Genomic DNA, 72,089 nt, shown 5'->3' with positions numbered 1-72,089 from the left:
ATGCTTGCCTTGTCATATTTGTTGTCAATATTATTTTAGGGTGGACCACCCTATTTCAAAATACTGGAACCATAGACATGAGTGAATAGTATTTCTCTGTGTGATCTCTTCCATCATGTGTGGGCAACAGACACTGCATTGTATAGAAAGAAAGTGTCATTTCCAGCTTTTCTCAATATTCTTTTAGGGTGGACCACCCTGTTTCAAAATACTGGAACCGTAGACATGAGTGAATAGTATTTCTCTGTGTGATCTCTTCCATCATGTGTGGGCAACGAACACTGCATTGTATAGAAAGAAAGTGCCATTTCCAGCTTTTACATAGACTACAATCCTTTACATGGAATACAATCTGCCTACTTGCTATGTGTCGCACTACCAGCACTCCACCCTTGAAGCTAAACATTATGCCACTCATAATTCCTTAGTTTATTTGTTCAAATATGAATTTGATATGATTCTAATGTTCCTACTTCAGTTTTGAAATGTGTGTCTACCTGTCATAGAGACATAAGAGGTTTGTATTTCTGTGTGGTCTGGTCAGCACGGTTGGGGGTGAACTTTGCATATGCAGGGGTTTATAGGGAGACACTCTTAGAGTTGAATCCGCAATGAATTCCATAGATAATCTGACTACCTTTTATGGTTTCATGAATCTCAGATTCTGAACAGCATCATAATGATTATGAGCTTGCGCGCATGAAAAGAATAAAGCAGAACAATGCCATGGCTGTCAAACTTGGCATTAAGGGACTGAAATCAAGTCTGGATGCAATGCAATGCAAACGCTCTCCACCTACAGATTCATGCTCAGAATATGATCCTAACAGTGATTCTAAGCTAGAGGGCGACCTAAGTCAATGTAGCTCCCTAATGGAGGAGTCAGAGGCAGATGCCCTATCTTATTCACCCATCAAGGTGCTTGCTCTAACTTTCCAAGGTTATATTGGTCGCACATATCTTGCAACTGATGCTTTGCATTGCTTCTACTTTGTTGCACTGCCATTAGCTTAGTTTACAGTGTATGTGAATACGCTCTGCCTATCCATTTTCAGTACATATTCCATCTGTCACCATACCATATTTATCCATTGAAATGTTGTTCTTGTGTATCACACGTTCAAAAGGAAGAGGGCGATTGCTGATCACGGAGGAGCACGAGCAAAGTATTTGGAAAAGGTAGTGACACCTGATAAATCAAATAGCCCATTAGGTGTAGTTGCAATATCACCTGACCCACAAAACACCCCAACTCTAGCAGACTCTAGCCCTACTACACTGGTCATTTCTGATGCCCCAACTCAGCAGACCCCAACTACAGCAAACAGTATGATCATGCGAGTTGACATAGCACTAGCTCTACGACGCAAAACCCCCATTCCAGCAAAGAGTACACCAAATCCAGTTGCCAAATCTCTTTTTGAACCAGAGAGAGCCCCAATTGCAGCAAATAGGACCCCTATTCCATTTCTTCCCAGTTTAGAAGACGAAGCTTATATTGTTGTCAGGAACTTTGTGCGCATCTTTCCTTCATAGAAAGATTATACCGCACACACAGAACAATTTCCAGTCTTCCTCCGCAACTTACGCGTAGGTAATGTACTAATGTTATTCATGGTAATTACTGCATATGTTTCTGCTGACAGAAGACACAAGATTTCATTCTTTTAAGTAGGCGAGGACCAAACTGGATTGTCAAGACGAGCAAGGGTTGGTTGCACTTTTCAAGCACTCGTTGATGAAGTATCGTTCCTACCTGAGGCAAGCGCACTTCGATGGCAAGCCTCTAAACGAAATTTATTTAAAGTCTCTAGTGCTACATTTATCAGACAATGACTGGAATAATCTTGTTACACATTGGTCTCGTCTGCAGCGTAAGGTACTGTCTATGATATCACATCACAATTTGAACTACATTTCTGCATTTTCCTTAACGTCTCACTTGTACGAAAACTGTTAGCAAAAGAACACTCATTCTCAAGGGACCACAGAATCTCGCAACTATACTGCACACTGCATTGCTCTTGTGAGTACCTCTTGCCCTGTATGACCATACTTACTATCATAGCTGTTTGGTTATGTAGGATCACTGCACATGTTAGCCTCGTTATCATCCATTTGGTGGACATTATAAGATCTGTATGGACCCTTACATAAATTTAGAATCAACCCAATGCTTTTGAAGAGGTTTAGCTCTGCAGTCCTCTTGTAAGGACTGAACGTCGTCTATCACTGTACTTACATTAACAACTACTCCCTCCGTCCCATAATATAAAAATGTTTTGTACAGTACAACAGTGTTCAAAACACTCTTGTATTATGGGAAGAGGGATCGGTTCATTGTGTAGCATTCTGCATCTTATCTCCTCGCCCACCATTTACTAAAAAATATCACATCTATATTTAATCTTACCAAAAAGTTGAATACACAGACAATGCCAGTGTAGAAGTGTAGCCCATTCCTCTTGTCAGTACATTTTGTCATGTAACGCTTGTACTTCCAGGGATTGGTAGTTGACTATGTAGCATCAATCTGCATCTTATGTTCATTATCCTCTATCCCTTCCAGTATTATCATATCTATAATTACTCTCTACAAAATGTAGAGTACAGGCAATGCTTATGAAGAAGATTTTGTGCTAAAATTCTTGAGTTATCCTTCCCTTGACATGGAGAAGGGCATTATAAAGCTGGTGTTAACTGTTAATGTATGTCAGCCCTTCTAAAGCCTTTATCCTCAACTGTTGTTTAATTTGCTCATACTCCCTATCTTTACTGCTGTTTAGTTTGCTGTTTCTATCAAAATGCATGTTCGCAAGTACCATAAGTTCCAAGTTTTCCTTGTAAAACCAAATTCCTTATTCATACCATGCACATTACTCAATACTCCCTATATGTATACTTGTTTTTGTGGATCTATAATCTAGTGTATGGTGAAGCAGCCCACATTTGTGTTGGGGAACATAGTAATTTCAAAAAAAAATCCTACGCACACGCAAGATCATGGTGATGCATAGCAACGAGAGGGGAGAGTGTTGTCTATGTACCCTCATAGACCGTAAGCGGAAGCGTTATGACAACGCGGTTGATGTAGTCGTACGTCTTCACGATCGACCGATCCTAGTACCGAAAGTACGGCACCTCCACGATCTGCACACGTTCGGCTCGGTGACGTCCCATGAACTCACGATCCAGCAGAGTGTCGAGGGAGGGCTTCGTCAGCACGACGGCGTGATGACGGTGTTGATGAAGCTACCGGCGCAGGGCTTCGCCTAAGCACTGCAACGATATGACCGAGGTGGATTATGCTGGAGGGGGGCACCGCACACGGCTAAGAGATCAATGATCAACTTGTGTGTCTATGGGGTGCCCCCCTCCCCCGTATATAAAGGAGTGGAGGAGGGGGAGAGGGCCGGCCTCCTAGGCGCGCCCAAGGGGGGAGTCCTACTCCCGGTGGGAGTAGGATTCCCCCTTCCCAAGTTGGAGTAGGAGAGCGAAGGAAGGGGGAGAAGGAGAGAAGGAAAGGGGGGTCGGCCCCCTTCCCAATTCGGATTGGGCTTGGGGGGCACCCCCACCTTGGCCGCCTCCTCCTCCTTTCCACTATGGCCCATTAAGGCCCATTGAGTCCCCGGGGGGTTCCGGTAACCCCCCGGTACTCCGGTATATGCCCGAACTCTCCTGAAACCTTTCCGATGTCCAAACATAGTCATCCAATATATCGATCTTTAAGTCTCGACCATTTCGAGACTCCTCGTCATGTCCGTGATCATATCCGGGACTCCGAACTACCTTCGGTGCATCAAAACACATAAACTCATAATACCAATCGTCACCGAACGTTAAGCGTGCGGACCCTACGGGTTCGAGAACTATGTAGACATGACCGAGATACGTCTCCGGTCAATAACCAATAGCGGAACCTGGATGTTCATAATGGCTCCCACATATTCTATGAAGATCTTTATCGGTCAAACCGCATAACAACATACGTTGTTCCCTTTGTCATCGGTATGTTACTTGCCCGAGATTAGATCATCGGTATCTCAATACCTAGTTCAATCTCATTACCGGCAAGTCTCTTTACTCGTTCCGTAATGCATCATCCCGCAACTAACTCATTAGTCACATTGCTTGCAAGGCTTAGAGTGATGTGCATTACCGAGAGGGACCAGAGATACCTCTCCGACAATCGGAGTGAGAAATCCTAATCTCGATCTATGCCAACTCAACAAACACCATCGGAGACACCTGTAGAGCATCTTTATAATCACCCAGTTACGTTGTTATGTTTGATAGCACACAAAGTGTTCCTCCGGTATTCGGGAGTTGCATAATCTCATAGTCATAGGAACATGAATAAGTCATGAAGAAAGCAATAGAAACATACTAAATGATCAAGTGCTAAGCTAACGGAATGGGTCAAGTCAATCACATCATTCTCTAATGATGTTATCCCGTTAATCAAATGACAACTCATGTCTATGGCTAGTAAACTTAACCATCTTTGATTCAACGAGCTAGTCAAGTAGAGGCATACTAGCGACACTATGTTTGTCTATGTATTCACACATGTACTAAGTTTCCGGTTAATACAATTCTAGCATGAATAATAAACATTTATCATGATATAAGGAAATATAAATAACAACTTTATTATTGCCTCTAGGTCATATTTCCTTCAGTCTCCCACTTGCACTAAAGTCAATAATCTAGATTACACAGTAATAATTCTAACACCCCTGGAGTCTTGGTGCTGATCATGTTTTGCTCATGAAAGAGGCTTAGTCAACAGGTCTGCAACATTCAGATCCGTATGTATCTTGCAAATCTCTATGTCTCCCTCCTTGACTTGATCGCGGATGGAATTGAAGCATCTCTTGATGTGCTTGGTTCTCTTGTGAAATCTGGATTCCTTTGCCAAGGCAATTGCACTAGTATTGTCACAAAAGATTTTCATTGGACCCGATGCACTAGGTATGACACCTAGATCGGATATGAACTCCTTCATCCAGACTCCTTCATTTGCTGCTTCCGAAGCAGCTATGTACTCCGCTTCACACGTAGATCCCGCCATGATGCTTTGCTTAGAACTGCACCAACTGACAGCTCCACCGTTCAATATAAATACGTATCCGGTTTGTGACTTAGAGTCATCCGGATCAGTGTCAAAGCTTGCATCGACGTAACCATTTATGATGAGCTCTTTGTCACCTCCATAAATGAGAAACATATCCTTAGTCCTTTTCAGGTATTTCAGGATGTTCTTGACTGCTGTCCAGTGATCCACTCTTGGATTACTTTGGTACCTCCCTGCTAAACTAATAGCAAGTCACACATCAGGTCTGGTACACAGCATTGCATACATGATAGAGCCTATGGCTGAAGCATAGTGAACACCTTTCATTTTCTCTCTATCTTCTGCAGTGGTCGGGCATTGAGTCCTACTCAATTTCACACCTTGTAACACAGGCAAGAACCCTTTCTTTGCTTGATCCATTTTGAACTTCTTCAAAACTTTATCAAGGTATGTGCTTTGTGAAAGTCCAATTAAGCGTCTCGATCTATCTCTATAGATCTTGATGCCCAATATATAAGCAGCTTCACCAAGGTCTTTCATTGAAAAACTCTTGTTCAAGTATCCTTATATGCTATCCAGAAATTCTATATCATTTCCAATCAACAATATGGCATCCACATATAATATTAGAAATGCTACAGAGCTCCCACTCATTTTTTGGTAAATACAGGCTTCTCCAAAAGTCTGTATAAAACCATATGCTTTGATCACACCATCAAAACGTTTATTCCAACTCCGAGATGCTTTCACCAGTCCATAAATGGATCGCTGGAGCTTGCACACTTTGTTAGCATCCTTTGGATCGATAAAAACCTTCACGTTGCATCATATACAACTCTTCTTCCAGAAATCCATTCAGGAATGCAGTCTTTACATCCATTTGCCAAATTTCATAATCATAAAATGCAGCAATTGCTAACATGATTCGGACGGACTTAAGCATCGCTACGGGTGAGAATGTCTCATCATAGTCAACTCCTTGAACTTGTCGAAAACCTTTCGCAACAAGTCGAGCTTTGTAGACAATAACATTACCGTCAGCGTCAGTCTTCTTCTTGAAGATCCATTTATTCTCGAAGGCTTGCCGATCATCGGGCAAGTCAACCAAAGTCCACACTTTGTTCTCATACATGGATCCCATCTCATATTTCATGGCCTCAAGCCATTTCGCGGAACCTGGGCTCATCATCGCTTCCTCATAGTTCATAGGTTCGTCATGGTCAAGTAACATGACCTCCAGAACAGGATTACCGTACCACTCTGGTGCAGATCTTACTCTGGTTGACCTACGAGGTCCAGTAGTAACTTGATCTGAAGTTACATGATCATCATCATTAGCTTCCTCACTAATTGGTGTAGAAGTCACACGAACTGATTTCTGTGATGGACTACTTTCCAATAAGGGAGCAGGTACAGTTACCTCATCAAGTTCTACTTTCCTCCCACTCACTTCTTTCGAGAGAAACTCCTTCTCTAGAAAGGATCCATTCTTAGCAACGAATGTCTTGCCTTCGGATCTGTGATAGAAGGTGTACCCAACAGTCTCTTTTGGGTATCCTATGAAGACACATTTCTCCGATTTGGGATTGAGCTTATCAGGTTGAAGCTTTTTCACATAAGCATCACAGCCACAAACTTTAAGAAACGACAACTTTGGTTTCTTGCCAAACCGCAGTTCATAAGGTGTCGTCTCAACGGATTTAGATGGTGCCCTATTTAACGTGAATGCAGCCGTCTCTAAAGCATAACCCCAAAACGATAGCGGTAAATCAGTAAGAGACATCATAGATCGCACCATATCTAGTAAAGTACAATTACGCCGTTCAGACACACCATTACGCTGTGGTGTTCCGGGTGGCGTGAGTTGCGAAAATATTCTGCATTGTTTCAAATGAAGACCAAACTCGTAACTCAAATATTCTCCTCCACGATCAGATCGTAGAAACTTTATTTTCTTGTTACGATGATTTTCCACTTCACTCTGAAATTCTTTAAACTTTTCAAATGTTTCAGACTTATGTTTCATCAAGTAGATATACCCATATCTGCTCAAATCATCTGTGAAGGTGTAACACCCCCAGTGTCATGCTACAGTAACCCTCTATGATTAAGCTAATCATTTTTCCAAACAGTGCTTAATCACCTTTGTTCAATATCCCATTTGAAATTCCAGCCAATTCAAATTCAAGTGAAGTTTGAAGTTGCTCAAAAGTTGCTGCAAAAATGTTCATCATTTGTCAAAAATTCCATAACAATTATTTGTTAAGGAACACAACATCACTTTTGTGCAAAGAAGCATTACCAATTATAACAGCACCAATTCAACATTTTTAAATGCTATCCTATTTATGAAAAATACCAAATGAATTCTTCTGGTCTCCAAAATATTTGTGGCACTGTCTAAGATCACTAGGGAATAAAAGGGTCACTTCCCATATTTTTCCTAAGTAAATAGCATGCCCAATATTTTCTTACCCATCTCTGTTTTTTTTTAAAGAGGAAAAGGGCCAGAGCCCCTGGCCTCCCCTTGGGCCTCGGCCCACCTCGGCCAGCCGGCCCAGTGCCTCCTCCCCGCACTCAATCCCCTCCTCCCCTTCTGTTCGACCGACCGAGACACTCCCGCTCGTTCCCGCCGGACCCGGCACGGTGCCCCGCGCTGCTACGTCACCGGCGAGGGGATAAGGGTAGCCCCGACGCCTCGGGCTCCCTCCCCACTCGCCCACTTCCCCCTGTCCTCCTCTCTCTCACTCCCCACCAGATCCCCCCTCCACCGAGCGCCCCTGTCTCCGCCCACCGGCGCCCACCACGGCGACCGCTGCTCCCAACCCTCTTCAGCGCGTCCCGGAGCTTCACGGCCGTCAGGATCGTCGTCCACGACCACGGGCAGGAGCCAGAAGCCCCTCCATCGCCGAGCCGGCCTTCTTCTTCCTCCTCGGGCGCTGTCGACCTCGCTAACGAATCTGACTCCGGCAAGCCTTCCTCGAGCCCACTTGTGCACACCTGCAGGGCCCGGTGAGCAGCCACTTCGACCCCCCCCCTCTCCCTTCTCCTCCCCGTGCACCGTAGTTAGCTTCCACGCGTGCTCGAGCTCCGGCCACCGTCGTTAGACTTCGCAGCCGACGCAGCGGGCCGTTTCAACGGCCACCTTTGCCGCCGTTCGACACGGTGCGATGCCCGCGTTCGAATGCACCAGATTCCGCGTCGAAAGAGCCCCCACAACCCACTTCTCCTTGAGCCACCGAACACCGCCGCCGCCTTGCTCGTCGCCGCCGATGCTCCGGCCGCCCCCGAGCCCTCCCATCAGCACCGTTGGATGCGCGGCTTGACGCTCGCTCAAACGAGCCTACTCGCGGGCCGAGCTACCCCTTGTGGCCGATTTCCGGCCGTTCCCGAGCGCGCCGCCGTTGAATATGGTCGCCGGAGACAACTCCGGCGCCGCTTCCGGCGTTGCTGACGTGGTTGACCACGTGGACTCCGCCCCACAGCCACTGCCATTGGGCCCATGGGTCCCGTTGACCCAGTCAGATGCTGACTGGGCAGCGCCCAGTCACTGCCTGTGGGCCCCGCGTGGGCCCTATTGACCAGTCAACTGGTCTGTTAACCGCTGATGCAGGGCTGACGCCAAGATGACGTCACAATTCATTTTCTGACGAATTTAGTAATTAAAACAAATTTCAGAATATTGCTGAACCTTTGAAAAATCATAGAAAATAAATCGTAGCTCGGATCGAAAAACTTTATATATGAAAGTTGCTCAGAATGACGAGACAAATCCGAATATGTGGTCCGTTCATCTGTCACATGCCCCTAGCATGCTGAACATGGAACATTCCTCCTCCGGTCATCTGTCTGACACAGGTCCGAAACCGGGAAAACATTCCCGGTTGAATTCCCCCTTCACCTATATCGTGTAGCCATACGTTAGGTCACGCCCGGCACATCATATTGCCATGTTATGCTTTGTGATGCTTTGTTTGCTTTATATTTATTGTTTCTTCCCCCTCTTCTCTCTGGTAGACCCCGAGGCCGATGTTGCCCTTGTGATCGACTACGTCGACGATGACCCCTCCTTGCCAGAGCAACTAGGCAAGCCCCCCCTTGATCACCAGATATCGCCTATTCTTCTCTATACTGCTTGCATTAGAGTAGTGTAGCATGTTACTGATTTCGGTTAATCCTATTCTGTTGCATAGCCTGTCATTGTTGCTACAGTTGTTACCCTTACCTGCTATCCTACTGCTTAGTATAGGATGCTAGTGTTCCATCAGTGGCCCTACACTCTTGTCCGTCTGCCATGCTATACTATTGGGCCGTGATCACTTCGGGAGGTGATCACGGGTATATACTATATACTTTATATACATGACACATGTGGTGACTAAAGTAGGGTCAGCTCGTTGAGTACCCGCAAGTGATTCTGATGAGGGGGCTGAAAGGACAGGTGGATCCATCCCGGTAGAGGTGGGCCTGGGTTCCTGATGGCCCCCGACTGTTACTTTGTGGCGGAGCGACAGGGCAGGTTGAGACCACCTAGGAGAGAGGTGGGCCAGGCCCTGGTCGGCGTCCGCGGATACTTAAAAATAACACGCTTAACGAGTTCTTGGTATTTGATCTGAGGCTGGCCATTTGGTCTATACGCACTAACCAACTACGCGGGAACAGTTATGGGCACTCGGCGTCGTGGTATCAGCCGAAGCCTTCGTGACATCAGCGACGGAGCGGCGCGCGCCGGATTGGACTGGAACGCCTGCTAGACTAGGTCTGTTTCTGGCCGCCCTCGCAACATGCAGGTGTGCAATGGGCGATGGGCCCAGACCCCTGCGCTATAGGATTTAGACCGGCGTGCTGACCTCTCTGTTGTGCCTAGGTAGGGCTGCGATGTGTTGATCTTCCGAGGCCGGGCATGACCCAGGAAAGTGTGTCCGGCCAAATGGGATCAAGCGTGTTGGGTTATGTGGTCCACCCTGCAGGGAAGTTTATCTATTCGAATAGTCGTGTCCCTCGGTAAAAGGACGACCCGGAGTTGTACCTTGACCTTATGACAACTAGAACTGGATACTTAATAAAACACACCCTTCCAAGTGTCAAATATAACCCGGTGATCGCTCTCTAATAGGGCGACGAGGAGGGGATCGCCGGGTAGGATTATGCTATGCGATGCTACTTGGTGAACTTACCATCTACTCTCTTCTGCATGCTGCAAGATGGAGGTGGCCAGAAGCGTAGTCTTCAACAGGATTAGCTATCCCCCCCTTATTCTGGCATTCTGCAGTTCAGTCCACCGATATGGCCCTTTACACATATACCCATGCATATGTAGTGTAGATCCTTGCTTGCGAGTACTTTGGATGAGTACTCACGGTTGCTTTTCTCCCTCTTTTCCCCCTTTCCCTTCTACCTGGTTGTCGCAACCAGATGCTGGAGCCCAGGAGCCAGAATCCACCGTCGACGACGACTCTTACTACACCGGAGGTGCCTACTACTACGTGCAGGCCGCTGACGACGACCAGGAGTAGTTTAGGAGGATCCCAGGCAGGAGGCCTGCGCCTCTTTCGATCTGTATCCCAGTTTGTGCTAGCCTTCTTAAGGCAAACTTGTTTAAATTATGTCTGTACTCAGATATTGTTGCTTCCGCTGACTCGTCTATGATCGAGCACTTGTATTCGAGCCCTCGAGGCCCCTGGCTTGTATTATGATGCTTGTATGACTTATTTATGTTTTAGAGTTGTGTTGTGATATCTTCCCGTGAGTCCCTGATCTTGATCGTACACGTTTGCGTGCATGATTAGTGTACGATTGAATCGGGGGCGTCACAAGTTGGTATCAGAGCCAACTGCCTGTAGGAATCCCCCTTTCCAACTCCTTGGCCGAAGTCGAGTCTAGTCTTTGAAAAAGTTTTTACTAACATGGCTGTGCGGCTTACGGGCCCACGTGGCCATTGGGTGGTACTAGGATCTTTTGCTCCTCGACCTTTACTCTGGGACTCTGATCTCTCTCCTATTCGGGTTAAATGAATTTTGCTAAATCTAACATTAGGATCTCGTTATCACTTTCACCCGGAGAGCCCCTTATTACTGATGATCGTCTGTTGCACGTGAAGACCCTGAAGACACTCTCCGTTGTTAACCCGAGAACTTGTGTTCATCGCTTTTGCAATTCCCTTCCATCGATAAACTCCTATGGATAACCACGTATACTCGCCATTCATACAATGTTTCCCAGTTGATCTTGTTATTACAAGATACCCCGAAATTCTCTCTGTTGTTCCGAGAATCCTTTGAGCTTACTGCCTTGCTGTTCTTTGTCACCTGAATACCCCTACAGATAATTCTCGCACTTACCGAGTATCCGCTCATCCCCAGTTGATTCAAGTATTTCACAAAAGTGTTCAAAATACCATTCGATCTTCCGAAAATCCTCAGGAGCCTTTTTGCTCTTGAAATTCTTGCTTACTTGCATTATGATTAATCTTAAGTCTAGTAATCTTGTTGACATCCATTGTCATTATCATTTTGAGTCCGCTAATTCAATTTGTTGCGAATGCTCGCAATCCTCAAACAGATCCTAGAATTCATCCTTCCGACTCAGACGTCATTTTAAACATGAGCTGGTTATCGCCAATCAAATTGTCATTGATTGTGCCCCTAAGTCTATTGAACTTATCCATCCTTGATCAGAGCGTCTGCTTCTGATCCTTCGCTTTGTAAATCATAATTCCTTTACAATTGAGCTCTAAGTTATTCAGTTGTTTCTATAATCCAATGTCTTTGCATTGATTCTTCCTCTGGTTGTGTGCCGATACTCACATCAGATCCTTTTGTGGACCACCAGATCCTTTGTTGGATTTTATCCGACAATGTCCTTCATATTCAATAACCTTGTGAGCCTTTCCTAGGATACATAATGTCTTTGCAAAATGGTATCCTCTACTTTCTCAACCATGCTCTGCTTTCGAGCTAGTGATAATTACTCTCGAAGTTTGTGGTATATGTTCCTAAGAGGCCCCGATGGGTTGGACATATGCCTTCTCTAATCTGTGTGAACCCGGAAACTACTACGGGTCATACTCTACTGGTGTTATGTTAGATAAAATTTCAACACACAACTTCGTTGAAGGCGAGAAGTGAATGAAAGGTTATGCATTAAAGAAGTGGGAGTCGACCTTGAACTTTGTGTTCATGCCCATGGACACGATGTAAATCTTATCATGGAAGCTTCTCGTAAAATAGTTACCCCCTTGTTATAAGTTCTTGTATCCGTGGTTTGATCATTTACAAATGTGGTTCTGACCATACTGTTCCCCTTGATTCAATTTCTCAGACAAGTTAAACCACTTGTCCTCTGCAGATCATTGCACCTGTCCAACCTTTACTTTAATCTATCGTCGAGTATTACCCCCTGGTATCTCGAGATAAACACAAAACATCATAACTTCTTATGAGTTCTTCATCAAGTACTACATTCTCACTGATTCCAATTTTTCACGGGCTCTCAGTTATTAAACACTCAAAGACACCGATAACTGAACCGAGTCCGCACTACGGTTCAACAACTTTAGTAATCTTCTTTACTTACGAGTTTGTACCCAAACACATCACTCCTAGCCTGATTGGCTATATCATTATCGTGCTAAATTTTAAACTGTGCCACCCGGTCCTTCTTCCCAGAGCACAACTTTCGACGGTGAGCAAAGCTTACATCGATCTTCCCCATAATACCATTTCACCTTGAGCAGCAAGCTTGATTTCGAATTTGTGTCATACCCGTGGTTCCAATATCCTTTCGCTTCATCATTCCTTTGACTTGATGTCATCGCCAATCGATTACATCTTCATGAAATCTCTCGACAAATGTGTCGTGATCATCATCGGCATTCTGAGCTCTTCCAGGATAGCACTTGAATTCATGATGAGAAATACCATCCTTGCCCCCGATGATTTGTGTTATCATTGACCACTTTATTGCCTTCCGTTCAACACAAACTTGTTCGTGTTTTGTGTTGTACCTTGAGATCCTTGCTATCCAGCCTTAGTTCTTCTTTACCTTGGAGTATTACCATCTTTTATGTCAGGAATGTCTTGAGATTGCTCCACCTCTTAAGAATTCTTGGTATAGTGATGCTTCTCCCCATCATCATTCTTTCTTGGTCCCCGTGTTGGTTCTAACCGGGGTACCAACAAGTGCACGGTGATGTTTGGATTCTGCTCTTCTAGCAACCCTATTGCTTTGAAATTAATGATCGATAGTTCATTCTTAGCCTATCGGTTATTGAATCACCAGTCGAAACATTGATCGTGCAACCCAGCCCATATTTCGGGCGCACATTTCAACCAATGTTGGATTGTGTATGTTTTCCTCGAGCATACATCCTTATATCATTTGATCTGACGAATGTTCTCTCCTTGTTCACATAATTGTGGAAATCCATCTTTTGGGAATCTCGATGAATTGTCATTAGCCCATCAGCCACCTCATCATCCTCTCCTTGGTTTAATGATGAACCCTTGTTTCAGAGCCTTGCTTCTGGACGCCATTTCCCGAGAATCTTGCAACGTCAATTCGTCAATTGGTGTTGCACCTTTTCTTTTCAAGCATCCTGAGTCTGAGGTATCCTGACACCAATTAGATCTGAATCTTGGTCAGATATGATGGTTGGATCATATTCCCAAGAGTTACAACATTTTGTCGTTATATGGCCCATTAAGGTGATGTCATGCCTAGCACACCTGGCCGGAGGACCTATTATTATAGTTTCCTCTTTAGCAAGGTTAACCATTCTTCCATGAGGAAATTGTAAGACTTATTCTATAAGTTGTTCCTAATAAGTCCTTTGTGTATCTAGAGTCTGACCTTTGCCTGAAGATCATGTCAATGCTATCTCGAAGCATGTATGTGGTACTCCGATTTTCAATAAGAACATCTGAAGCACCATGCTGAATTTTCTTTATCAAATTATCCAAACACCGTTGTATGGGTAATGTCATGAAATTTCTCCCCCCTTTCCTAAATGGTTTTCCACATTATATCATGTCGTGGATATCATGCTCTGTTTGTCCTTGGGAAGGATATACCCCTGAATAATGTGTTTAAACGCATTTTCCTTTCCATTGTTCTATTTAATCTGATGATCACATTTTCCTTTGCATTGTTTTGTTTAACCTTTCTGGTGATTTATATGATCTAAGTAGTAATAAGTCACTGCTTTTGTAAGCACCTCGGTGTACAACTCTGTCAGTAAGAACCTGTTACTATTGTTGATGACATTTCCGTATCACCGATGGACGAGAACCTTGCCTATTGGTCCGGCTCGAATTAACGAGCAGGAAAATGGTTCTCTTCGTCCCTCGCCCTTGGTACCAACGTTGTTGCCAACATAACTGATAGACTATCCTCTGACATGCCTTACTACCATGACCGTGCAGTATGTCGGCGTCCTTCCTACTTTTGAACCACATGGTGGGCCCATAACCCACAGTTCCACAGGATCGAAACCTGACTCCGGTACATCCTTGATTCCGAAGTATCTTTTTCACTTGCCTTCGTATGTAATTCATGAGCCACCTTCCTAGTGATCTATTCTAGTATCAGACGCTATAACTTTTGTTGTTGTTGCTCTGAACCCCTTTCACCTTTTGATTAGGCATCGAATGATTGCCTGCCCGTTAAAACTTCTCATGGTACCTTCATACTTTGCTCTCGATGTTTTATTAAGTTTCAACTCGAGAGATACTTCCGCCTCATTCCCTGAATTGTTCACCACATAATTAAACCTATAAGGGCCAGTTCTCCCGAAGTTACTCTTTACTTCCCCACTTAAATCTCGGGACGAGATTTCTTGTAGTGGAGGAGATTTGTAACACCCCCAGTGTCATGCTACAGTAACCCTCTGTGATTAAGCTAATCATTTTTCCAAACAGTGCTTAATCACCTTTGTTCAATATCCCATTTGAAATTCCAGCCAATTCAAATCCAAGTGAAGTTTGAAGTTGCTCAAAAGTTGCTGGAAAAATATTCATCGTTTGTCAAAAATTCCATAACAATTATTTGTTAAGGAACACAACATCACTTTTGTGCAAAGATGAGCATTACCAATTATAACAGCACCAATTCAACATTTTTAAATGCTATCCTATTTATGAAAAATACCAAATGAATTCTTCTGGTCTCCAAAATATTTGTGGCACTGTCTAAGATCACTAGGGAATAAAAGGGTCACTTCCCATATTTTTCCTAAGTAAATAGCATGCCCAATATTTTCTTACCCATCTCTGTTTTTTTTAAAGAGGAAAAGGGCCACAGCCCCTGGCCTCCCCTTGGGCCTCGGCCCACCTCGGCCAACCGGCCCAGTGCCTCCTCCCCGCACTCAATCCCCTCCTCCCCTTCTGTTCGACCGGCCAAGACACTCCCGCTCGTTCCCGCCGGACCCGGCGCGGCGCCCCGCGCTGCCACGTCGCCGGCGAGGGGATAAGGGTAGCCCCGACGCCTCGGGCTCCCTCCCCATTCGCCCACTTCCCCCTGTCCTCCTCTCTCTCACTCCCCACCAGATCCCCTCTCCATCGAGCGCCCCTGTCTCCGCCCACCGGCGCCCACCACGGCGACCGCTGCTCCCAACCCTCTTCAGCGCGTCCCGGAGCTTCACGGCCGTCAGGATCGTCGTCGACGACCACGGGCAGGAGCCGGAAGCCCCTCCATCGCCGAGCCGGCCTTCTTCTTCCTCCTTGGGCGCTGTCGACCTCGCTGGCGAATCTGACTCCGGCAAGCCTTCCCCGAGCCCACTTGTGCACACCTGCAGGGCCCGGTGAGCAGCCGCTTCAACCCCCCCCCCCCCTCTCCCTTCTCCTCCCCGTGCACCGTAGTTAGCTTCCACGCATGCTCGAGCTCCGGCCACCGTCGTTAGACTTCACAGCCGACGCTGCGGGCCGTTTCAACGGCCACAGTTGCCGCCGTTCGACACGGTGCGATGCCCGCGTTCGAATGCACCAGATTCCGCGCCGAAAGAGCCCCCACAACCCACTTCTCCTTGCGCCACCGAACGCCACCACCGCCTTGCTCGTCGCCAGCGATGCTCCGGCCGCCCCCGGGCCCTCCCATCAGCACCGTTGGATGCGCGGCTCGACGCTCGCTCAAACGAGCCTACGCGCGGGCCGAGCGACCCCTTGTGGCCGATTTCCGGCCGTTCCCGAGCGCGCCGCCGTTGAATATGGTCGCCAGAGACAACTCCGGCGCCGTTTCTGGCATTGTTGACATGGCTGGCCACGTGGACTCCCCCCACAGCCACTGCCATTGGGCCCATGGGTCCCGTTGACCCAGTCAGATGCTGACTGGGCAGCGCCCAGTCACTGCCTGTGGGCCCCGCGTGGGCCCTGTTGACCAGTCAACTGGTCTGTTGACCGCTGATGCAGGGCTGACGCCAGGATGACGTCACAATTCATTTTCTGACGAATTTAGTAATTAAAACAAATTTCAGAATATTGTTGAACCTTTGAAAAATCATAGAAAATAAATCGTAGCTCGGATCAAAAAACTTTATATATGAAAGTTGCTCAGAACAACAAGACGAATTCGAATATGCGGTCCATTCATCTGTCACATGCCCCTAGCATGCTGAACATGGAACATTCCTCCTCCGGTCATCTGTCTGACACAGGTCCGGAACCGGGAAAACATTCCCGGTTGAATTCCCCCTTCACCTATATCGTGTAGCCATACGTTAGGTCACACCCGGCACATCATATTGCCATATTATGCTTTGTTTGCTTTATATTTATTATTTCTTCCCCCTCTTCTCTCTGGTAGACCCCGAGGCCGATGCTGCCCTTGTGATCGACTACATCGACGATGACCCCCCCTTGCTAGAGCAACCAGGCAAGCCCCCCCCCCCTTGATCACCAGATATCGCATATTCTTCTCTATACTGCTTGCATTAGAGTAGTGTAGCATGTTATTGCTTTCGGTTAATCCTATTCTGTTGCATAGCCTGTCATTGTTGCTACAGTTGTTACCCTTACCTGCTATCCTACTGCTTAGTATAGGATGCTAGTGTTCCATCAGTGGCCCTACACTCTTGTCTGTCTGCCATGCTATACTACTGGGCCGTGATCACTTCGGGAGGTGATCACGGGTATATACTATATACTTTATATACATGACACATGTGGTGACTAAAGTCGGGTCAGCTCGTTGAGTACCCGCAAGTGATTCTGATGAGGGGGCTGAAAGGACAGGTGGCTCCATCCCGGTAGAGGTGGGCCTAGGTTCCTGACGGCCCCCGACTGTTACTTTGTGGTGGAGCGACAGGGCAGGTTGAGACCACCTAGGAGAGAGGTGGGCCTGGCCCTGGTCGGCGTCCGCGGATACTTAAAAATAACACGCTTAACGAGTTCTTGGTATTTGATCTGAGTCTGGCCATTTGGTCTATACGCACTAACCAACTACGCGGGAACAGTTATGGGCACTCGGCGTCGTGGTATCAGCCGAAGCCTTCATGACGTCAGCGACGGAGCGGCGCGCGCCGGATTGGACTGGAACGCCTGCTAGGCTAGGTCTGCTTCCGGCCGCCCTCGCAACGTGCAGGTGTGCAATGGGCGATGGGCCCAGACCCCTGCGCTATAGGATTTAGACCGGCGTGCTGACCTCTCTGTTGTGCCTAGGTAGGGCTGCGACGTGTTATCTTCCGAGGCCGGCATGACCCAGGAAAGTGTGTCCGGCCAAATGGGATCAAGCGTGTTGGGTTATGTGGTGCACCCCTGCAGGGAAGTTTATCTATTCGAATAGCTGTGTCCCTCGGTAAAAGGACGACCCGGAGTTGTACCTTGACCTTATGACAACTAGAACTGGATACTTAATAAAACACACCCTTCCAAGTGCTAGATATAACCCAGTGATTGCTCTCTAACAGGGCGACGAGGAGGGGATCGCCGGGTAGGATTATGCTATGCGATGCTACTTGGTGAACTTACCATCTACTCTCTTCTACATGCTGCAAGATGGAGGTGGCCAGAAGCGTAGTCTTCGACAGGATTAGCTATCCCCCCCTTATTCTGGCATTCTGTAGTTCGGTCCACTGATATGGCCCTTTACACATATACCCATGCATATGTAGTGTAGATCCTTGCTTGCGAGTACTTTGGATGAGTACTCACGGTTGCTTTTCTCCCTCTTTCCCCCCTTTCCCTTCTACCTGGTTGTCGCAACCAGATGCTGGAGCCCAGGAGCTAGAAGCCACCGTCGACGACGACTCTTACTACACCGGAGGTGCCTACTACTACGTGCAGGCCGCTGACGACGACCAGGAGTAGTTTAGGAGGATCCGAGGCAGGAGGCCTCGCCTCTTTCGATCTGTATCCCAGTTTGTGCTAGCCTTCTTAAGGCAAACTTGTTTAACTTATGTCTGTACTCAGATATTGTTGCTTCTGCTGACTCGTCTATGATCGAGCACTTGTATTCGAGCCCTCGAGGCCCCTGGCTTGTATTATGATGCTTGTATGACTTATTTATGTTTTAGAGTTGTGTTGTGATATCTTCCCGTGAGTCCCTGATCTTGATCGTACACGTTTGCGTGCATGATTAGTGTACGATTGAATCGGGGGCGTCACAGAAGGTGAGAAAATAACAATACCCGCCGCGAGCCTCAACATTCATCGGACCACATACATCAATATGTATGATTTCCAACAAATCTGTTGCTTGCTCCATTGTTCCAGAGAACGGAGTTTTAGTCATCTTGCCCATGAGTCATGGTTCGCAAGTACCAAGTGATTCATAATCAAGTGATTCCAAAGTCCATCAGAATGGACTTTCTTTATGCGCTTTACATCAATATGACCTAAACGGCAGTGCCACAAATATGTAGCACTATCATTATCAACTCTGCATCTTTTGGCTTCAATATTATGAATATGTGTGTCACTACTATCGAGATTCAACAAGAATAGACCACTCTTCAAGGGTGCATGACCATAAAAGATATTACTCATATAAATAGAACAACCATTATTCTCTGATTTAAATGAATAACCATATCGCATCAAACAAGATCCAGATATAATGTTCATGCTTAGCACAGGCACCAAATAACAATTATTCAGGTCTAAAACTAATCCCGAAGGTAGATGTAGAGGTAGCGTGCCGACCGCGATCACATCGACTTTGGAACCATTTCCCACGCGCATCGTCACCTCGTCCTTAGCCAATCTTCGCTTAATCCGTAGTCCATGTTTCGAGTTGCAAATATTAGCAACAGAACCAGTATCAAATACCCAGGTGCTACAGCGAGCATTAGTAAGGTACACATCAATAACATGTATATCACATATACCTTTGTTCATCTTGCCATCCTTCTTATCCGCCAAATACTTGGGGCAGTTTCGCTTCCAGTGACCAGTCCCTTTGCAGTAGAAGCACTCAGTCTCAGGCTTAGGTCCAGATTTGGGCTTCTTCACTTGAGCAGCAACTTGCTTGCCGTTCTTCTTGAAGTTCCCCTTCTTTCCTTTACCCTTTTTCTTGAAACTGGTGGTCTTGTTGAACATCAACACTTGATGCTCCTTCTTGATATCTACCTCCGCGGCCTTTAGCATTGCGAAGAGCTCGGGAATTGTCTTATCCATCCCTTGCATGTTATAGTTCATCACGAAGCTCTTCTAGCTTGGTGGCAGTGATTGAAGAATTCTATCGATGACACTATCATCAGGAAGATTAACTCCCAGTTGAATCAAGTGATTGTTATACCCAGACATTTTGAGTATATGCTCACTGACAGAACTATTCTCCTCCATCTTGCAGCTGTAGAACTTATTGGAGACTTCATATCTCTCAATCTGGGCATTCGCTTGAAATATTAACTTCAACTCTTGGAACATCTCATATGCTCCATGACGTTCAAAACGTCCTTGAAGTCCCGGTTCTAAGCCGTAAAGCATGGCACACTGAACTATCGAGTAGTCATCATATTTGCTCTGCCAGATGTTCATAACATCTGGTGTTGCTCCTGCAGCGGGTTTGGCACCTAGCGGTGCTTCCAGGAAGTAATTCTTCTATGCAGCAGTGAGGATAATCCTCAAGTTACGGACCCAGTCCGTGTAGTTGCTACCATCATCTTCCAACTTAGCTTTCTCTAGGAACGCATTAAAATTCAGCGGAACAACAGCACGGGCCATCTATCTACAACAACATAGACATGCAAAATACTATCAGGTAGTAAGTTCATGATAAATTAAATTTCAATTAATCAAATTACTTAAGAACTCCCACTTAGATAGACATCCCTCTAATCATCTAAGTGATCACGTGATCCAAATCAACCAAACCATGTCCGATCATCACGTGAGATGGAGTAGTTTTCAATGGTGAACATCACTATGTTGATCATATCTACTATATGATGCACGCTCGACCTTTCGATCTCAGTGTTCCGAGGCCATATCTGCATATGCTAGGCTCGTCAAGTTTAACCCGAGTATTCTGCGTGTGCAAAACTGGCTTGCACCCATTGTATGTGAACGTAGAGCTTATCACACCCGATCATCACGTGGTGTCTCGGCACGACGAACTTTCGCAACGGTGCATACTCAGGGAGAACACTTGTACCTTGAAATTTAGTGAGAGATCATCTTATAATGCTACCGCCGAACTAAGAAAAATAAGATGCATAAAGGATAAACATCACATGCAATCAAAATAAGTGATATGATATGGCCATCATCATCTTGTGCCTTTGATCTCCATCTCCAAAGCACCGTCATGATCACCATCATCACCGGCTTGATACCTTGATCTCCATCGTAGCATCGTTGTCGTCTCGCCAACTATTGCTTCTACGACTATCGCTACCGCTTAGTGATAAAGTAAAGCAATTACATGGCGATTGCATTTCATACAATAAAGCGACAACCCTATGCCTCCTGCCAGTTGCCGATAACTCTGTTACAAAACATGATCATCTCATACAATAAAATTTAGCATCATGTCTTGACCATATCACATCACAACATGCCCTGCAAAAACAAGTTAGACGTCCTCTACTTTGTTGTTGCAAGTTTTACGTGGCTGCTACGGGCTGAGCAAGAACCGTTCTTACCTACGCATCAAAACCACAACGATTTTTCGTCAAGTATGTGTTGTTTTAACCTTCAACAAGGACCGGGCGTAGCCATACTCAATTCAACTAAAGATGGAGAAACTGACACCCGGCAGCCACCTGTGTGTGAAGCACGTCGGTAGAACCATTCGCGTGTAAGCGTACGCGTAATGTAGGTCCGGGCCGCTTCATCCAACAATACCGCCGAATCAAAGTATGACATGCTGGTAAGCAGTATGACTATTATCGCCCACAACATACATGTGTTCTACTCGTGCATATAACATCTACGCATAAACCTGGCTCGGATGCCACTGTTGGGGAACATAGTAATTTCAAAAAAAATCCTACGCACATGCAAGATCATGGTGATGCATAGCAACGAGAGGGGAGAGTGTTGTCTACGTACCCTCGTAGACCGTAAGCGGAAGCGTTATGACAACGCGGTTGATGTAGTCGTACGTCTTCACGATCGACCGATCCTAGTACTGAAAGTACGGCACCTCCGCGATCTGCATACGTTCGGCTCGGTGACGTCCCACGAACTCACAATCCAGTAGTGTCGAGGGAGAGCATCGTCAGCAGGACGGCATGATGACGGTGTTGATGAAGCTACCGGCGCAGGGCTTCGCCTAAGCACTGCAACGATATGACCGAGGTGGATTATGGTGGAGGGGGGCACCGCACACGGCTAAGGGATCAATGATCAACTTGTGTGTCTATGGGGTGCCCCCCTCCCCCGTATATAAAGGAGTGGAGGAGGGGGAGAGGGCCGGCCTCCTAGGCGCGCCCAAGGGGGGAGTCCTACTCCCGGTGGGAGTAGGATTCCCCCTTCCCAAGTTGGAGTAGGAGAGGGAAGGAAGGGGGAGAAGGAGAGAAGGAAAGGGGGTCGGCCCCCTTCCCAATTCAGATTGGGCTTCGGGGGCGCCCCCACCTTGGCCGCCTCCTCCTCCTTTCCACTATGGCCCATTAAGGCCCACTCCCCGGGGGGTTCCGGTAACCCCCCGGTACTCCGATATATGCCCGAACTCTCTCGAAACCTTTCCGATGTCCAAACATAGTCATCCAATATATTGATCTTTATGTCTCGACCATTTCGAGACTCCTCGTCATGTCCATGATCATATTCGGGACTCCGAACTACCTTCAGTACATCAAAACACGTAAACTCATAATACTGATCGTCACCGAACGTTAAGCGTGCGAACCCTACGGGTTCGAGAACTATGTAGACATGACCGAGACACGTCTCCGGTCAATAACCAATAGCGGAACCTGGATGTTCATATTGGCTCCCACATATTCTACGAAGATCTTTATCGGTCAAACCGCATAACAACAAACGTTGTTCCCTTTTTCATCGGTATGTTACTTGCCCGAGATTCGATCGTCGGTACCTCGATACCTAGTTCAATCTCGTTACCGGCAAGTCTCTTTACTCGTTCCGTAATGCATCATCCCGCAACTAACTCATTAGTCACATTGCTTGCAAGGCTTATAGTGATGTGCATTACCGAGAGGGCCCAGAGATACCTCTCCGACAATCGGAGTGACAAATCCTAATCTCGATCTATGCCAACTCAACAAACACCATCGGAGACACCTGTAGAGCATCTTTATAGTCACCCAGTTACGTTGTGACGTTTGATAGCGCACAAAGTGTTCCTCCGGTATTCGGGAGTTGCATAATCTCATAGTCATAGGAACATGTATAAGTCATGAAGAAAGCAATAGCAACATACTAAACGATCAAGTGCTAAGCTAACGGAATGGGTCAAGTCAATCACATCATTCTCTAATGATGTGATCCCGTTAATCAAATGACAACTCATGTCTATGGCTAGGAATCTTAACCATGTTTGATTCAACGAGCTAGTCAAGTAGAGGCATACTAGTGACACTTTGTTTATCTATGTATTCACACATGTACTAAGTTTCCGGTTAATACAATTCTAGCATGAATAATAAACATTTATCATGATATGAGGAAATATAAATAACAACTTTATTATTGCCTCTAGGGCATATTTCCTTCAATTTGCACCTTGTCATCTCCTATTTTATCTTACTGATGTGGCTGATGATATGAACAACATGCCATGCACATTAACCAAAATAGATACAGTGATTGTCTTTGCCCTTCATCTATGCTTGTTATGTTGACATGGTAATCCAGTAGTGTGGTGAAGCTCCCCACATTATGAACAATGCCAAATTATGCTATTGATATTTTCAACTTACTCTTTATTTTCTAATTTGAAATTGGATGGAATTGACAACACGGTTATCATCTTTGTTTATACACGTGCAAAACCTGCCATTGGGGCCTTCACACTTTGCGCCAGGCCCACAACTTACTCCGGCCTATATTCGGCCCAAATTTTAGTTGGGCCTTTTGTGGACCCAGCGGTTAGTTTGGCCCATGTAGCGTTGGGCCATTAACAGGCTGAATATTCTACTAGCCTGTTACGGCCCAGAAGAAACCATGGGCCATTAGCAGGCCAAAATGCATGTTGGGCCTCAATTTTCACTAGTCGTCGATGGGCCTTCAGCAGGCTGAAATGTAGACCGGGCCTTTTTTTGGCCCAGTTATATGACGGGCCGTTACCGGGCCAAAACATATCTCGGGCCTTAGTTGGCCCACTGGTATCATGGGCCTTTAACAGGCCGAAAGCTTAGTACAGGCATCAACGGGCCGAATTATACGACAGGCCTTTAACAGACCCAAAGTCACGTTGGGCTAAACTGTTGCCACCTTTATCACGGGCCATTAGTGGGCCGGATGTTGCATCGGACCATATATGGCCCATGGGCAGCACGGGCCATTCCCAGGCCGAAAGACACACCGGGCTGAAATGGGCCCATGTCTACATCGGGCCTCTAACAGACCGAAAGTCACTGGGCCATAATTGAGCCCAAATATTCGGCGAACAATTAACGGGCCAGATCTGGCTTCAGGCCGTAAATAGGACTTTATTAAACAGGCCGTTATTGGGCTGGCCCACTAGTACCTGATTAAGTACTACGGGCCTTTGACTGGCCCGGCCTTTTTAACCTATATGGGCCTCTGTTAGGCCCTGTCACGTGTCGACGTATCATAGGCGCGTCCTGTCCAATGAATGGATGACATCTGTCCCAACGGTGAGCCAACACGTGTTTCCTCCGGCCAATGAGAATTTTACACATGGAAAATCCTCATTAGTCCGTGCTGTTAGCGGGTTATCGGATCCAAAACCGGACCCGATAGCTTAACAGTGACCCGTTACGGTGGATGCCACGTGTCGGTCACCCTTGACGAAAGCACTTACATGACGCGACATTTATCATCATGGAATTGGACACTTTCATGATGATAATTTTGGTAATGTCATGGAACACTTCTACGACAGCACAGGTATGACTATCTTGATTCTGTCATAAAATCGTCATGGATGTACATGCATGACAGAAAACGTGACCTACTGTGACAAACACGTATCATCACGGAAGTGTATTTTTTTGTAGTGTGACGAGGAGTCTCGAAATGGTCGAGAGGTAAAGATTCATATATAGGACGATAGTATTGGAACATTGGAAGTGTTCTGGGGGTACCGGGTACGTATCGGGTCACCGGAAGGGGTTCCGGGCAACCCCCGGCAAGCTATATGGGCCTGATGGGCCAAGAGGGGAAACACACCAGCCACCCCCCCCCCATATGGGCTGGCCAAATTGGAGAAGAAAAGGGGAAGAAGGAAAGGGAAAAGGGAATAGGATTCCCCCTCTTCCCTTCCTACTCCGAATAGGAATAGGAAAGGGGGAGGCCAAATTGGGAGGACCCCAAGTAGGATTCCTCCTACTTGGGGCGCCCCCTTGGCTGCCTCTCCTCCCCTCCAACCTATATATAAATATGAGGGGGGCACCGCTAGAACACACAACAAACATTGTTAGCCGTGTGCGGCGCCCCCCTCCACAGTTTATGCCTCTGGTCATATTCACGTAGTGCTTAGGCAAAGCCCTGCGCGGATCACTTCACCATCACCGTCACCATGCCATCGTGCTGACAGAACTCTCCTCGTCACTTTGCTGGATCAAGAGTTCGAGGGACGTCATCGAGCTAAACGTGCGCAGAACTCGGAGGTGTCGTACGTTCGATGCTTGATCGGTCGGAACGAGAAGAAGTTCAACTACATCAACCGCGTTGTCAAACGCTTCTGCTTTCGGTCTTCGAGGGTACCTGGACACACTCTCCCCCTCTCCTTGCTATGCATCTCCTAGATAGATCTTGCGTGAGCGTAGGAAATTTTTGAATTTGCATGCTTCGTTCCCCAACACGACTTTCTTCGTAAATATCAAACTCCTCATAGACTTATAGAACCTGTGTATACTCACAAACACGTTAGTCCCTTAACATATAAGTCTTCAATACACCAAAATCACTAAGGGGCACTAGATGCACTTACACTTATAAAGGAACTATTTTTCCCAAAAGATGTTTCTTACGTTAAAAAGTAATATAACATATCTCTTCGTGTACCTTCGTTTATAAAACCATATGGCCGGATTGACTTGTTTGCCATAAATCTTCGCCCTTATAAAGGCTTTATAAAGTAGGACAAACACTCCTCGGCTGCTGGCCGAGGAGGTTGAAGTCGATGGTCGGTCAACAAAGTTTTGTATAATGCGGATCCGGGCATTAATGATGTAAAGTACTTGGATACATAGAATCATTACACGTGAATTGTGGTTAAAGTCAATTTACTCTAGATATCATCGATCCTTAGTTCAGCCACCCTTGCCCAAATTAAGGCTCGAGGGCTACTGGGCTTCACACTTCTCACTTAAAAGCCATTAACGGGTTACATCGATCCCCTGATCTGGTGTTGCCACCCGACCAGTGGCTCGGGGGCTACTGTATTGCCTATTCAATGCAGAAGATTCAAAGTGCCAAACAGTTTTCGAGGAGCTTACGATCCTCGGGTTGGTCGGCCGCACCCAACCTGAGTCTCGAGGACTATGCACACCGTGTTTCCGTTCTTACGTATGCTGCCGAGCTAGGAGTTGATCCTCAGGCCAATTTCGCGAATCGACCTGAGTCTCAGGGGCTACTGGGATCAGCGGTTTCATGTTTTCCTTCAGGCGCATCTCGGATTTTAGGCCGACACACACCTTGAGGGCTACTGGCTACACATCTCGTCAGCAAATAAATTGCACCGATCGGAACTAAATTCCACAAAAATTAGCCCACACCTGAGGTGGTTTACCACCCTAGAAGCAGTCCGGCATAAAGCTCGGCTATGAGTGGTTGGCTCCATAGAGAACCCTTCCGGCATTAAGCTCGGCTGAGCCCCTTCAACTTTTTCAAGACCGAGGTAATCTATGACACCTCAGATGTCGACTAGCGTTGGAGCTCGGCTGCAAATAGACACCTCGGATGCAGTCCGGCATTGTATCTCGGACGCAGGAGGACACCTCGGATGCAGTCCGGCATTGGAGCTTGGATAGAGTCCGGCGTTGGAGCTTGGATAGAGTCCGGCGTTGGAGCTTGGATAGAATCCAGCGTTGGAGCTCGGACGCGAGAGAACACCACCACACGGGAAACACTTAAAACCCGAGGTGTGGCGTAAAAACTAACAAGGCATTGATAAAGGCCGAAGACTTAAAGGGCTCCTTGGATGCCCGATGTGTAAACTCTTCGGATTCACTTCGGCAATCCTCAAGATCGAAGATCAGAAGATTTGTTGAACCAGTTTTCAAGACTGACGACCGAAGATGAAGAACAGTTCGGAAGAATCGAGGAGCATCCCCAACTTGAAGACCGGTTCAGGGGGCTACTGACGGTGTCCTCGACTAGGGGGTACTCACCACGTCATCTCCCGACCAGGTGGATCGGGCCGAGGCCCCCATGGAGGTTCATTCATGAGCCACTTCGGGCAGCCCATGCCGTATACAAGGAGGTTTCCACAAAACTTGGCGCCCAAGCCCAAGGTCGGGCCTATAGTAGTACCAAATGTGCCGCCAGCACAGGGCCCCAAATATCGATAATATGGAAACGCTACCGTCGGTCAATAATAATAATAATGGGATCGCTACAGAAGTCCATCGTGATCGTTTCGTCTCTTAATTTGGAGACTGGTCGTGTTGGCTTCGCTACAGGAAACGGGATCGTCTCGTCGCCTCCGCCTCATCAGATCGATCCTATTCAGGCCGCTGCCGCTGTTGCTTTCCTAGATTCCTCTTCAAAATTTCAAACTCGTCGCCTTGTCAGAACGATCCGTAACCAACTCCAACCTCCAGGTGCTTAGCGAGTCCTCCTTTCTGATTAATTTCGGTTCCTACTCCTAATTCCTAATTTCCTAATTAACTTTTGGCAAGGATCGTTACTTCGTCAGAGATCGGTTCTTACCTCCTCGGTTATCATAGTGTAGCAGTTCAACCGGACAGGGCCCAAAACTAGGTGGGTTAGACAGTTCGTCTAATTGCGAAACATTGACGCATGATCTCCAGGAGATATGATTTTTTATATGTCCAATTGTTATGTAAGACATTATATTATATACATTATAAAAAAATCTACAAGATATATATACATTATAGTTGCTCGTAAGTTCATTTTTTAGTGAGATAGGGCCCCACTTTTTAGTTTCGCACAGGGCCCTGGATTTTGCCGACTCGGCCCTGCCCAAGCCGAGGACTCTCCTAAACCCTAGGCATGTAGTGTATTATATAAACTGAGGCCAATCTAGTCAATAGATGATCTCATATTCATTAGAACAATCTCGTGGTAGATACATGTATCCTGTAATACACCCCAAATGAACACTATCAAAAGCAGGACGTAGGGTATTATCTCTTCGAGAGAGCCCGAACCTGGGTAGAATCCCGTGTCCGTGTTACCATTGCTCCAAGACGCCTAGCTTAGGACCCCTACTACGAGATATGCCGGATATAGAACCGACATCGAGCACGTTTGGCCTCGTGTTGTGTGGGCGACGAGGTTGTTCTCGACGTCGGTGTTGGTGTCAAGGCTTCTGTGGCAACGATGATGCTGGAGCGATGTCGAAGCCGCGACAATGGTTGTGGTAGTCGGCTCTTCTTTGGCGTGTCCGTGGGATTTTCTTAGCTGGTTTGTTGATGTGAAGTCGAAGCTGCAGTAGCGGGCCCCGGTGACGTACGATGACAAGCAACAGGTGGTTCGTTCGGTGATCTTATGCGGCACCAGACATGCCTAGTTCTCCTTCGCAACTCTTTGTTAGAGTCGGAGCTGCGTTGTCTGGTAGCGGGTGGCTGAGTCTTGCATGGATCTTTATATAGCCCCACGCGGCCTCTGCGATGTGGGTTGGGTCGACTATTGCCTATAGCAAAGTCGGAGACGTATCCTCGAGATTTAGGGATGGCGGTTACGCCTCTAGGGGATGAGTGATGACGATGAATCATGCTCGGTTTTTCTTAATTAACTGAGCAACTCTTTCCTTCTTAATGAATGCAGGAATTCTAACATTTCGATTAAAAAAGTAAAATGTAACGTCTATTGGATTTTTCAAAGTCAATTTTGTTTAGACTTGACCAAGTTTGTAGAAAAAATAATTAACATCTAGAATACCAAATCAATACAATACAATGCAATGCTATGTTTTATGATGGATCCAATATCATTGATTTGATATTGTAAATATCGATAATTTTCTCTATACACTTGGTGAAAGTTTACAAAGTTTCACTTAGGACAAAACTAATATGCACTATATTGACATGGAGGGAGTACCATATGAAAATATATTCTATAAACTTAATCAAAGTTATACAAAGTTTGACTTGAGATAAAACAAATATACTACCCACAAAAAAAAGATAAAACAAATATACATATGAACAAGGATACTTTCGGCATAATGACTAGTGAAACATGGAAGCCCCGAAAGACAGATGGAAGACAGTGGATGTGTGTAACGCGACGTTTGGTACAGTTGGTTAGGAGCAATATGGCTCCAAAGTGCTGTGGTTCGTTTTCCTTTGTACAGGAGTAAAATGATGCACATCTGTACGTATGAAATTACAGAGATTCATCACTCAATGGCACAAATCCATGTCCTAGAATGAGCCTTGGGTCCATCTTCTCACCTGGAAAAGGCAGAGGACGGCCTGAAGGCCATGCAGACCGGTGGATCAATTCTCAGGATGGACAGAACAGCAGATGGAATGCTCCATATCCCATCCCCACAGATCAGCCCGGACGCCACTGCCACCGCATAATCATCAGCACCCCTCCGGTTCAACTTCTGCCACACGAACAAGATTACCGTCCCAATCAACATGTCCACGCCGAAGAAAGCACCAATGTAGAACGGCACAGCCATCGCCATCGGTATGGGGATAAACCTCGACGCACTGGCGGGCGTCACATCCCTAAGGAGATTGATGGCCAACGCGGCCAAGAAGAATGCACAACAGATCTCGAGGCAGTGCTGGGGCAGAGCGGCAACACCTTCGACCCCAAGAATGGCCATCTCCCTGAAGATGATGGCGAACGGAGCCTTGTACTCACCATCAGGGTCGCCGATATCGAAGGCCACCCAGAAGAGCCACAGTGTGAGCGGAGCAATGACGCATCCGAGCACGACGCCAGTTAGCTGGGAGATGAACATTGAGCGTGGTGAAGAGAGGGTGAGGTAGCCGCACTTGAAGTCCTGCATCAGATCTGCCGCAGAGCAGGCAATGGACATGATTATGCCACATGCTGCAAGGCCGGCAATGACGCCACCATCGCTGCTGCCGACAAGCGAGGCGAATATAAAGAGGGCAATCTTGCCATAGGTGGGTGCAAGGTTCAAGTTTGTGAGGCCCATCCCGTAGGAGTTGCAGAAGGCAATGGCCGGAGCAAGTAAGTAGCAGACAAGCACAAGATACCACTTCAGCTGGGGAAATATGGTGGGCACAGCTGCGGTGGATATTGCTGCAAGTACAATGTAACCAGAAACAGCAAACCGTGTGGGTATCCTATCTTTGAAGAACATCTCAATTTGAAGCTCATCATCCCTTGATTGTCTAGAGTTCTTATTATCTGAAGAATATAAAGAAATGATTCAAGATGATATCTTGCAAGCAAATACAGTAACTAACACAATTGTACTACAAGGAAATGAATTACTGATTGACCTGTATTCCGTACAATCAATGCTCTTAGGCAACAAATTCAAGTCATAAAATGGTAAACGTGTTGTACAGCAAGAATTGCCGATGTTACCTTGAAGAGCTTGAACAGGCTGATCACCTTTTTTTAATTGCACAATACAGATTTCTCTTGCAATGACAACAAAGATTTTTACCAAGTTGTAGAGGCCATCTCCAAGTATGATGGAAATGGCTACAAAAACCTGCAGGGATAAACATCTTTATGATATGAAGAAAATCAACCATGGCCATGTTACATTTTTTTTGTGGGAACATGTTACATTATTTTCATATTACAAATGATTATCCTAAACATCAAAAAAATAAAAAAAATCCACGTGCATCCCATGTTACTTCCATGACACTGACTACAGTCAAAAGGACAGTTGTTTGCAAAAAGAATCTCTTCAAAAGAAATGCTTCGAATGAATTTGAAGATAATTGCGGGGTCAATTTAGTGGAATTGCAACCAAAGAGAAAACTGTCATCAACCAAATGAATCTGTTAATATAAAGAATATTACAGATATGATAAAATCCACCTTTATATATAGAAAGTACCTTGTAACCATATAGGCCTCTGAAGTCACTGCTACTAAGGTTATCTGGGTACCAATCACCAGATTGCTTAGCGATAAATGGCCAAAGAAAACCCCATGATATGACTGACCCAAGAAAAACTGAGCAGTTAACAATATGGGGAGAAATAAGACCATACCCAACATAACTGGGATTGAAGTTGAAATAAAACCTGCCAGAATGTGATAAACATAACTTCAGACAACTGGGCATTCTTAACTTGATCACAGATAATATATATCATACAACTTATAGTCAAGCTCAAGTTTGAATAGGTAAAAAGCATGACGTGTGGCAAACTAGTCATTAATGGTGTAACTTCTATTCTTATGTATTTTAAAAATCTCACTAGCACGGTAATAGGAAGATGCATAATTTGGGGGAAAGAATGAAAGTGAGCCCGTCAGTTATAATGTATATTACTTGTCTACGGATCTCAGATCCTCCCCAATGATAATGAAAATCTTAGTTAACACAAAATGCTGAGTAGATGATTTAGCAATCACATATGAAGTTCACATTCATCATCCACAGCTCATCCCAAGTAATCAGCCCACGTTCATTGCAACCACAATGTTAAGTGTGTCAGCATCAACGCGCGTACAGAAGAGGGGGGGGGGAGGGGGGGTGATTGGGGCATTGATGACTTACGTGTTCTTAAAAGCTGCAACTCCAAATGTTGGGAAATTGTCAAAACCACAAGAGTCACCAACACCACTAAAGAACCACTTAAAGAAGCTCCAGGCAAAACTCAGGCTCATGTACTTTACAAGGCAACGGACTTTCTTTCTGCAAGGCAATACAATAAAAATGCAGAAACGTGTGAAAAAGGGTATATACTTACAGAAATTAAAGTGGTGTATGAATACTACAAACAGCATAGAAAATTAGCAAGTCTCATGTATAATGTAGTGTCACTTGTGCTAAGAATTCTGTTCCGGAACCTAGAGGTTCTTATAATGCACCAAATGGTCAAACTTAATACGAAATGTTTGTGGCCATTAGCTGGCTCGATGAAAATGGATTGGCTAAGTTTCACACATCTGAATTCTCTATAAACCACCAGGTTTCTGCACATCTGTCCTTTTGGCACTGATGCCATGGAAGTGATAGTGGAGGTGCTAAAACTGTATGGAAAGATGAATTATTTCCATCGCTCATGCATCTCTACTTCCCACAGGCTCCATTTTAGCATAAGTGTTTTTCCTTCAGAGTTTAGAACATATGCATAGTCATATCTGGTGACAACAGACACGATCACGCAAGTTTGCATGATTGTGTATCTGTCACTCACTGGGAGGCCGGGTGGGAAGATTGTTAATCTGGCATCATCAAGAACATGTCATGCATATTCTCGGGATTGGTTATCCAGTGCAGCCAAAATTCTTGTTGTCTGGAGTACGGTTGAAAGGCATGTAATTATGCATAAAAAAGACACCGTGTCCATATTCTCGAAACTTAGCTAAGTACTAATTGCCATACCCTGTAACATCAGCCTCTTTTTCTCCATGCAAGCTATTAATCATCAGAGCTGTAGCTGTCCCACCAGGAAATGCAAGCTTGTAATCAACCACCAATACCTGCAGCACTTGACTTAAGAAACAATAACATAAACGCGGACTTTAGCTTTGTAGCCAAGGGTAAAATTTTCCAGAATCCATGTTTGCAACATTTCCATACAAGAGAATATACCTTTCGTAGCATGACAATAGCAAATGGCCCGAGAAGAGCAATGAGATACAGGAAACCGATCATCCAACCAAGCGAGGGATCTTTGACGTCTTCCACTCGGTTACCCGGATAGTCAGGCCCGACGAGCTCATACGTCTTCCTATCCATCGCGAAGATGTACGATGCCGAGCACCCTACCAAGAACAAGAAAGTGAGGGACGTTCCTTAAACTAAATGCTCGAGAAATTCGCGGCGACATGTTGCAGCTAACACTTAACACTGCAAGTAGTAGAGAGATCCTGACCGCTGAACGCGAGGCCGCCGCACGCGATGGCGCAGGTCTGGATGACGGTGTTCTCCTGCCTGGTGAACGGGCTCCTGCGGCCGAACCCTAGCCTCCCGGCGGCGGCCCGCCAGGCGGTGGTGAGGAAGAAGGCGAGGAGGCCGGAGGCGACGTTGAGGGCCGGGATGACCCCGACGGTGAGGTTGAGGCGGTGGATCACCAGGCAGAGCAGCGAGCCCAGCGCCGCCGCGACGGCGACGCCCCGGAGGGTGAGCTGCTCCCGCCATGGCGGTGGCGGCACGGAGGCGGAGGGTAGGAGGGCCCGGGCGCCGGCGGCTGGGCCTCCGGCGAGGAGTGGGGGGTATGACGTGGTGGCGCCAAGGGTTTGGATTTCAGCATCGGGTGCTGTTCTCATTCTCATTTGGATTTTTTGGAACTATTTCTCATGCAGCAAAGTGGACTCGTGATCTGTATGCTCAACCAAAGTCAAACTGCACAAGCAAATCGTTACAAGAAATCATCGTATCCGCTTGGTTGGCGTCAGCAATTACGTATACTTTATTAAGAAATCATCACAAGATACTAAAGTTTGTTTTCAAATGTACCCACAATTCGAACCATCACATGATACTAAACTTCTTCAAATTTGTGGAGCTTTGATCACTATAACTGTGTACGAACTTTTTAGGCATGTGAGATTTAGAGGATAATTGGTTTGCTGCCAACATTTGGCATTGCCAATACTTCGCAAACCAACAATTGGTAATATCAAAAGTTATAAAAGAATGGCAATATCACAAGTTGCCAAAAATTAACAACTTATTGTGAGGTTGACAGGTAACATGGTAACCAACCAAGCACTAACCGGCATCTGTCAAATTTTGGCATGCCAATTTTTAACATCAAACCAATCATGCTCTTAGTTCGAGGATAATCAAGCAAGTTCTGGAATTGTTTTCAGAACAGAGCCATCGAATAGTGGATTTCCTACTTTCCTGCCCAGCTTGGCAAAGCGCACAAGCATTTTATTTTTATTTTTTTGAGGCAAAGCGCCCAAGCATATGCAAATTCCCAGAGCCGTACCGCGCAAACACTAGCTCAAGCAAGCAAAAAGTGAAAACTGCAGCATTGGAAACATAAAAAAAACGCAAGACAACAGAGAGGGGTCGAGATATCAACAGAATGAACAGAGCTGCTGCTATTTTTGCCGCAGTATTGATTTACACGTGTGTGAAATAAATATGTACACGATGTGGTTCTCTTCTATTTGTGGCATCCCAATAAAACAAACATTCTAGCTACAGCCTATTTACGCCCTAGGCAAGAGATGGCTTGAAGTACATGCACATCGGCGGGTCAATCCTCATGATAGAGAGTATTGCAGAAGGGACGCTCCAGATGCCGTCACCACAGATCAAACCCGAAGCAACCGCGCCTGCAAAGTCCTCCGACTCCTTGCGGTTAATCTTCTCCCAGACAAACAGGATGACCGTCCCAACAAACATGTCAATCGCAAAATACGCTCCAATGTAGAAGGGAACAGCCATGGCCATTGGGAGTGGGATGAATTTGGACACGCTGTCTGGAGTGACGTCCCTCAGGAGGTTGATCGCTATGGCTGCAAAGAAGAAGAAAGAGCAGATTGCTAGGCAGTGTTGGGGGAGGGCCGAGAATCCTTCGACTCCCAAAATTGCCATCTCACGGAAGATGACAGCGTATGGAGCTTTGAACATGCCATCAGGATTGCCAACATCAAAGGCCGACCAGTAAAGCCAAAAGGTGAGAGGAGCAATGACACAGCCAAGAGCAGTCCCAATCAATTGTGACACAAACATGGACCTTGGTGAAGAGAGGGTAAAGTAACCAGTCTTGAAGTCCTGCATGAGATCAGCAGCTGTGGATACTATGGACATCATGACACCGCAAGCTGCTAAGCCGGCGATCACACCACCATGCTGGCCAACCCATGAGGCAAAAATGAAAAGGCCAATCTTTCCGTATGTGGATGCAAGGTTCCAGTCTGTTAGGCCAGTGCCGTATGAGTTGCAGAAGGCGAGTAGGGGTGCAACAACATAGGCAGAAAGGACAAGGTACCACTTGAGCTGTGGGAACATCATTGGTACAGTTGCAGTTGAGATTGCTGCAAGCCCCACATAACCAGATCCTGCTAACCAGGGAGGGATACTGTCCTTTACAAATACGTCATTCAGAAGCTTCTCTTCAGAAGATAATTCAGAACTTTCATCATCTGCAAAATAGTAAGACATGAACAAGATGAGATGCATGACATGTGATATACTGGTAGCCTGGTAGGTGTAAAGCGTACAACAAGAACATTACCATCCTGAGCCCGGACAAGGGGAAGCCTTCCTTGCTTTGATCGTGCATTCATTATTTCCTTGATAGTAGCATAAATGATCTTGATGAGGTTATAGATACCATCACCAAGTATCACAGATACAGAGATGAAAACCTGGAAAATGGGATGGAGAGACAATTTAGTTTTCGCGAAACATAAGCTTGTGAAGAGTTGATGAGTAAAGAGTGGTGAGTCTGTGAACAAAGAATAGTTTCAGAGTTAAACGAGCTGCCATCTATATATTATAATTCGCTAAGAACTAAATTTTTTCGAACAATCTGAATATTGAATAAATTTTTAATGCTTCCATCACAATGCCAGCTAATGAAATGCATAACAGCAAGGGAGTCATTAGTATTACTCCATGTTTACTTCAACAGCATATACAGATTTACTTGGCTAATTATTATCGAGTGGAAACAAGCCACAGTTTGTAACAAGTGATCATAATCTAGTTCTAGATCTACTACAAAAATCACAGGTGGATTGTCAAGCTGCAGCCTGCAGTATGTAATTAAATGTTGTTATAGATGTAATGAACAAACAAAATCTTAAATCAGTATACCTTGTATCCATACAGTCCTTTGAAATCATTGCTTCCGAGGCCAGCTGGGTACCATTCCCCAGCTTTTGTGGATATATACGGCCAGAGAAAACCCCAAGATATGATGGCTCCAAGAAGTGTAGAGCAATTAACAATGTGTGGGCATATTAGACCACACCCAATATAGGTTGGACTGAAGTCAAAATAAAACCTACAAAATATGGAATAGGTAAACTTTTAGTATGGCCTAAAGGATAATCCATCTTAGATGATGAGAAATTCCACATGATAACTAAGTTATAGCAGTGAGAGGAGTGGTTAAAGGCCGCCAAGGGGGCAAAGAACGCAAATTTCTTTCCGCGCTCAAAACTAAAATGAATATGCATTTTCACTTACGACTAGTAAACCTTAGAGGAAATGACAAAAACAAATTAAAAGCAATCTTACGTGTTCTTAAATGCTGCAAGTCCGAGAGAAGGGAAATTATCGAAGCCACAAGAATCCCCAACACCACTGAAGAACCACTTAAAGCAATTCCAGATAAAACTTATGCTTAAATACTTTCCAAGACAGCTAACTTGTTTTCTGCAACCATAAATAGAAGTTCAGTATAAATACAAAGAAACTTGGAACACTGCTACAAAGGAATCAAAGGACATTGCAATTTAACAAGTATATGCTGCATAACTAGCTGTACAGACAAGAGGAACTGTCATTTTCTATCTTCAGCTCCACCCTCCGTGCATAAGTTAAACATTTCATGTGCACTCTCTTTCCAAGCCTAATAAGCTATTATACATAAATAAAACTTACGATTGGCATTTCCTATTTGTGCTTTACAAGGAAAAAAAAAGACAAAACTACCTAGCACATCTCCTCAGTAAAGTTCAGTCCATATACAATATCACCTAAATGCTGGTTAGATTACTGTGGCAAATAGTACTTATGTTTCTGTACAGAGAAAAGGTGCCATCGATCTTATATAACTAAAAGAAGTTGCATTGATGGTTAGAAAGATGGTGCCAAAAATACTCATAGCAATAGGAAATATATATGCTAAACTTGGATTACCTGATATAGCAGTAAAACTACCATAGGTACATTCTTTTTATTAGTTTGGGACTATTAATTTTGCATTTGTTTTACAGCATAGTTTCGTGCAAAAGCCCAATTTATTACATCAGCGGACTACATTTCAGTTAACAGTGTCATGCATATGAATATCTGATTGTGTCACAGGGAAGAAAGGAAATTTAAGGACAACATACTCAACAAGAAGAAACAATGCACCTTGAACTATCTCTGCAAGCTAATTTATTTTTCCACTAAAGTAACGAGCAAATGTATGTTTCTTACTCTGCAAGCTCAGCTCCAGAAGTAGTGTGAAAGCTATTTATCAACATAGCTGTTGCAGTTCCACTAGGATAGGTCAGCTTGTAATCAATTACCATCACCTAGCAAAAACAAAAAAAGACTTCAGTTTACAAGGTTCATATTAGACACGTCCAAGTTATCCCACTTAATCAAAAAGAAAAGGTGGTCAGGTAAACATAAGATGAGTGAATACCTTGCGCAGCGCAACAAGACTAAATAGACCAAGAAAGCTAACAACAAACATGAATCCGATCATCCAACTCAGTGAAGGATTCTTAACATCCACCGCCCTGTTACCAGGATAATCAGTCCCGATGAGCTCATAAGTTTTCTGATCCATTGCAAGCATATACGACCCAAAGCCACCTGCATCAACAGAAACATCAATTGATATTGTGAGCTCAATGACAAGGGTGCAATTGCAAGCAATCATAGCAACCCCTCCCACTCACAATGCAACACCAAAACCTGGTATTTATGATGGAAAATTTAACATTCCCTGCATCAAGATACATAATAGTTGGCATAGTATGAGCTCGACGAAAAGGGGGCAAACTATCATTCGGCAATCCTCCGACTCCACAAGTACAAATGCAACACTATAACCCGATATTCATGATGCAAATTTGGCATTCACTGCGTCAAAATAGATACCCCGTACTTCTGAAACAACAAATGAGAATCATAGTTCCACAATTCAGGAAGGCTTCTAGTTAACTGGTCTAACCAAACGTAAGTAATAAGCAACCCAAAGTCACACGGCAGAATCGCATCTTCCCACCTAACAAGTCAAGCAAAGCAATCTACTCCCTCCGTCCCAAAATTCTTGTCTTAGATTTGTCTAGATACGGATGTATCTAACACTAAAACATAACTAGATACATCTGTATTTAGACAAATGTAAGACAAGAATTTTGGGACGGAGGGAGTACTAAGTAACGTTGAGAAGAAGACGTACCGCTGAAGGCGAGGCCGTAGCAGGCGACGACGCAGGTCTGGATGACGGTGTTCTCCTGCTTGGTGAAGGGCTTGGAGACGATGCCGAACCTCTCGAGCGCGGCCGTCCAGGTCCGCACGAGGAAGTAGCCGAGCAGCCCGGCGGCGACGTTGAGCGAGGGGATGATCCCGACCGTGAGGTTGAGCTTGTGCGTGATGAGGCAGAAGAGCACCCCGAGGATGGCGCTGACCACTATGCCCCGCACCGTGAGCTGCTCCCGCCACGGCGGCACCACCTCCGCCTCCGCCGCCGGCGCGACGCCGCTGCCGCCGGCGAGGAGGGGCCCGGTCATGTCCGCCTCCGATCCCATCTTCGACGCCGCGGATGCTAGTGCCGAGGCGAGGCGACCCTCCTCGGATCTCACGGATTCGGGGGATAGCTGGTTTCGTGTGGGAGAGGGAGAGGCGACGCCGACGAGGGAGGAGGTGAGGACTGTGCGGAGGCGGGGAGGGTGTATTTAAGAGCCGATTTACTGCTAAACTAACAACTGGTTTCGGATATGGCCACCGCAAAGCACAGACACCTGGTGTGATACGGGGTCCATGACATGTGGGGCCTAGATTCCGTGACCTTTTCTTTCGGGCCGTGGCACCCTATCCCGAGTGCGGACCCACCTGTGTCCCGAGTTGGATTCTTCGTTTCACCCGTTTCAGACGTTCAGAGTTTGATTTTGATTTTATTTTGACATGGTATACAGAGGAGCAGTGCTATGGGGACGATAAAGTTTGGACGACTTGTGCACGACGGTTAAATCCAGCCGAAGAATGTCGAGCACAGCCCAGCAGCGGCCGCTGGATCCCTCGATCGTGCAGTTATCGTCCAAACACTGTCGTGTGTGAAGCATTTTCGTATACAGAGTTTGATTTCGTCTAAAAGGCGTTCAAGCCGAGCGAGAGAGACGTGCCGGCGATCCACGCGGGGCCCAAACGTGCCGGTTGAGCGGTTGAGCCCACCACGGTAAAGGTTCCGGGCCCGCCTGTCATGGCCGTCGAAAGGAGCGGAATAGTACGAGCGCCGTGAATCTTGCTCGAACTTGGGGACCTCGAGATCTTCTGTGGGAGTGTGAAAACGGCCAACCGTGCTGGCTCGTCGCACGCGTCGGTGGATCTGCTGACTGCTGGGCCCATGACTCAGAGGGAGTTTGCTCAAAAGAAAAATGACTCGGAGGGAGAAGAGAACGAGCTGTGCCTGACAGTTTCGCGTGTGGTGTTGGCCGTTGGGCACCGGGATCCGGTGCGGTGGCGTGAGGTTCGCTTCCGGCTTCCGAGTGGTGCAAAGGCGCACGCTTTCACTGCCGTCCCCGTAACATGCGGGTGGTGTTGGCCGGCCGCTCGCTGTCTGGTGGGTCTCGTGTCCCAAGTTTTTTTATACTACCACTCCAAAGGAAGGACGGCCCATCTATGTTCCGTAGTTAACAGTGGCCACACAGTTCTACCGCTTGCGTGTTGCTGCTACGCTAATCAACCACGCAGGGTATAAACAAGCTCAAAAAACTCGGGCCGTGATTGAGATTTTGTGGGCCCGTATGTAAGTGTAACCACACACGTACGGTCGCTTGTTTCTCAAAAAAAAAACGTACGGTCGCTTGAACCAGCGGGAGACGTGTATTATATTTTGTGGGGCTGGGTCTAATGCCATCCACAAATGTACTACTACTACTAATGATTTGGTTTGTTGCCAACGTGAATCACAGGGTGCAGTACCACCAGCAGCAGGAGACTGTGTGTTTGAGTTTGACCCTGATTTTTAAGCTGAGCACGAGTTCGTCGCACCCGCACCTAACGGAGGGAGTACCATGCCAACACGTTTGACCAAGGAACAGCTGGCCGTAGTGTAAGTTTGTTCAGCTGTTGCACTACTAGTACTTTGGTTAAGTAGCGAGTACTGGTAGGATAAGTGCATCGATGAACCATGGGCATTTGATACTTCTAAATACATCTTCACATTCTATGTGCATGCAGAAAGTTTGACGAAAAAAAATAACTTTTTCATTGGCCGGTGCAAAAAAAAATGTGTCGTGAAACACTATTTAGAAGCACTGGATTTTTTGTGTGGAGGCAAAACAGAAATAGTTTTTTCTCACGAAACTTTGTGCCACGCACACATGTTACAAGATGTATGCATTATTATTATTTTTTGAATTTTTTTACATTTTAAAACGTGTTTAAAATGCATTTTTTTTAGAAAGTGAGTTCATATGTCTGATCTTAAGGAAAATGCTCATCACTGCCTTGCAGACCATGCATTCTCCTTTGGCCCAAGGATCCCTGGCTTTAAAAATGGAAAATAAACCTTTAGCTGTTTAGTTTGTTATGTTGAGCAAAATGGTTGTTGTCTGCTTTGGTAGTGTTAATTAATCTGCTAAAAATCCTCGTCATGCGAGACCGAGTTTTTAAAACTGGTATTCTTCCTCACGAAAAAAATAAAGTTAATCCGGTATCCACTTTATGTTGGATGGAATACATAGTTTTGAACTCTGGTGTAATTTAGCAGCTGTAATACTCTCAGTAGTGGAGGCGTGTATTATATCAGGGTGTTGAGGAGAACCGGTTAGAATAGAAAAATTAAATAAATACTATTCACATGTATATTAGGCGATTTACACATGTTTTACTATTATACCTTTTGAAAGTATATGATTACTAATAACATAAAAGGAATGTAGATGTTGATACTGATTTTCATTTTCTATCATAGTGTTTTCATTTCGGTTCGAATACGAAACATAGGGATAGTTAAGGCGGTGCTCTAACAAAAATTGATTAAGAAATCCCCTTGAAGATCATACAGATTCCTTATTTTATACTACTGGGGAGTCAAACAATGCACATATAGAAAGTATACCAAAGAATTATCTAGACCCAATGTCTCATGTACTCCTTTGGACATACTCCAGTGAAAATTATCTGGAGTACTATGTAGGTAGTATCCTTACAAGTAACATGGTTTGGATCATAACCTGTTTCCTCCAGAGCCTTGATCAGCTCAGTTTCGAGGCTGATCAACTGTGAGGTGCAAGAGCATGGTTAATACTATAACCAGCTGCTGGTTATATGGTGTTGACATGTCAAATATAGTCAAGTTTATAATTGACAGGTACAATAGTTAGATATAAATATGGGTCTCTCTAGATCTTAGTTGAGTGAGACTTCGCGAAGTCTCAGTCAGATGACATCATCCAACAACAACCCAGCCCATTTTTAATTTGTCATTTAGTCTGCTATTTTTCTAGTGTTGTTGGGCCGGCCTTACTATGCGTCTAATGCCTTTGTCTTTTTCCGGTCGCTCTGTGCTTTTCGGCCAGTGATTTTTTTGACTCTATCGAGAGTTTCTGCTTTCTGGAGATGTTGCTCGTTCTGGCACACTCGTCGGCCCAGTAGCTAGTAAGTTTGCATGATTTTCCTTCCATCCGTTTTTTGTTGTTTTTGTTTGTTTTTCTGTTTTTCCTGTTGTCTGTTAAATGTTTATTTCCTTTGAAAAATTAGTTATCGACTCACTGTAAAAAAGAAATGGAAGCAATTTGTTTACATTTATCATAATATTTTGGAAAACGTACTTGTTTATTCTTAAAATTATCCATCATGTGTTGGAAAAAATGTTCCTAAAAAGCATCATGTATTTTAAAAAATGTTCACCATGTGTTTAGAAAAGAAAAAATAACTCAAAATGCAACAAGGAAATAAAATAAGCATAAAAATATAAAATATGATAAATAATAATAGTTGTAGTAGTAGTAGTAACAACAACATGCAGTTATAGTCGTGGCGACACTGTGTCTAGTGAAAAGATATGCAAATGCCCTCTCCTAACAAAAACATCACTCAGTTGCAGTCGCGTTGAAGACATGCAATCCCAGTCCCCTCCGACAAAACAAAGGTCCTTAGTTGCGACCAAGTTAAAAGACATACAGTTGCGTGCCTAGTGTGGACATGCAATTGGCCCCCTCTCTCTCGATGTCGCCCCTCCGACAAAACAAAGGTTCCCCAGTTGCGACCAAGTTAGAAGACATTAAGTTGCATGCCTAGTGTGGGACATGCAACTGGCCCTCTCCCCATACAACACACAATGAAAGTCGAGTTACGACCAAGTTATAAGACATGCAATTGCGACCATGCTAGAAAGAAATGCAGTTGCGTGTTTGTAGTTGAGCATGTAACTGGAACCCCTCTCTCTCGACGCAACCACCTCCGACAAAACAAAGGTCCCTAGTTGTGACCAAGTTAAAAGACATGATGTTGCGTGCCTGTTGTGGGACATGCAACCGGCGCCTCCCCCCGTACAACAAAAATGGAAGTCGAGTTGCAAACAAAGTTATAAAGACATGCAGTTGCGACCATGCTGGTAGACATGCAGTTGCGTGCCTAGTGTGGGACATGCAACTGACCCTCTCTCTCTCTCAACGCCGCCCCCTCCGACAAAACAAATGTCTCCCCAGTTGCGACCATGCTGGAAGGCATGCAGTTGCGTGCCTAGTGTGGGACATGCAACTGGCCTCCTCTCTCTCGATGTCGCCCCCTACGACAAAACAAATGTCCCTAGTTGCGACCAAGTTAGAAGACATGAAGTTGTGTGTCTAGTGTGGACATGCAACTGGCCCCCTCTCTCTCTCGAGGCCGCTCCCTTCGACAAAACAAAGGTCCCCCAATTGCGACCATGTTAGAAGACATGCAGTTGTGTGCCTAGTGTGGGACATGCAACTAGCCCCTCTCCCCGTACAAAAAAGAATGAAAGTCGAGTTGCGACCAAGTTATAAGACATGCAATTCCGACCATGCTGGAAAGACATGCGGTTGCGTGCGTATAGTTGAGCATGCAATTGAGCCCCTCTCTCTCGACGCCACCCCCTTCGACAAAACAAAGGTCCCCCAGTTGCGACCAAGTTAGAAATACATGCAGTTGCGTGCCTGTTGTGGGGCATGCAACTAGCCCCTCTCCCCGTACAATAAAAATGAAAGTCGAGTTGCAACCAAGTTATAAGACATGCAATTGCGACCATGCTGTAAGACATGCAGTTGCGTGCCTAGTGTGAGACATGCAACTGGGCCCCTCTCTCTCGACGTCGTTCGCTCCGACAAAACAAAGGTCCCCAGTTGCGACCAAGTTAGAAAGACATGCAGTTACGTGCCTGTTGTGGGGCATGCAACTTACCCCTCTCGTCGTACAACAAAACTAAAAGTCGAGTTGCAACCAAGTTATAAGACATGCAATTGCGACCATACTAGAAGACATGCAGTTGCGTGCCTAGTGTTGGGACATGCAACTGGCCCCCTCTTTCTCGACGCCGCCCCCTCCGACAAAACAAAGGTCCCCAGTTGCAACCATGCTGGAAGACATGCAGTTGCGTGCCTAGTGTGGGACATGCAATTAGGCCCCCCTCTCTCGGCGCCACCCCCTGCGAGAAAACAAAGGTCCCCAAGCTGCTCTTCTCTCCTTTAATATGCTCCTTGTTTTTTGAGAAAATGAGCTCCGCTGTCAGAATCAGATACAACAAACAAAATTGATTTTTTCTTAATCCTTGGTAAAAACAAAAAATTAAATGCAAAAGAAGGAAATAAATTGTATATGATTTTTAAAAAATAAGAAAAAACCACAAAGTAGTTGTGAGATCGGATGCTTGATTTGTGTTAGCGGGCATGGCAGAAAACGGCAGTGTTATAGTGCTCGTGTGACATTCCGACCAAGCAAATAAGACTAGTTGCAAACCATGTTGGTTAAAAAAGTCCCTTCGTAAAAAGTAGTGGAAAACAAAACCCCTACAAAAAGAAAAAAATCATAGTAATTCTTAAACAAAACGATTGTGCAAAACAAAATCTAAACGATTGTCCAGCATTTCTTTAAAAAACCCTTCAAAAATGAACAACACGTATATGCTTTGTTATTTTCGTTTCAGAACATCATCTCTGAATTGTTTCTCTCGTTCGTGGGAGCGTTTTGAAAAAATAATGAAACTACAAAACACAATAAATGCACATAAAAAAGAAGATATAAAGACAGCCTGAAACATAGATGCTTCATCATGGGGGGAAACAAAAAAAATTAAAACATGGATAGAAAATACACATAGTTTTCCCATGAAAAGCATAACAAACATAGAGTGGCATTAAATATCAACACATAACGACGGTTCTTGAGATACGAGTTAACTAACAAAGAGTTTAACATAGCGTAAAAAAAGGTTCGTCGGGTCTTGACATATCATAGATGTATTGTCTTTCGTTCCCCCTGGTCAAAGGGTGCCTAGACTAGAATCTTGATCCCGAGCAAGACATCAACACCGCCGGCCATGCTCTCCTTGAAGCCAATGAGAATTGCTGAATTGACCGCGAGGCCTCTGCTAGCTATGAACTCCTTCCACTTCTCGCTGTCCAACACAATGCGACCGTCATCAGAAGTGTCAAGTGTGGTATGGGATTTTTCTGAATTTCCCACCATCAACATAAACACCCACAACACCCTGTTCCTCAAATGGCACAACAACAACAACTTTCTTGGGGATTTTCTGTGTGCCACAAAAAAGTTTAACAAAAAGACAAATTAAAAAGCAGTTTCAGATTAAAACTAGCAACAAAAAGTAGAACCCTTTCCAGATTTAACAGATTTTAAAAAAGGTTTAAGTTATAGTTAAACTAATAAAAACAAAATTAAAAACAAATTTCAGAACTAACAGTTTCATTAATGCAGTAAATCCCAGTTTCAGGATTGACATATAACAAAAGTGCACTGTTCCCCTTGACACATGACTAGATTAATTTTTGCTATCATGCTAGGAAAAGTGCACTGTTCCACTAAAGTGTTCAGAAAATAAAAAGTCATAGCATGAACTAATAAAAGTGTTGACTAGTACTTTTGCTGAATGCTAGACCAGAATATTCTCAGCTAAAAGAACCCTAAGAAAAGAACAAACTTCTCTAGAAAAGTACCTACAAGCATAGGAAATGGTGGTGCTACTAGTTCCAGGAAAAAAATCTATTATAGCTACTTGGCTTTACTAATAGTTCTATAAAAAAATCTTAACTTGATATAGCCTCCTAAGAAGAAACTTACAAAAAAAATTAAAAAAAAAAACAAGTGCCACACAAGTAAATGGGTTGGGATTAAAAAATCTAAGAAACGAGACGCCACATACACTGCTGGTAAAAAAATGGGTCCACTGAAAAAGATTCATCATGCTCTACTTTCCATGGGCATGATTTCAACTTCTACTGAGACACAAAAAGATTTAGTAACAGAAAAACAAACTCCTAGTAGAAAAAATAGTTTCAGTAACCATCCAACACCTTTGTCCATGAAAAAACATAGTTTTAGTAACTCTAGATTACTGTAATCAAACATATGTCCATGAAAAAAAAACGAATCTACATTATATGGATACATGCAAACCTACATATACCACTAAAAATTCAGCATACATCTTAATATACACGAACACAAAAAAATTAAAATCTAATAAAAAAAAGAGCTACACACTGGGGGGCGATTCTCTTGCTTGAAACTAATAAACCAATAGTACTTGATACAAAACAAAAAAACCTGGAACCCATACAAGCCCAATCAGATCTATGATGTGCCATGAAAAAAAAAGCAAGCAAGCTTGTGGATGACTCGCCTGGCCAGCAGCATCGGCCATCCCTGCAGGAGCGCTCGGATCTGTTCGTGAGGGAACAACTGCAGGAGCAACGAGCACTTCTTTGGATTTGGGGAGAGGGAGAATGGAGAGGGATGAAATGACTGCAGTTAACTGACCCCCCCTCCTCATATTTACCACGGTGGCCTCTTCCCCTTCCCCTCTTAATTACCACGGTGCCTGCTTCCCTTCCCTCCCAGCGGCCCGATAAAAAAAACAAGTTAAAACAAACAAACAAAAAAGCCCACCCCCGCACAAACGCTCACGCGCGGCCACGCTTCGACAGACAAAATGAAACGGGCCGGCCCACGCCTTACACGGGCCAAAAAGAGGGACAAAGCGCCCCAGCGCGAATCTTCATGCGAACATAGATCGGACGACTGGCAGGTCGACTGAGACTTGTCTCAGTCGACTGATTTTTAGCAGATCCATATAAATATATATACCCTCTGTTTGAAATTACTTGTCGTACATGAATGTATATAGACGTATTTTAGTTCTGCATACGTCCATTTTTATCCATTTCAGCGACAAGTAATTTGACACGAAGATGGTACTACTTTATTGATACATGGCCCACTTCATTCTCTTACATAGCGACTAGGAGCACGTGGTGCAGCCGGCTGTTAATAGGCCGCTTCTCTTCTCTTTCCTTCAACTCAGCAAAAATATACTAATATTTTAACTCTTACAACCTGCCTATATCATCTTATTATGCTTGCTCTAAAGTGTTGCCATTTGAAGTCTCGTTCTAGCAGCCAATAGGTCTGTTTCAAAACCACAAGAGCAGCGAGGTAAGAAAAGGGCAAGCTGAAAGAATATATTAGCCTTATCCTGGGTTAGGGCATTTTTAACTGACCCCATAAAATTTAAGGAAGTAAACGGCGGAGTAAAGTTAGTGGAGTAAATTTTTACTTCATTAACGGTGGTCGCACCTAGCCGATCCCCTAAATGTTAGTGAAGTAAAAATAAAATTGTCTCGATTTTGCGTCCTAGCCGCGCCAACTTCAAACACTACACAACACATATCTTAAAAACATTCAAATTAAAACATGCATAGCATAACCGTCATAACACAAAGTTTCATCATCCCGTTTTTCAAAGTAAAACATACGAAGTTCACCCAAAAGACATCACGTCAAACACAATGTTTGATCCAAAATCACCAAACATATAGCATGTATATGTTGTGGATCGAGCCAACATTTGGCATGCACCGCCACCTCCTCGGCCACCACCACTGGAACGATGTCGTTGGCAAAGAAATTAACTTCACCATCCTATCGACCACCATCACCACCGCCATCCTCTCGGCCACCACCACCAACATCATCACCTCCATCACCCCATCGGCCAGCACCATCAACACCACCTCCTCGGCCACCACCATCAACACCACCCCCTCGGCCACCACCAACTTTCCGTAGAGAGGCTTCGAAGATCTCTCCACAAGTGAGTCGTAATTGAGCTCATCAAGGCCAACAGTGGACAAGGACTCCAACGACGCGATGAATTCGGCCGTGTTCATCTTCGAACTACAATATCAAAGCAAACACTATCAACAATAATTACCGATCACCAACAATCACTATCGAATACCGACACGACTCGAGGTTTTTATTTTTACCTTGTTGACATTTCATCGAGCACTTGGTGGCCGCGACTCTTGTTGCCAACTGCGGCCGCCGCTCGCGCCGGAGCAGTCACCGCAGGGGCTACCAGAGTTGCAAGACGAGGAGCCGGCCTAGGACGAGGCACCACTTTGGCCTTCTTCATCTTCTTCTTCGCGGCCCCCTCCGCGAGTGTTAAGCCGCCGCCATCGGCTTTCGAGCATGTTTGCCTCCGGTAGGTGCGGCGTGTTGTCGGAGAGGTGGTGGCCACCCCGAAGACCATTGGAGTGGTTGGAGGAGGAGCTTGGACACGTGTGTGAGTCTTCTTCATACCCAAACTCTTCTTCGGCAGCGGAGGCGGTGCCTGGGTGGTTTCCAGCGGCAAAAAGTCGACTCCGGTGGCCGACGGGGTGAGGGAAGGGGTCGGGCTATCCATTCCAGCCGGGCCGACGATCATCGATGGCGGCGGCGGGGTGTGGCGGCTGCGTCGGCGGGAGACAGTGCGACGCGGGAGGGGCGAGAGAGAGAGGCACCACTTTTACTTGGCCGTGGCGGGATGGAGTAAACTTAGGGAGATTTCAGGGAGAATAGGGAGGTGGAGTAAAAAATACTTTGTTAAGCTTTTTAAGGGATCGACTAGGTGCGCCTTTTAGGGATCGGTTAGAAATGCCCTTATCACACTGGTACCCCTTTACTAGTAATCCAAATAACAAACGTGGGCTCAATTGAAGATTACCGACACGGTCAAGCAGCAAGGCAATGGCTCAGAGCGGTGTTAGCATCCTTAAACGCTGTACATGAAGGCAAAGAAAATCAATACTTTTGATGGTAAACAATGTTGCCATTGTTTCCCGCAAGACCGAGTTGACAATAGCTCTTTTGGACGCTCACAATCGGTCACAAGGTACGTGCAGGAAATGAAGACCTAAATGGATATTCTGCAGCATAATAATTCATGTAATTATGTGGGTCATAAAAAAGCATATCAATCTCACTGAAAATACCAAGTTTGGTCAACTTCTATAGTTGTCTCCCTGCAAGAAAGAAATTGCACACATTTATGTATCATAAATTCCTATCATAAAGACCAAGGTGGCTTGGGAATTGTGGCCTCCCGATCGTATGAATGTCGCATTAATGCTGAGATGGGTTTGGTGGATACTGCACGGTGAGGGAGGCTTATGGCTCCAGCTCATTCAGGCAAAATAACTTAGGGGCAAGCCTCTTTTGACATGCTCTTAGATGGGAGGGTCACAGGTTTGGCGCTCCATTCAGATGATCAAGGAGGAAATCCGCCTAGGGATTTCCTTCTCCATAGGGAATGGAAATGGGACCCAACTCTGGTAGGATCCCAGGTTGGGTACCAAGCCGATACGCGTGAGTTACCCTGGCATGTTCTTGATTTGTGTGGACCCATCCTCCCTTGTTTCCTCGACGCTATGCGATGGACGGTGGAATGTCCGATTCTGCCGCATCTTTGGGCAAGCAGAGAGTGACGATTGGTCTAGACTGCGGGCTGCTCTACCACAAGTGTTGTCAGAGTATCCGAGCATTGTTTCTTAGAGGCTCGCCCCGATGATGGAGTTTTCGGTGAGAACGACATATCATGCTCTATGTCGGTCACCTGCCACCCCTTGGTTAGCACCAATGTGGAAAGCTCCCGCCCCCTAAAGATTAAGATATTTGTGTGGCAGCTTCTGCACAATTGCCTCCCCTCGGGGACAGAGGCACTTAAGCGACACGGCCTGGGGAACGACTTGTGCCCCCTCTGCGCGGTACAGGAGATGGAGACCCATATCCCATTCTCCTGTACGGCGGCGAGGGTGATGTGGACGTTCATACATGAGGCGTTGGGTCCCGACTGGAAGGTCCTGAACCTTGTGGACTTCCTCCAGTATAGGGTACGCAGGCGTCGCAACATCGTCGCATTTTTTGGCTCATTTTTGCAGCGATGTGTTGCACATTATGGACGACTCGTAATAAAATGGTGATTGAGAAGGTCTTCCCGCGGAAGGCATCTGACTCCTTCAAATTCTTGCTTTTCTGTAGCACTGGCACCTGCTGTCGAGGCAGCGTGACTGCGACCGTCTCGGCCTCATGGTGGATGTGCTCCTGGATACAGCGCGTTGGCTTTCGTCATCTTAGTGCCGCTTGGCGGCTACCACTAGGTGGCTTTTTTTCTGATTTCTTTTATGCTTTCTTGGGCATATCTGTGTTGTGGCCCCAGCCGTCGTTTCTCGACTAAGACTTGGATGCTTGTTGTATGGACCAGTGCTTTATCTATAAAGCGGGGCGAAAGCCTATTTTGAAAAAAAAAATCCTAATATCCTATCCAAACCCACTATTAAAACAGTATGCACATGACCGAATCATCAAAGGGGAGGGATGAATAAGTTGTTTCAGGTTGTTTCAAGTAAAAAATCCATCCTTCTAAATGAAGGTCCAATGCAGCTCTTTCAAGGATACTCCTGAGCCTTGAGGGCGAGACATGCCTGGGTCACATCACTCATCAGGGTGTTGTGACGCCCCCGACATAATTGTGCACTAATCATACATGCAAATGCGCACGATCAAGATCAGAGACTCACGGGAAGATATCACAACACAACTCAAGACACAAATTCAAACATAAAGTTTTATATTACAAGCCAGGGCCACAAAGGCTTGAATACATAAGTCAGCGAAAGCAACAATATCTGAGTACAAACATAATTAAACAAGTTTGCCTTAAGAAGGCTGAGCAAAACAACGACATCTAGACCGAAAAGGCGCAGGCCTCCTGACTTGGAGCCTCCTAACTACTCCTGATCGTCGGTGGTCTCCACGTAGTAGTAGGCTCTATCGGGGTAGTAGTAGTCGTGGGCGGGATCAGCTGGCTCCTAGGCTCCGTCACCTGATCGCAACAATCGGGTAGAGGGGAAAAGAGGTAGCAAAGTAACCATGAGTACTCATCCAAAGTACTCGCAAGACTTACATCAGATCTATGCTAAGTATGCATTAGTATCAAAGGGAAGGGGTTGTATTTGTGGACTATACTGCAGAATTGCCAGAATAGAGGGAAAGGCCTAGCCTATCGAAGACTAGCATCTTGCAGCATCTTGCAGCAACAGAAGAGAGTAGAGTAACATACATATAGTAACAAGTATGTATTAGCCTCACCCGAAGATCCTTCCTCGACTCCCTACGAGAAAGCGATCCCGGAGATATCATATCCATTTAGTGTCACAAGTATCCAGTTCTAGTTGTAGTAGATCGGGACACAACTCCGAGCGTTTGTTACTGTGGACACGGCTATTCGATTAGATATACTTCCTTTTGTAGGGTGAAACCCTAGAGGGAATCTTTTCACACTTGGAGGGGGAAAAGTGATGAACACACAAGAACACAAGGGGGAAATCACTCAAACAAACCCAAATAAAACATCCACTAGAGTAGCATACATGAGATCGACAAGCATACAAGAACAATTCAAGGAAAATAGCACTAGGGTAAAGTTCTTCTCACTCCAAGGAGATGAGGTTTTGATGCTGATCTTCTCCAAGAGGAGGCCTTGATAATCCACAAGGATTCTTCCCAAAGTGGGGGCTTGATCTCCCAGAGGAGGGGATACAAGGAGCAAAGCTCTCTAGTGTCTATCAAGTACTTCGCTAACCTCAAGAATGAGCTAGGGGAAGAGTTTATATAGGCTAGGGACGAAATAAGAGAGAAAAGGGGTACAAGGGTCTTTTTAACCCAAAATGCACACAGGCATAATGGAGGAGTCCGGGCACCTGGGGTAAAGGGGCCCAGGCACCTGGAGGAAGATGCATCAGGGGGGTCCGGGCACCCGGGTGCGGGGGACCGGGCACTCGGACTATCCAGAGGGCCGCAGCCTCGGAGCTGAAGGGGGCCGGGCACCTGGGGTGGGTGGCTGTCACCCAGGCGAGGGGTCGGGCACCCAGGGCTGGCTGGGACGATGCCCAGGCTCTGGCCGGGCACCCAGGGCTGGCTGGGGAAATGCCTAGGCTCTGGCCGGGCACCCGGGGTGACCAGAGGGCCGGCCCAGGAAGCGGTCGAAGGCTCGGGCAGCTGGGGCCGGACGCCCGAAGTGCCTAGAGCCTTCGTTCCTTCACGCATTTCGTGGCTTCCCTCCTCCTGCTTCTCCTTAGGTGCTTGGGTCTCCGTCCTAGCCTCGTCACGGTCGTTTTCTTGGTACCTAAGAATGCACAACATTTCCGTTTGAGGTAGGACCCAACTCTCGTGTGAATTCAAATGGAGTTTGAAGAGGAAGGAGTTAACCTCGGTTTCGATGGCACGTGCGCGAGCTCTCGTCATTGGTCCTCTTAGTGCTTGTGGTGGTGAGGGGACGTCCATGGGGATGGTCGAGGGATGCTCCGCATCATCTGCCCCCCCGGGAGAGATCCGTCTGCGGATCGTGATCTTCATCACCATGGTACTTGGCCAAGTCCTTGACGTTGAAGATGTCGCTTATATTGTACTTGTCACGTGGAATGTCGATCTTGTAGGCGTTGTCATTGTAGCGTGCGAGCACCTTGAAGGGTCCATCGACTCTCGGAAGTAGCTTGGACTTGCACTCCTTGGGGAAGCGGTCCTTGCAGAGATGTAACCATACGAGATCGCCCGGCTGGAACACCATCGTTGACTTGTTGATGTTGAGCTTGGTGGCGAAGCGGTGTACTTGACGCTCGATCGTGGACCTTGTTTCTTCATGCATCTTCTTGAGGTAGGTGGCTCTTGCACTAGTGTCCATGTTCACTCGTTCTTGGAGCGGTAGAGGAAGGATGTCCAAGGGCGACAAAGGGTTGAACTCGTAGACAACCTCGAAGGGGGACTTGCCGGTAGTAGAGTGTCTTGCGCGATTGTAGGCTAACTCGGCGATGGGTAAGCACTCCTCCCACTCCTTAATGTTCTTCTTGATCAACACGCGTAGGAGAGTGGGGAGCGTCCGGTTGGTGACTTCCGTTTGGCCATCGGTTTGAGGATGATAGGCCGTCGAGAATAGTAGCTTGATATCGAGCTTGGCGCATAGCGTCTTCCAAAAAGTAGCTAAGGAACTTGACGTCGCGGTCTGACACAATTGTCTTTGGCACTCCGTGTAACCTCAAGATTTCCCTACAAAAAAGATTTGCAACATGTGAAGCATCATCTATCTTATTGCATGGGATGAAATGTGCCATTTTAGAGAATTGGTCCACAACAACAAATACGTAATCCTTGCCATTTTGAGTCCTAGGTAATCCAAGCACAAAATCCACGCTAATATCTTCCCATGGTTGATGTGGAATAGGGAGTGGCATATGTAAACCATGGGATTGAGATCGTGACTTAGCTTTGCGGAATGTAGAGCACCGGTTGGTGAAGCGTGAAACATCGCGGAACATCTTGGGCAAAAAGTAGTTCTTGGAGAGCATGGCAAAGGTCTTGTCTCGTCCAAAATGTCCCATAAGTCCTCCTCCATGAGCCTCTTGCAAAAGTAACAAACAAAGAGAATACTCGGAGATACATAGTTTGTTAGTTCTCATTATATAACCATTTGTGATATAATATCTCTCCCAAGATGTATGCGTCACAGACTTAGCATAAGGAGTAGCGAAAGTAGAATCATGCTCATACAAGTCTTTGATATGTTCGAATCCTACAACATTCAATTCAAGTTGAGTAACTAACATGCATTTGCGGAAAGAGCATCCGCCACAACATTTTCTTTGCCCTTAATGTACTTGATCACATAAGGGAAAGATTCAATAAATTCACTCCGTTTAGCATGCCGTTTATTCAACTTGGTTTGACCTTTAAGGTACTTAAGTGTGTCATGATCGGTATGTATGACAAATTCATGTGGGCAAAGATAATGCTCCCAAACATGCAATACACACACTAAAGCATACCATTCTTTGTCATAGATGGGATAGTTAAGTTGAGCACCGGGAAGTTTTTCACTAAAGTATGCAATGGGTCGCTTTTTCTTGCATCAAAACTCCACCAGTTCCATTACCACTAGCATCACAATGGACCTCCAAAGTTTTGTTGAAATTAGGCAAAGCAAGAATCAAAGCATGTGTAAGTAAGGTTTGAGCTCATCAAATGCGGTAGATTGAAATGGTCCCCAAACAAAGGGTGCGTTTTTATGAAGGAAATATGCCCTAGAGGCAATAATAAAGTATTATTTATTTCCTTATATCATGATAAATGTTTATTATTCATGCTAGAATTGTATTAACCGAAAACATAATACATGTGTGAATACATAGACAAACAGAGTGTCACTAGTATGCCTCTACTTGACTAGCTCGTTGATCAAAGACGGTTATGTTTCCTAGCCATAGACATGAGTTGTCATTTGATTAACGGGATCACATCATTAGGAGAATGATGTGATTGACTTGACCCATTCCGTTAGCTTAGCACTCGATCGTTTAGTATGTTGCTATTGCTTTCTTCATGACTTATACATGTTCCTATGACTATGAGATTATGCAACTCCCGTTTACCGGAGGAACACTTTGTGTGCTACCAAACGTCACAACGTAACTGGGTGATTATAAAGGTGCTCTACAGGTGTCTCCAAAGTACTTGTTGGGTTGGCGTATTTCGAGATTAGGCTTTGTCACTCCGATTGTCGGAGAGGTATCTCTGGGCCCACTCGGTAATGCACATCACTATAAGCCTTGCAAGCATTGTAACTAATGAGTTAGTTGCGGGATGATGTATTACGGAACGAGTAAAGAGACTTTCCGGTAACGAGATTGAACTAGGTATCGAGATACCGACGATCGAATCTCGGGCAAGTAACATACCGATGACAAAGGGAACAACGTATGTTGTTATGAGGTCTGACCGATAAAGATCTTTGTAGAATATGTGGGAACCAATATGAGCATCCAAGTTCCGCTATTGGTTATTGACCGGAGAGGTGTCTCGGTCATGTCTACATAGTTCTCGAACCCATAGAGTCCGCACGCTTAACGTTACGATGATAGTTACATTATGAGTTTATATGTTTTGATGTACCTAAGGTTGTTCGGAGTCCCGGATGTGATCAAGGACATGACGAGGAGTCTCGAAATGGTCGAGACATAAAGATTGATATATTGGAAGCCTATGTTTGGACATCGGAAGTGTTCCGGGTGAAATCGGGATTTTTCCGGAGTACCGGGAGGTTACCGGAACCCCCCGGTAACTTAATGGGCCTTAGTGGGCCTAGGTGGAAGAGAGGAGAGGACGCCAGGGCAGGGCCGCGCGCCCCTTCCCCCCAGTCCGAATAGGACAAGGAGAGGGGGGCGGCGCCCCCCCTTCCTTCCTCCCTTCCACCTCTTCCCCCTCTCTCCTAGTCCAACATGGAAAAGGGGGGGAGTCCTACTCCCGGTAGGAGTAGGACTCCTCCTAGGCGCGCCTCTCCTCCTTGGCCGGCGGCCTCCCCCTTGCACCTTTATATACGGGGGCAGGGGGGCACCTCTAGACACACAATTGATCAACGATCTTTTAGCCGTGTGCGGTGCCCCCCTCCACCATATTACACCTCGATAATATCGTAGCGGAGCTTAGGCGAAGCCCTGCGTCGGTAGAACATCATCATCGTCGCCATGCCGTCGTGCTGACGAAACTCTCCCTCAACACTCGGCTAGATCGGAGTTCGAGGGACGTCATCGAGCTGAACGTGTGCTGAACTCGGAGGTGCCGTGCGTTCGGTACTTGATCGGTCGGATCGTGAAGACGTACGACTACATCAACCGCGTTGTGTTAACGCTTCTGCTTTCGGTCTACGAGGGTACGTGGACAACACTCTCCCCTCTCGTTGCTATGCATCACCATGATCTTGCGTGTGCGTAGAATTTTTTTGAAATTACTACGTTCCCCAACAGTGGTATCAGAGCCAGGTTTTATGCGTTGATGTTATGCACGAGTAGAACACAAGTGAGTTGTGGGCGATATAAGTCATACTGCTTACCAGCATGTCATACTTTGGTTCAGCGGTATTATGAGATGAAGCGGCCCGGACCAACATTACGCGTACGCTTACGCGAGACTGGTTTCACCGTTGCGAGCACTCGTTGCTTAAAGGTGACTGGCGGGTGTCTGTGTCTCTTACTTTAGTTGAACCGAGTGTGGCTACGCCCGGTCCTTGCGAAGGTTAAAACAGCACTAACTTGACAAACTATCGTTGTGGTTTTGATGCGTAGGTAAGAACGGTTCTTGCTAAGCCCGTAGCAACCACGTAAAACTTGCAACAACAAAGTAGAGGACGTCTAACTTGTTTTTGCAGGGCATGTTGTGATGTGATATGGTCAAGACATGATGCTATATTGTATGAGATGATCATGTTTTGTAACCGAGTTATCGGCAACTGGCAGGAGCCATATGGTTGTCGCTTTATTGTACGCAATGCAATCGCCATGTAATTGTTTTACTTTATCACTAAGCGGTAGAGATAGTCATAAAAGCAATAGTTGGCGAGACGACAACGATGCTACGATGGAGATCAAGGTGTCGAGCCGGTGACGATGGTGATCATGATGGTGCTTCGGAGATGGAGATCACAAGCACAAGATGATGATGGCCATATCATATCACTGATATTGATTGCATGTGATGTTTATCTTTTATGCATCTTATCTTGCTTTGATTGACGGTAGCATTATAAGATGATCTCTCACTAAAATTTCAAGATAAAAGTGTTCTCCCTGAGTATGCACCGTTGCGAAAGTTCTTCGTGCTGAGACACCACGTGATGATCGGGTGTGATAGGCTCTACGTTCAAATACAACGGGTGCAAAACAGTTGCACACGCGGAATACTCAGGTTAAACTTGACGAGCCTAGCATATGCAGATATGGCCTCGGAACACGGAGACCGAAAGGTCAAGCGTGAATCATATAGTAGATATGATCAACATAGTGATGTTCACCATTGAAACTACTCCATCTCACGTGATGATCGGACATGGTTTAGTTGATTTGGATCACGTAATCACTTAGATGATTAGAGGGATGTCTATCTAAGTGGGAGTTCTTAAGTAATATGATTAATAGAACTTAAATTTATCATGAACTTAGTACCTGATAGTATCTTGCTTGTCTATGTTAATTGTAGATAAATGGCCTGTGCTGTTGTTCCGTTGAATTTTAATGCGTTCCTTGAGAAAGCAAAGTTGAAAGATGATGGTAGAAATTACACAGACTGGGTTCGTAACTTGAGGATTATCCTCATTGCTGCACAGAAGAATTACGTCCTGGAAGCACCGCTAGGTGCCAGGCCTCCTGCAAGAGCAACACCAGAAGTTATGAACGTCTGGCAGAGCAAAGCTGATGACTACTCGATAGTTCAGTGTGCCATGCTTTACGGCTTAGAACCGGGTCTTCAACGATGTTTTGAACGTCATGGAGCATATGAGATGTTCCAGGAGTTGAAGTTAATATTTCAAGCAAATGCCCGGATTGAGAGATATGAAGTCTCCAATAAGTTCTACAGCTGCAAGATGGAAGAGAATAGTTCTGTCAGTGAGCATATACTCAAAATGTCTGGGTATAATAATCACTTGATTCAACTGGGAGTTAATCTTCCGGATGATAGCGTCATTGACAGAATTCTTCAATCACTGCCACCAAGCTACAAGAGCTTCGCGATGAACTATAACATGCAAGGGATGAATAAGACAATTCCCGAGCTCTTCGCAATGCTAAAGGCAGCAGAGGTAGAAATCAAAAAGGAGCATCAAGTGTTGATGGTCAGTAAGACCACTAGTTTCAAGAAAAAGGGCAAAGGGAAGAAGAAGGGGAACTTCAAGAAGAACAGCAAGCAAGTTGCTGTTCAGGAGAAGAAACCCAAGTCTGGACCTAAGCCTGAAACTGAGTGCTTCTACTGCAAGCAGACTGGTCACTGGAAGCGGAACTGCCCCAAGTATTTGGCGGATAAGAAGGATGGCAAGGTTAACAAAGGTATATGTGATATACATGTTATTGATGTGTACCTTACTAATGCTCGCAGTAGCACCTGGGTATTTGATACTGGTTCTGTTGCTAATATTTGCAACTCAAAACAGGGGCTACAGATTAAGCGAAGATTGGCTAAGGACGAGGTGACAATGCGCGTGGGAAATGGTTCCAAAGTCGATGTGATCGCGGTCGGCACGCTACCTCTACATCTACCTTCGGGATTAGTTTTAGACCTAAATAATTGTTATTTGGTGCCAGCGTTGAGCATGAACATTATATCTGGATCTTGTTTAATGCGAGACGGTTATTCATTTAAATCAGAGAATAATGGTTGTTCTATTTATATGAATAATATCTTTTATGGTCATGCACCCTTGAAGAGTGGTCTATTTTTAATGAATCTCGATAGTAGTGGCACACATATTCATAATGTCGAAGCCAAAAGATGCAGAGTTGATAATGACAGTGCAACTTATTTGTGGCACTGCCGTTTAGGTCATGTCGGTGTAAAGCGCATGAAGAAACTCCATACTGATGGACTTTTGGAATCAGTTGATTATGAATCACTTGGTACTTGCGAACCGTGCCTCATGGGCAAGATGACTAAAACACCGTTCTCCGGAACTATGGAGAGAGCAACAGATTTATTGGAAATCATACATACAGATGTATGTGGTCCGATGAATATTGAGGCTCGTGGCAGATATCGTTATTTTCTCACCTTCACAGATGATTTGAGCATAGATGGGTATATCTACTTAATGAAACATAAGTCTGAAACATTTAAAAAGTTCAAAGAATTTCAGAGCGAAGTTGAAAATCATCGTAACAAGAAAATAAAGTTTCTACGATCAGATCATGGAGGAGAATATTTGAGTTACGAGTTTGGCCTACATTTGAAACAATGCGGAATAGTTTCGCAACTGACGCCACCCGGAACACCCCAGCGTAATGGTGTGTCCGAACATCGTAATCGTACTTTACTAGATATGGTGCGATCTATGATGTCTCTTACTGATTTACCACTGTTGTTTTGGGGTTATGCTTTAGAGACGGCTGCATTCACTCTAAATAGGGCACCATCAAAATCCGTTGAAACGACACCTTATGAACTATGGTTTGGCAAGAAACCAAAGTTGTCGTATCTTAAAGTTTGGGGTTGCGATGCTTATGTGAAGAAACTTCAACCTGATAAACTCGAACCTAAATCGGAGAAATGTGTCTTCATAGGATACCCAAAGGAGACTGTTGGGTACACCTTCTATCACAGATCCGAAGGCAAGACATTCGTTGCTAAGAATGGATCCTTTCTAGAGAAGGAGTTTCTCTCGAAAGAAGTGAGTGGGAGGAAAGTAGAACTTGATGAGGTAACTGTACCTGCTCCCTTATTGGAAAGTAGATCATCACAGAAACCAGTTTCTGCGACACCTACGCCAATTAGTGGGGAAGTTAATGATAATGATCATGAAACTTCAGATCAAGTTATTACTGAACCTCGGAGGTCAACCAGATTAAGATCCGCACCAGAGTGGTACGGTAATCCTGTTCTGGAGGTTATGTTACTAGACCATGACGAACCTACGAACTATGAAGAAGCGATGGTGAGCCCAGATTCCGCAAAATGGCTTGAGGCCATGAAATCCGAGATGGGATCCATGTATGAGAACAAAGTATGGACTTTGGTTGACTTGCCCGATGATCGGCAAGCCATTGAAAATAAATGGATCTTCAAGAAGAAGACTGACGCTGACGGTAATGTTACTGTCTATAAAGCTCGACTTGTTGCGAAAGGTTTTCGACAAGTTCAAGGGATTGACTACGATGAGAACTTCTCACCCGTAGCGATGCTTAAGTCTGTCCGAATCATGTTAGCAATTGCCGCATTTTATGATTATGAAATTTGGCAAATGGATGTCAAAACTGCATTCCTGAATGGATTTCTGGAAGAAGAGTTGTATATGATGCAACCGGAAGGTTTTGTCGATCCAAAGGGAGCTAACAAAGTGTGCAAGCTCCAGCGATCCATTTATGGACTGGTGCAAGCCTCTCGGAGTTGGAATAAACGCTTTGATAGTGTGATCAAAGCATTTGGTTTTATACAGACTTTTGGAGAAGCCTGTATTTACAAGAAAGTGGTGGGAGCTCAGTAGCATTTCTAATATTATATGTGGATGACATATTGCTGATTGGAAATGATATAGAATTTCTGGATAGCATAAAGGGATACTTGAATAAGATTTTTTCAATGAAAGACCTCGGTGAAGCTGCATATATATTAGGCATCAAGATCTATAGAGATAGATCAAGACGCTTAATTGGACTTTCACAAAGCACATACCTTGACAAAGTTTTGAAGAAGTTCAAAATGGATCAAGCAAAGAAAGGGTTCTTGCCTGTACTACAAGGTGTGAGATTGAGTAAGACTTAATGCCCGACCAATGCAGAAGATAGAGAGAAGATGAAAGATGTTCCCTATGCTTCAGCCATAGGCTCTATCATGTATGCAATGCTGTGTACCAGACCTGATGTGTGCCTTGCTATAAGTTTAGCAGGGAGGTACCAAAGTAATCCAGGAGTGGATCACTGGACAGCGGTCAAGAACATCCTGAAATACCTGAAAAGGACTAAGGATATGGTTTCTCGTTTATGGAGGTGACAAAGAGCTCATCGTAAATGGTTACGTTGATGCAAGCTTTGACACTGATCCGGACGATTCTAAATCGCAAACCGGATACGTGTTTACATTGAACGGTGGAGCTGTCAGTTGGTGCAGTTCTAAGCAAAGTGTCGTGGCGGGATCTACGTGTGAAGCGGAGTACATAGCTGCTTCGGAAGCAGCAAATGAAGGAGTCTGGATGAAGGAGTTCATATCTGATCTAGGTGTCATACCTAGTGCATCGGGACCAATGAAAATCTTTTGTGACAATACTGGTGCAATTGCCTTAGCAAAGGAATCCAGATTTCACAAGAGAACCAAGCACATCAAAAGACGCTTCAATTCCATCCGGGATTTAGTCCAGGTGGGAGACATAGAAATTTGCAAGATACATACGGATCTAAATGTTGCAGATCCATTGACTAAGCCTCTTCCACGAGCAAAACATGATCAGCACCAAGACTCCATGGGTGTAAGAATCATTACTGTGTAATCTAGATTATTGACTCTAGTGCAAGTGGGAGACTGAAGGAAATATGCCCTAGAGGCAATAATAAAGTATTATTTATTTCCTTATATCATGATAAATGTTTATTATTCATGCTAGAATTGTATTAACCGGAAACATAATACATGTGTGAATACATAGACAAACAGAGTGTCACTAGTATGCCTCTACTTGACTAGCTCGTTGATCAAAGATGGTTATGTTTCCTAGCCATAGACATGAGTTGTCATTTGATTAACGGGATCACATCATTAGGAGAATGATGTGATTGACTTGACCCATTCCGTTAGCTTAGCACTCGATCGTTTAGTATGTTGCTATTGCTTTCTTCATGACTTATACATGTTCCTATGACTATGAGATTATGCAACTCCCGTTTACCGGAGGAACACTTTGTGTGCTACCAAACGTCACAACGTAACTGGGTGATTATAAAGGTGCTCTACAGGTGTCTCCAAAGGTACTTGTTGGGTTGGCGTATTTCGAGATTAGGATTTGTCACTCCGATTGTCGGAGAGGTATCTCTGGGCCCACTCGGTAATGCACATCACTATAAGCCTTGCAAGCATTGTAACTAATGAGTTAGTTGCGGGATGATGTATGACGGAACGAGTAAAGAGACTTGCCAGTAACGAGATTGAACTAGGTATCGAGATACCGACGATTGAATCTCGGGCAAGTAACATACCGATGACAAAGGGAACAACGTATGTTGTTATGCGGTCTGACCGATAAAGATCTTCGTAGAATATGTGGGAACCAATATGAGCATCCAGGTTCCGCTATTGGTTATTGACCGGAGAGGTGTCTCGGTCATGTCTACATAGTTCTCGAACCCGTAGGGTCCGCACGCTTAACGTTACGATGACAGTTACATTATGAGTTTATATGTTTTGATGTACCGAAGGTTGTTCGGAGTCCCGGATGTGATCACGGACATGACGAGGAGTCTCGAAATGGTTGAGACATAAAGATTGACATATTGGAAGCCTATGTTTGGACATCGGAAGTGTTCCGGGTGAAATCGGGATTTTTCCGGAGTACCGGGAGGTTACCGGAACCCCCCAGTAACTTAATGGGCCTTAGTGGGCCTAGGTGGAAGAGAGGAGAGGAGGCCAGGGCAGGGCCGCGCGCCCCTTCCCCCCCAGTCCGAATAGGACAAGGAGAGGGGGGCGGCGCCCCCCTTCCTTCCTCCCCTCCACCTCTTCCCCCTCTCTCCTAGTCCAACATGGAAAGGGGGGGGGAGTCCTACTCCCGGTAGGAGTAGGACTCCTCCTAGGCGCGCCTCTCCTTCTTGGCCGGCGGCCTCCCCCTTGCACCTTTATATACGGGGGCAGGTGGGCACCTCTAGACACACAATTGATCAACGATCTTTTAGCCGTGTGCGGTGCCCCCCTCCACCATATTACACCTCGATAATATCGTAGCGGAGCTTAGGCGAAGCTCTGCGTCGGTAGAACATCATCATCGTCGCCACGCCGTCGTGCTGACGAAACTCTCCCTCAACACTCGGCTGGATTGGAGTTCGAGGGACGTCATCGAGCTGAACGTGTGCTGAACTCGGAGGTGTCGTGCGTTCGGTACTTGATTGGTCGGATCGTGAAGACGTACGACTACATCAACCGCGTTGTGTTAACGCTTCCGCTTTCGGTCTACGAGCGTACGTGGACAACACTCTCCCCTCTCGTTGCTATGAATCACCATGATCTTGCGTGTGCGTAGATTTTTTTTGAAATTACTACGTTCCCCAACATTTTCTTATTCAAAGGATGTAACGGTGCAACAATAGTGCTAAAGTCTTTCACAAAGCGACGATAAAAACCCGCTAGACCAAGGAAGCTACGCAGTTGTTGCAAATTAGTGGGTTGTGGCCAAGTTTTAATTGCTTCAATTTTGGACTTGTCAACATGAACACCCTTGGAAGAAAGAACAAAACCCAAGAAAACAAGCTTGTCAACGCCAAACATGCATTTTTTCCATATTGGCATAAAGACGTTCTTTTCGAAGAGTTTGTAAAACAACCCTAAGATGATTTACATGATCTTTGAGGGATTTTCTAAATACAAGTATGTCGTCAAACTAGACCACAACAAACACTCCAATGTACGGGCGAAGCACTAAATGCATAACATGCATGAAAGTACCAGGAGCTTCGGATAAACCCATAGGCATAACTAACCACTCGTACAAGCCAAATTTAGTTTTAAAAGCGGTTTTCCATTCATTGCCTTCTTGAATGCGTATTTGGTAATAGCCACTTTTAAGATCAATTTTTGAGAAAATGGTGGCACCGCTAAGCTCATCTAGCATATCATCAAGGCGTGGAATGGGATGCCTACAGCGAACGGTGACAACATTGATGGGTCTACAATAGGAACACATGCGAAAACTACCGTCTTTCTTAGGCACAAGAATAACCGGAACATCACAAGGACTTAATCTTTCATGTACATGGCCGTTGTCGATGAGTTGTTGTACTTGCCTTTGTATCTCCTTAGTTTCTTCGGGGTTGACGCGGTATGGAGCCTTGTTCGGAAGAGGTGCACCGGGGATGAGGTCGATTCGGTGTTCAATGCCACGTAGAGGAGGAAGACCCGGAGGTATCTCATCGGGGAAGACATCTGCGAATTCCTGTAACAAGTTAGAGAACACTAGAGGGAGAGGATCAGAAGGATTAGTTTTTGCCACCTCATCTTTGCATAGTAGGACATAATGGAGGAGACTCGATGGGTTCTCACACACTTCCCTCATCTCTCTTTTGGTGGCTAGGAGGACTAAGTTTTTCTCTCTCGGTGAAGAGTCACTCATTTTGGGCTTGTGGCACTCACTCTCTTTGTGGTGGTTCACTCTCTCGCTAGTCTCTCCATGATGGGTGGACGCTTGCTTGTCGGTGATCACTTGACTTGGAGAAATAGGTTGTAGCACGTACTCCTTTCCCTTCATCTTGAAGCTATAGTGGTTTATTCTTCCGTTGTGGATGACGCGCGGTTGAATTGCCAAGGTGTTCCCAAGAGAAGATGAAACACGAACATTGGAACCACGTCACACTCCAAGGTGTCCTCGTGGGCGCCGATCTTGAAGGAAACTTGCACCGTGCGCTCCACTTGAATAGTGCCGGAGTCGCTAAGCCATTGGACCTTGTAGGGACGAGTATGCTTCTTCTTGACCAATTGTAGCTTGGAACATAGCACTTCCCTTGCCAAATTGTGGCAAATTCCTCCGTCAATGATGACCTTCACGGAACGCCCGTTGATGCCTGATACGTCCATTTTGCCTCATATTTACATACTGTTGTTTATAATGTTTTTATGCATAATAATGCTTTTTGGAGTAATTCTAATGCCTTTTATCTCATCTATACCATTATAAAAAGACCCAAAGGGGCAGATCCAATTAATCTCGGCCATCAAATCATGTCAATCCAACGACCTAGACTGCTTCAATGCCGAGCGCTCAACACGTTTAGCGTGCAGTTAATTTCATGCCTAATATAGTGCTAATCACATAATAACACCCAAATAATATCCTACTTAATATCCGCATGCACTTAATATACTTCCAAATTAACATGCGTTGCACGTACACATTGACTAGTAATATGCAAGGTTCACACAAAGAGGGAGAATACCGACAGCTGAAATTCTGGACTTGAAAAAGCTACGTCAGGCCACTATTCTGCACAACTCCAAATGATCTGAAACTTCATGGATATTTTTTATGGAATATATAAGAATTATTGGAGCAAATAACTACTAGAGGGGGCCCACCTGGGCGCGCCAGGGCCCCCAGGCGTGCCCTGGTGGGTTGTGCCCTCCTCCGCCCACCTCTGGTGCCCCTCTTCTCGTATATAAGTCATTTTGACCTAGAAAAAATAAGGGGAGGACTTTCGGTACGAAGCGCCGCCGTCTCGAGGCGGAACTTGGGCAAGAGCACTTTTGCGCTCCGGCGGAGCAATTCCGCCGGGGGAACTTCCCTCACGGAGGGGGAAATCATCGTCATCATCATCACCAACAACTCTCACATCTTGGGGAGAGCAATCTCATCAACATCTTCAACAACACCATCTCCTCTCATACCCTAGTTCATCTCTTGTGTTCCAATCTTTGTACCAGAATCTTAGATTGGTGCTTGTGGGTGACTAGTAGTGTTGATTACATCTTGTAGTTGATTACTATATGGTTTATTTGGTGGAAGATTATATGTTCTAATCCATTATGCTATTTAATACCCCTCTGATCTTGAGCATGATTATCATTTGTGAGTAGTTACTTTTGTTCTTGAGGTCACGGGAGAAATCTTGTTGCAAGTAATCATGTGAACTTGATATGTGTTTGATACTTTGATGGTATGTATGTTGTGATTCCCTTAGTGGTGTCATGTGAATGTCGACTACATGGCACTTCACTTTATTAGGGCCTAAGGGAATGCATTGCAAAGTAGTTATTAGATGATGGGTTGCGAGAGTGACAGAAGCTTAAGCCCTAGTTTATGCGCTACTTCGTAAAGGATTTGGATCCCAAAGTTTAATGCTATGGTTAGATTTTATCTTAATACTTTTCTCGTAGTTGCGGATGCTTGAGAGGGGGTTAATCATAAGTAGGAGGTTTGTTCAAGTAAGAAAAACACCTAAGCACCGGTCCACCCATATATCAAATTATCAAAGTAGCGAACACAAATCAAACCAACATGATGAAACTGACTAGATGAAATTCCCATGTACCCTCAAGAACGTTTTGCTTATCATAAGAGACCGTCTTGGCCTGTCCTTTGCCTCAAAAGGATTGGGCTACCTTGCTGAACTTTTGTTACCGTTACCGTTACTTGCTCGTTACAAATTATCTTGCTATCAAACTACCCGTTACTTATAATTTCAGTGCTTGCAAAGAATACCTTGCTGAAAACTACTTGTCATTTCCTTCTGCTCCTCGTTGGGTTTGACACTCTTACTTATCGAAAGGACTGCGATTGATCTCCTATACTTGTGGGTCATCAAGGGTCTTTTCTGGCGCCGTTGCCGGGGAGTGAAGCGCTCTTGTTAAGTGGAAATCAGGAAGAAAAAATTATTACTACATGCTGAAATTTATTGTCACTTGTTACTACGGAGAACAATCCTTTGAGGGGTTTGTTCGGGGTATCTTCACCTCTACCAGAGCCCCAATTAGTTTCCTCTCAACCTACTGCACCTAATGAAAATATTGTTTATGAAATTCCTTCGGGTATGATAGAACAACTGCTAGCTAGTCCTTATGCAGGAGATGGAACAGAACATCCTGATATGCACTTGATATATGTGGATGAAATTTGTGGATTATTTAAGCTTGCAGGTTGATGCGATCATATCTGCTAGGGCTGGTCAAGGACAAAAGGAGATATATATCGTACCAGCTAGACGTCGGGCGAAAGGTATACATGCAAATATTATTGACACTCGTGCAAACGACAAAGTTCAGATTGCACCATCGAATGAAATTGAGCCAAGGTTCAGGACTCCATGCACAAGTCTACAAGACTCCATGCACAAGTCTGCACGTCGATGCAATTAAGATTGAGACGTACATGCTCAATACGTACGTGGGAGGTAGTACTATTAGTTTGTTTTGGCTTCTTGTGATCAGTGTTGCCGGATTTTTAAATTAGTTAATTCCTAGTTAGTTAAGATATGAGAGAGAGAGTCCTTGCTTAAGTCGGTTTGGAAACCAAATCACGATCGAGTCGGTCTTGCCCTTGTAACGTACATGTGCCTACGCGCACCAATAAAAGGAGGCTGCGCCTCATGTAATCGGGTAGTTTTTGTTATCTGGATATTTTCCATCGCATGGACAGAGTCAAGTCGGGGTATCTTCCCATGATTAGTTGATACAAGTTGAGAAGCTGAAATCTTTGTGTGTTTAGGCGAGGAGATTGGAGGCGAGGCCTCTAGTTTGCTGCTGGTTCTTTCAGAACCGTCTACGTTCTTCCTACAGGGGGTGTGCGTGTTTTTTTGATTAGGTTTGCATCTGGTAAATCTAGTTTCTGATTTGTTCGCTGTTGTTTTGCGGCTTGATTGTTTGGAAAGTTAGACAATGAAGGGTTGCATCTGAGATCAGTGTATCGTGAAAGATTGGGAAACTTATTCGCGCCGTCGTTTTTCTGTCGAAGGTTGCAATCAAGTGGTATTCAGAGCAAGGTTGATCACGGTACAATTTTTTTTCCTCGGCTATGTGATTCAATTGTTTGAAAGATGGTGAACTCGTAGCATGAGATATCTGATCATGAGGAGGGCGATGAACTTTCGAAGGATCTGAATATAAGTGATGATTTACGTATCCATCTGATGTCGATCAAGGGAGCGAACAAGAAGCTTGGGACAAGGGTTGAGGAGTTGTTTGCAAATATTGTTGGCGTCGAGGACATGTTGAATGAGCGTTTGACTGCCAGCGACCGACAGCGCACTGATAGTCTACAGGTGGTGACTGCGAGTCTTAATCAGCTCACCGCAGTAGTTCAGCGCCTTCAGGCGAGAGATGTGGCACCCCGATAGCCCCGCTCACCACGACGACGTCATGACCGCGAAAATGACGATGATGGTGATTTTTCTAAGGATTCCGATGCCCGTGGAGGCTTACCTCACCGACCACGACATGATGCTGGGGCTCACCGCCATGCTGGGCAGCGCCGTGACTATGGCGGCACTGGTGCCCACAAGGATGATGGTTTGGGTCGAATCAAGATAACCATACCTGAATTCTCGGGACGTTGTGCTGACCCGGAGAAATATTTGGAGTGGGAGATGCGCGTAAATCAGATTTTTGACGGTCACAACTACTCCGAAGAGAAGAAGGTTCGTGTTGCATCATGGAATTTACAGAGTATGCTCTTGTATGGTGGGATAATAAGAACCGTACTAATGAGCGACCAACGACATGGGCTGACATGAAGCGAATCATGAGGGAACGTTTTGTGCCTGCTTACTACACTCGCCAACTTCATAGTAGACTGCGTCGTCTAGTGCAAGGTACGAAATCAGTTGATGAGTACTATAATGAGATGCAAGTTTGATGATCCGTACAGCTGTGCGTGAGTCTGCGGAGGCGACCATGGTACGTTTCTTTGAGGGGTTAGAAGAAAAGATTCGCGACCGTGTTGATTTAATGCAATATAATGATATTCATGAGTTGCTTCATCAAGCGGAGCGTGCTGAATGTTGGGTATTGGAGAAGCAAGCTTCAGAGACTCGTCCAACTTACAACAGTGGGTGACGTGGTTCTTCTCCCATTGATGGTGGGTTTAGTGCTAAACTGACTCCTTCTTATAAGTCGGGAAGCATTGAACAGAGCAAAGTGGCGGCTGCGCCAAAGGAGGTTTCTCAGGTTTTATCTAATGCGTCTTCATCTCATCATGTAATATTATTTGCCACAAGTGTGGAGGACGTGGACACATGAAGCATGAATGTTCCAATCAACGAAGGGTTCTACTTGTTGATGCAGAATATATTTCAGAATCTGAAGATGAGACGCCTAAGTTAGAGGATGGAATTGAAAGAGGTCATGGTGATACCATACTATGTTATCCTCAAGATGATCCTGATATGGAGAGTTTGCTAGCACATAAGGTCCAGCGAGATGACAAGACCATTGTTGAACAAGGACAACGGCGGAGTATTCTTCAAACTGCGTGTATCATCAAGGAAAAGGTTTGCAAACTGATAATTGATGGTGGCAGTGCTAGCAACATGATTAGCAAGGATGTGGTGGAGTCTCTTTCTTTGCCAACATGGGAGCACCCAAAACCATACTATATGAAGTGGATCAATAATGTGGGCAAAGTGAAGGTCACTCACAGGGTGAAGGTTCCTTTTTCTGTTGATGGCTATGTGGATAAAGTGGAATGCGACGTTATGCCACTGCATGTTTGTCATTTTATTTTGGGGCGTCCGTGGCAGCATGATGTTAACGCTCTTCATCATGGGCAAACAAATAGGTACACTTCTATGCATAAGGGCGAGTTCTATGCTATTGTTCCCAAAGATGCAAAAGATATAAAGTGTACCATCGAGGTGTTTAAAATAAAATCTACAAGACACCGGTCGAAACCGAGGACGGTTTTCCTTCAAGGAAGGGAGGATGATGCGATCATATCTGCTAGGGCTGGTCAAGGACAAAAGGAGATATATATCATACCAGCTAGACGTTGGGCGAAAGGTATACATGCAAATATTATTGACACTCGACAGAAAAACGACGACGCGAATAAGTTTCCCAATCTTTCACGGTACACTGATCTCAGATGCAACCCTTCATCGTCTAACTTTCCAAACAATCAAGCCGCAAAACAACAGCGAACAAATCAGAAACTAGATTTACCAGATGCAAACCTAATCAAACAACACGCACACCCCATGTAGGAAGAATGTGGACGGTTCTGAAAGAACCAGTAGCAAACTAGAGGCCTCGCCTCCAATCTCCTTGCCTAAACACACAAAGATTTCAGCTTCTCAACTTGTATCAACTTGTCACGGGAAGATACCCCGACTTGACTCTGTCCATGCGATGGAAAATATCCAGATAACAAAAACTACCCGATTACATGAGGTGCAGCCTCCTTTTATTGGTGCGCGCAGGCACACGTACGTTACAAGGGCAAGACCGACTCGATCATGATTTGGTTTCCATACCGACTTAAGCAAGTACTCTCTCTCATATCTTAACTAACTAGGAATTAACTAATTTAAAAATCTGGCAACGCTGATCACAAGAAGCCAAAACGAACTAATAGTACTACCTCCCACGTACGTATTGAGCATGTACGTCTCAATCTTAATTGCATCGACGTGCAGACTTGTGCATGGAGTCTTGTAGACTTGTGCATGGAGTGCTGAACCTTGGCTCAATTTCATCCGATGGTGCAATCTGAACTTTGTCGTTTGCACGAGTGTCAATAATATTTGCATGTATACCTTTCGCCCGACGTCTAGCTGGTACGATATATATCTCCTTTTGTCCTTGACCAGCCCTAGCAGATAAGATCGCATCACAGGTTTACCCGGAGATGAAGCTAGGAAGAAGTCCCTTTATCTTTGAAGGGAAAAGCATTGACATGGTATAGGTTATGCGATGATATTGGATCTTGGAATTGGAATCGTTTGAAGCTGGAGTTTCACCAAAATAATATCATATGCATCTAATTCATCGTGATTGGAATTACATATATAATTTTTGGCCTTGTGAAGGAGAAAGTATCGCTCTAGCTTGGGGGAGGCTTAAGTCAATGTTATATTCATGCCCCAATCATGAGCTCTCAAGAGAAATAATCATTCAGAATTTTTATGCTCGGCTTTCTCGTGATGCACTGGTGCAGAGACCTGCTATACAAAAAGGGTTTTACCCCTTTCCGCGATGGCGTTTGGAACCATCGCCAAGTGAGTGTGGGCGATAGGGGGGTCCTTCCCATATGTCCCAAAAACCTCGGGGATCGGCCCACCTGGCACATAGGATGGGGCAAAATGAGCTCGTGTGTGATCTGGTGAGCCATCGAAACCCAATCGTTTCTGTTCGTATGTACATCCCACACGGCGAATCCAAGAAAAACATTTCCGTTCATATGTATATCACACACAGTTTTTTGTGTGGAAACGTTTATGCAAGGTGGCCTAACGCAAACAGTTCTTTGCCGTAAGCCGTGTGTGATTGTTAGTTGATCGAACACGCCTACTTTCTAGAAACCGTGTGGGTTGTTTGAGTTCATCGCCCACAGTGCTGTCTGAGTAACCGTCTGCAATAGAAAACCCCAATAAGCATGGTAATTAGCCTATTATTGATAATCCATGTACTAATCAAATTGATATTTCTTATAAAACACACCAGATATTTCATATCCGTATAACGGCAACCAGGATTTCATAATCGAACACCGGTATGCGTTGGTGCTATACAAACGATTTTTAACCCCTTTCCACGACGACATTTGGGACCGTCGCCAAGTGAGTGTGGGCGATAGGGTGTCCTTCCCACACGACCCAGAAACCGTCGGGGATATGGAGCAGTGATCCAGAGGCCTTCCAAAATGTAATCGTGTGCGATGCAGCACACACTAAATTCTTTCGCACGTGCGGTGATTAAACGTTTCTAATGACGCAGTGAAACCATACAGTCCGTCGTAATGAACCGTTTGGGAAACAGTATGTAAGGCATACGGGCCAACATATGAACTATGTGCGATTTGTGCCCCATCGCACACGAGCTTTCTGCGTAACCCGTCTGCCATGCAAGACTCCATCACACACGTTTCCCAAGAATTACCGTCTGCGATAATATTCTATCACAAATGGTTCAGGAGCCCCTTCACACACATACAAGTGCTATAGACCGTTTGTGATTTGTTGAGTATCACCGACGGTTGCCGCAAGAGTGAAGTGTGCTTTTCGTTTGGGATCCCACACGTTCCTGAAAAAATTACGACTGGAATTGTATTTTACATTGCGCACGGTTTACTCCGAGTTCTCATGTGCGATAATGCGATATCACAAACGGTTCCGGAGACCCTACGCACACGTAGTAGTGCTGCAAATCGTTTGCGATCTGCTGTGTATCACTGACGGTTCCGCTACGATTGACGTATGCTTTCCGATGTGGATCGCACACACTCATTTAGTTGAACCATGTGCGGAGCAATTGCCAGGTTAAAACAAAAATACCCCATTTTGAATCGGCATGCAAAAAGCAAATTCGCCACAATATTCAATTGAACAAATAAAAAAAATCACATTTTGAATCGGCACGCAAAAAGCAAATTCTCCACAATATTCAATTGAAGAAATAAACAAAAATATCCATTTTGAATCGGGACACAAAAAGCAAATTTGCCACAATATTCAATTGAACAAATAGTGTCCACAGGAAGAACATTCATCAGATTTCGCAACAATTGCAATTGAACATATGGTAGCTGAATTCCAATGATTTGTCCACACATATATCCATTACGTAATTAATCATAGTGTACGAAATACGAAGACCTCATCAGATGGAAAACAATGGATCCATGCGTATATGTTTAGCGGCTAACTCTTACTCAATGTTTCAGGAGAAGGCATGCTGAAATGTTCATTATCACCAGTGGGATTGATGTAGCGATCCAGGAAGAAGTCGTTGATAAATCTCCGAACCATCAGCAATTCACCAGCCGGGAGCGGTTCAGGGGTCCTCGATTTTATGATGAGCTGCAGTATTTTTAAGATCAGAATGTGCCATATGAGTGGAGTAGAAGATATTAATTAAGATAGACTTACTGGTACTAATTCGCGAGAATCGTCACAACTATCAGCAGATTTGCAGATGGAGATCATGTGTCTGCAAACATAGTATCCACAAAGGTTGGTCCCTGCTTCTTGCTGAGGACACTGAATTTTTTTGTACAGAATTAGTCATGTATTTGTCCTGTTAGGAACAATCTAACCGGTGTTTGATGTATTATTTTTCTTTGGACAAAATAGAAAGAGGTTTATTTGAAAGCTTGAACATTTGACTAGCGTAAGGAAAGATATTTGCAGACTATTGGATAATTTTTTCGAAAATAACGGATTTCGGTGTGTTACCGGAGAAACGATCTCGTGCTGCAGAGGCAGTCCCCTCTTGAACAGGCTCCCTGGTTTAGTTTTCCACAATGCGAGCACACTGC

General features: G+C 45.2%; 2 protein-coding genes across 4 annotated transcripts; both read right to left on the bottom strand.

Annotated features, from left to right (window-relative positions):
* Nucleotides 1-28,766: 28,766 nt before the first annotated feature.
* LOC123053151 (probable metal-nicotianamine transporter YSL5) lies at nucleotides 28,767-33,327 on the bottom strand. Of its 3 annotated transcripts, XM_044476562.1 has the most exons (8): nucleotides 32,853-33,327; nucleotides 32,570-32,742; nucleotides 32,360-32,457; nucleotides 31,529-31,666; nucleotides 30,860-31,049; nucleotides 30,373-30,502; nucleotides 29,250-30,189; nucleotides 28,767-29,167 (listed from the first exon to the last, which is right to left on the bottom strand). In XM_044476562.1, exons 1-8 carry the CDS (start codon nucleotides 33,250-33,252, stop codon nucleotides 28,963-28,965), a joined length of 2,274 nt encoding a protein of 757 aa, XP_044332497.1. In that variant the 5' UTR covers nucleotides 33,253-33,327; the 3' UTR covers nucleotides 28,767-28,962. The 3 variants fall into 3 exon arrangements, with proteins under 3 accessions (XP_044332497.1, XP_044332498.1, XP_044332499.1); XM_044476563.1 differs by having other exon boundaries at nucleotides 28,891-30,189; nucleotides 32,853-33,325; XM_044476564.1 differs by having other exon boundaries at nucleotides 28,949-30,189; nucleotides 33,052-33,118.
* Nucleotides 33,328-34,005: 678 nt separating this feature from the next.
* Nucleotides 34,006-38,544, bottom strand: LOC123053152 (probable metal-nicotianamine transporter YSL6). The gene is made up of 7 exons (XM_044476566.1): nucleotides 38,067-38,544; nucleotides 37,302-37,474; nucleotides 37,091-37,188; nucleotides 36,182-36,319; nucleotides 35,756-35,945; nucleotides 35,172-35,304; nucleotides 34,006-35,079 (listed from the first exon to the last, which is right to left on the bottom strand). Exons 1-7 carry the CDS (start codon nucleotides 38,413-38,415, stop codon nucleotides 34,148-34,150), a joined length of 2,013 nt encoding a protein of 670 aa, XP_044332501.1. The 5' UTR covers nucleotides 38,416-38,544; the 3' UTR covers nucleotides 34,006-34,147.
* Between the last annotated feature and the right edge of the window lie 33,545 nt (nucleotides 38,545-72,089).

This window comes from Triticum aestivum, chromosome 2D, assembly GCF_018294505.1.
Source record: "Triticum aestivum cultivar Chinese Spring chromosome 2D, IWGSC CS RefSeq v2.1, whole genome shotgun sequence".
Classification (NCBI taxonomy): domain Eukaryota; kingdom Viridiplantae; phylum Streptophyta; class Magnoliopsida; order Poales; family Poaceae; genus Triticum; species Triticum aestivum.
Note: the sequence above shows the minus strand (reverse complement) of the source record. Positions and strands in the feature narration are given on the sequence as shown.

Bases quoted from the DNA above. Each gene is read 5' to 3' on its own strand.
- LOC123053151 (XM_044476562.1), bottom strand. From the start codon at position 33,252: ATGAGAATGAGAACAGCACCCGATGCTGAAATCCAAACCCTTGGCGCC. The intron at 31,050-31,528 runs GTAAGTCATCAA...ACATTCTGGCAG, and splicing joins GTTGCAGCTTTTAAGAACAC to GTTTTATTTCAACTTCAATC. The intron at 29,168-29,249 runs GTGAGAAGATGG...TCATACGTACAG, and splicing joins CCGTCCTCTGCCTTTTCCAG to ATGTGCATCATTTTACTCCT.
- LOC123053152 (XM_044476566.1), bottom strand. From the start codon at position 38,415: ATGGGATCGGAGGCGGACATGACCGGGCCCCTCCTCGCCGGCGGCAGC. The intron at 35,946-36,181 runs GTAAGATTGCTT...CATATTTTGTAG, and splicing joins CTTGCAGCATTTAAGAACAC to GTTTTATTTTGACTTCAGTC. The intron at 35,305-35,755 runs GTATACTGATTT...CCCATTTTCCAG, and splicing joins AAGGACTGTATGGATACAAG to GTTTTCATCTCTGTATCTGT.